This window comes from Oncorhynchus tshawytscha, linkage group LG16, assembly GCF_018296145.1.
Source record: "Oncorhynchus tshawytscha isolate Ot180627B linkage group LG16, Otsh_v2.0, whole genome shotgun sequence".
In the NCBI taxonomy this organism is placed as follows: Eukaryota; Metazoa; Chordata; class Actinopteri; order Salmoniformes; family Salmonidae; genus Oncorhynchus; species Oncorhynchus tshawytscha.
In genome coordinates, this window is record NC_056444.1 from 69,435,665 (window position 1) to 69,497,569 (window position 61,905).

A 61,905-nucleotide genomic window follows, 5' to 3' on the forward strand; every position below is an offset into this window, starting at 1 on the left:
AAGGTTCACCTTCCAACAGGACAACAACCCTAAGCACATAGCCAAGACAATGCAGGAGTGGCTTCGGGACATGTCTCTGAATGTCCTTGAGTGGCCCGGACTTAAATCTCTGGAGAGACCTGAAAATAGCTGTGCTCCCCATCCAACCTGACAGAGCTTGAGAGAAGAATGGGAGAAACTCCCCAAATACATGTGTGCCAATTTTGTAGCGTCATACCCAAGAAGACTCGACGCTGTAATCGCTGCCAAAAATGCTTCAACAAAGTACTGACTAAAGGGTCTGAATACTTAAATAAACGTAAAATCACATTTACCAATTTTTTTTGTTGCAAAAATGTCTAAACCTGTTTTTGCTTTGTCATTATGGGGTATTGTGTGTAGACTGATAAGGGAGAAAAAACTGATTTAATCAATTTTAGAACAGGGCTGTAACAAAATGTGGAAAAAGTCAAGGGGTCTGAATAGTTTCCAAATCCACTGTACATACAAATGGGACCTCCACATCCGGCTTATTCACCTGCTGGATTGTCCGAGACCAGCCTCCCGGACAGGTGATGAAACTGTGGTTCGTGCTCATTGTCCTCACCAGGGTCTTGACTTGACTGCAGTTCGGGATCATAACTGACTTCAGTGTGCAAATGCTCACCATCGATGGCCACTGGCACGTTGGAAAAGTGTGCTCTTCACTGATGAATCCCGGTTTCAACTGTACCGGGCAGATGGCAGACAGTCATGTGGGCGAGTGGTTTGCTAATGTCAACATTGTGAACAGAGTGCCCCATGATGGCGGTGGGGTTATGGTATGGGCAGACATAAGCTACAGACAATGAATACAATTTCATTTTATCGATGGCAATTTGAATGCACAAAGATACCATGACGAGATCCTGGAGGCCCATTGTCATGCCAGTTATCCGCCGCCATCACCTCATGTTTCATAATGATAATGCACAGCCCCATGTTGCAAGGATCTGTACAGAATTCCTGAAAACTGAAAATATCCCAGTTCTTCCATGGCCTGCATACTCACCAGACATGTCACACATTGAGCATGTTTGACATGTACTACCCGCCTGTTCCAGTTCCCCCCAATATTCAACAACTTCGCCATTGAAGAGGAGTGGGACAACGTTACACTGGCCACAATCAACACAGCCTGATCAACTATGGGAAGGAGATGTGTTTGCACTGCATGAAGCACATGGTGGTCACACCAAGTACTGACTGGTTCTCTGATCCACGTCCCTACCTTTCAAGAATTTGTTCTTAACTGACTTGCCTAGTTAAATAAAATATTTTGCATATCTGTATTCCCAATGAAATACATAGATGAAGTCAAATTAATTTATTTAATTTCCTTATATGAACTGTAACTAAGTAAAATCTTTTAAATTGTTGCGTTTATATTTTTGTTCAGTGTATATTCGCTGAGCGTCACATATGTTGTGGCAACGTGATTGACAGCCAATGACATGGCTGATTGACATTGTAGGACACACCCACTGGATCAAACCATGTTTTGCCGTATTTAAAAGTTGAAGTCAATTTCCACTACAGCTATCTACACGCGCTCTTCCAAGTTCAGTTTACTAAAAAGGTGAATATTTGCTAAATCTGGTTATTTTTAAAGACGTTGCTTGTTTTACTTTTAAAAAAATGGTTTATTGCCAAGAGAAAGGCAAAGTTTAAGAGCTATCATTATTTAAACGTTCCTAGCTAGTGAGCTGGCCATGCCACATGTTATTAGCTAGTATCAGGAAAATAAACGTACAAATTAGAAACGCAAACTGTAGGCAGCGGTTGAACGCATGATCATGGTGGTAACATTGTAAGCTACCTAACGTTACCTGAAAGATAATTTAAATCTTCACGTGCTACGAGCTTGTTGAGTAAATTAGCTCGGTAACCTGGCTTCAGCGACCACCAGGCCACACTTCGAGGAAAGATGTCTACCATCCGATTTGGATCAACTTGTAGTCCTTCGAAGACTACTCTAGCTGAGACATTGCCACGCTGGAACGATGAGGAAGGGGAGAAGGCTGGTAAGAGTCAAATATATTGCCTTTTGTATTTCAATCAATTACCATTTTTGATTGTTGGCTCCTAGGGACTTCTCATACTTTAATTAACTTTTCTCTGTCTGCAGTGACCTAATTGTCCTGCACGGATGTGATCAACTGACTGACAGAGGCTTGAATATGCACTAGCACCAAAGATTTTTATAACTAAACCAAGAGACCACAGGTTGTTGTTTCCAATGGGACAAATGAGTCATGGTGGGCAGAGCCAAGCACGCGCTAGCAATATCCCATTGGCGCGTTTTAGTATGCATATTTCTGTTAGGGAACGCCTACTATGAATAGCGCGTTTACATTAACTCAATTTGCGTCTGTGCTCCTAAACGGCTTGCTTTTAAAAAAAATTAAAACTTTTGCAAATGGTAATGTCTATAAAACTTAGTCCACTCTGTTTATAACAGATTATAGTTTTTTGGAACATAACTTTATTGAGATCAAATGTTTAATTGATGAGAATTTGCAGAATGTTGGCCAAAATCCACTGCCTGCCAGTGGGCTTCCTCTGGAAGTGAGTGGAACCACCAACTGGATGCTTCATGTTTATACATCCAGTGAAATATGTCTCATTGTACAATCCGCCAAGGTTAACTATCCCTTTTTGATTGGATCCATTTGGGCAGAGTGCGAATTACGCAATGACATCCGGGGGGTCTCTATTTATGAATTTAATAATAGACGTCATTTAAACAGAGAAAATATTACATTTTTAAAGTGGCATGAACACAGCCAGTCATGATATTTTCATTTGATTGTCAAATAAATCACTTCAAAAAGTAGGCTACCTGTGCATGTTCGTCCATTCCATCATCCAAACTGCTTGTATAGCCAGCCTACTCACGCCATTTGAAGAATGGAAATAGACATCTCTTACAAAACACCAAAAAGTGTGCCCAATGATATTCAGCCATTGCCTTTGATTAGGCCTACATTAATTAATGTCTTGCAGACAGTTGTAAAGGTCGTAGTTGTAAATGAGAACTTTTTCTCAACTGGCCTACCTGGTTAAATAAAGGTGAAATAAAAATTAAGTTGCATTTAGGGGAGCTAACATCTCATTCAAGGTGGCTGAGCCCTGGCTCCCCTGTAATTCGCACCCTGCATTTGGGTAAACCATAATTCTATCCTCCTGATTCCTGTTTACAAGCAAAAATTAAAGCAGGAAGCACAAGTGACTCGATCAATTACAGGACTGTTTTGCTAGCACTGACTGGAATATGTTCCAGGAATCCTCCGACGGCGTTGAGGAGTACACATCAGTCATCGGCTTCATCAATAAGTGCATCGGCGACGTCGTCCCCACAGTGACCGTACGTACACACCCCAACCAGAAGCCATGGATTACAGGCAACATCCGCACTGAGCTAAAGGCTACAGCTGCCGCTTTCAAGGAGCGGGACTCTAACCCGGAAGCTTATGAGAAATTCCGCTATGCCCTCCGACGAACCATCAAACAGGCAAAGCGTCAATACAGGACTAAGATCGAATTGTACTACACCGGCTCTGACGCTCGTTCAGATGTGGCAAGGCTTGCAAACCATTAGACTACAAAGAGAAGCACAGTCGAGAGCGCCCAGTGACACCAACTGGCAAGTGTCTTCACTGACATTTTCAACCTCTCCCTTTCCAAGTCTAATACCAACAAACAGACCACCATCGTCCCGGTGCCCAAGAACACCACTAAGGTAACCTGTCTAAATGACTACCGTCTGTAGCCATGAAGTGCTTTGAAAGGCTGGTCATGGCTCACATAATCAACATTATCCCAGAAACCCTAGACCCACTCCAATTTGCATACCGCTCCAACAGATTCACAGATGATGCAATTTCTATTGCACTCCACACTGCCCTTTCCCACCTGGACAAAAGGAACACCTATGTGAGAATGCTATTCATTGACTACAGCTCAGCATTCAACACCATAGTGCCCTCAAAGCTCATCAATAAGCTAAGGACCCTGGGACTGAACACCTCCCTCTGCAACTGGATCCTGGACTTCCTAATGGGCCGCCCCCAGGTGGTAAGGGTAGGTAACGACACATCCGCCACACTGATCCTCAACACAGGGGCCTCTCGGGTGCGTGCTCAGTTCCCCTCCTGTACTCCCTGTTCACTCGTGACTGCACGGCCAGGCATGATTCCAACACCGTCATTAAGTTGGCTGATGACACAACAGTGGTAGGTCTGATCACTGACAAGACAGCCTATATGGAGGTGGTCAGAGACCTGGCTGTGTGGTGCCAGGACAACAACCTCTCCATCAATTTGATCAAGACAAAGGAGATGATTGTGGACGACAGGAAATAGAGAACCGCGCACTCCCCCATTCTCATCGACAGGGCTGTAGTCGTGCAGGTTGAGTGTCCACTTGACCAACAAACTAACATAGTCCAAGACCGTTGTGAAGAGGGCACGACAAAACCTATTCCCCCTCAGGGGACTGAAAAGATTTGGCATGGGTCCTCGGATCCTCAAGATTTTACAGCTGCACCATCAAGAGCATCCTGAGTGGTTGCATCACTGCCTGGTATTGCAACTGCTCGGCCTCCGACCGTAAGGCACAACAGAGGGTATTGCAAACGGCCCAGTACAACACTGGGGCCAAGCTTCCTGCCATCCAGGACCTCTATACCAGGAGCTGTCAGAGGAAGGCCCTAAAAATTGCCTAAGACTCCAGCCACCCTAGTCGGACTGTTCTCTCTGCTACCGCACGCCAAGTCTTTGTCCAAGAGGCTTCTTAACAGCTTCTACCCCCCAAGCCATAAGACTCCTGAATATCTAATCAAATGGCTACTGAGACTATTTGCATTGCCCCCACCCCCTCTTACACCCCTATTACTCTCTGTTGTTATCATCTATGCATAGTCACTTTAACTCTACCTACATGTACATATTCCCTCAACTAACTGTAGCTCCTGCACATTGACTCTGTACCGGTACCCCCCTGTATATAGTCTCTCTATTGTTATTTCACTGCTGCTCTTTAATTACTTGTTGCTTTTATTTGTTTTTTTACCCATATTTTTTTCAACTGCATTGTTTAGGGGCTCGTAAGTAAGCATTTCACTGTAAGGTCTACACCTGTTGTATTCGGCGCATGTGACTAATAACGTTTGATTTTGATTTGACACCTTGCCTACATTAGTCTACTTTTAGCTCATTCTAACTGAATAATTTCCTTGGTGTTAACTTGGCTCCATGGCATTATTTTCTCTGTTGTCAATAGATCCAGAAGATGCCTGTGATCCAAATAAACTCCTTCAGTGTCCATACGACAAGAACCATCAGATCCGTGCCTGCCGCTTTCCATACCATCTGATCAAGTGCAGCAAAGTTAGTAGCTACAGAAAGGAATGTTGTTGAAGGCGCAATATGACGTTGTGCCATGTCATCTTAAATGTTGATAATATAGTCAGTTAGTACATGGGAAAACAAGTTATTCAGCTGTCCTCTTGTCCTTTGCTGTAGAACCACCCTAAACTGGCCAGTGAATTAAAAACGTGCCCTTTCAACGCCCGCCACCTGATGCCCAAGCATGAGCTTTCACACCACATTGCTAACTGTGTTGACAGAATATCTGTGAATGCTGAAGACTGTAAGCCTTTTTTGTTTTACCCTTTCTGTATTTGCATTATTCAATGATAAGCCTATTTGCACCCTTTAGTGAGTCTAACCAGGTTCTGTGATTTCCAGTGGGCAGCGCTGAGGTGCAGAGCAAATGGCAGGTACCTGTTAGCACCTGGACGAACACCAACTGTGATGAGGACTGGGATAAAGGTACTCTCTCACAAACTGCTGATTATGCATGTGTACTCAAAGCAAAGATGCCATGTATGCATTTATTTGTTTCACAACTTCTGCACACTCTGTGGACTGATGCAGTGAATGCAACTTTTCAGATTTTTATGCTGGAGATTTTCCATTGATTTCCATCGGCAGCATTTTATTTAAATGCAGCCTTTTCTTTTTGTAGAAGCTGATATTTCTTCGGTGCCTTTCGTGTGGGGAGTGTCCACAAACCTGATCAGTCGGAACAGGTCAGCTAACCACAAAGTTTGCAGTGGAGTTCATTGCTACTAGATATATTTGAAACAGAGCTGGTTAATATTTTCAAATTTAAAACATAGTTTTAAGTGTAGTCTTTTCTTCTTTTTTTAGGACTGAGCCATGCACTACAAATAATCTTACTCCTGGACTCCGAGCTCCAAGAACTCTGCCCTGGAAAATGTGTAAGTCATGTTTGATCTGTTTTATGTTACAGCATTCTGTATTTCTTATGGTTTGGAGCCATGCTGTCTTTTCTTGCTGTACTGTCTCACTTAAAAGCTTGTGGTCAGGTGTTCACTTGTCACTCTTAGGCTCATTGTATTTCTCATTATTTTTGTTCAGGACTGACAAAGGGCAGAATGAATGACAAAAGTTGGAAGTCAAGAGGCTATCTTGCAGTTAAGTTTTATATCATAGATGCATGTTTTATTATCTCACTTTGACTTGGACACATTTGAGAAATCCCATTGACTATTTTGATTGACTATAAATGCATGCTTTGTAACCTAACCTTAGACATGGTGATTGGGGTTTGTGTCCCCTTTTTTGTTATTAAAATACTTTTTTGCAGAAGTGTTTCCCTATACTAACTCTGCATGTAGGCTGTTAATGTACTGTATGTTCCTGATGCCCTACTGCAGATGAATATATTCTCACTGTATTGCACATATCAGATATCGTCAAGATGCTCATTATGCTGACTGTAAAGTTGATTTAGCCTCATAATGAATCTTGCTTTGATCTTTTGCCAGTGTGTTGTATATTATTGGGTTTTGGCCTGTAATTACACAAAAAAATTGAGGTAATGTTCTGTCCTCGTTAAGGTTTAAATGTCTACAATTTGCATGTTGGGCACAAGAGAACTGAAAGGTTGAAAATGGATTGGGCATTTAAGCAGATTGGACTAGAGTTGGACATTTAATACTATCCGATAGGCAAAATCCAGATAATTTTGGAAAAACTGGGCCCAATTTATCTCTTGTTAAACCGTAAATAGACAATAAATTAATCCACGCAGCTGTTCTTAATTGCAACGGTTAAGGCCATCTCCATAGATGGATTAGCTGACAATGTCACAAACTATGCACGTTAATCAACTGGGGCAGAAGTCTGTTTTGTGATTCTGGATGGAAACAATGACAAGAAGCTACCATTAGGGGAATCGTATTGTATGTGGTTCGTTTCCGCTTGTATCTTGTTACAATGTCTTGTTTTGATCGACGCCACCTATATGCTAATATGGCTGAAATTCGCTAGCTAACCGACAACTGTGACAATGTATTTGTGACAAGTGCTCATTGTGCAAAGTTTGTTTTCAATCAATATTAGAGACAAAATATAGTTTGTTAATAATTTAAGCCAACCCTGTCTGTTTTGCTCCATAGTTGCACATGTGTTGGTTTTGCTGCTAAACAACCAACCTGTCTATTTGGATTTAGTCAACGTTCTACTTCTGAGGTGGTAAACAAAGGGTGCGTACAGCCACCTGGAGTGTGTTGTTTGAACAAGTATAAAGCCAAGTTTGAGTTACCAAACTGCAGATAGTAGAGGTATAGGGACTAAATTTAAATTGACATAATTCACATTAGCAACGGGAATGTCACGAGCCGGAGAGGGTTTGGCTCAAATGTACCATACATGGTGTGTTCGTAAATTCACTGGAGTGCCAGAGTGCGCTCAAAGGCGTTTGTAAATTCAGAGTGTTCAGTTCACACTGGACGCTCTGGCCGAGGAGTAGGGTTGATCCGAGCATTCTGACATTACAGCCACAGTCGTTTACCAAGCTAACTGGCTAAATTTGGCTAGCTAATTTACTTCGAGACAAATGACAGAACCTCAATCTGACAATTTACTAACACAGCTGGTTATGCTCTTTTCATGTTATCTGGAGTGTTGGTAAATAAATATTTGCTGCTGGCAACACATTTAATTGTCACGGTCATAACAAATAACAGTAATACAGGTAACGAGTGGAGGACAGAGGAGCCTCTTAAAGAAGTTACAGGTCTGTGAGAGCCAGAAATCTTGCTTGTTTGTAGGTGACCAAATACTTATTTTCCACCATAATTTGCAAATAAATTCATTAAAAATCCTACAATGTGATTTTCTGGATTTTTTTTTCTCATTTTGTCTGTCATAGTTGAAGTGTACCTATGATGAAAATTACAGGCCTCTCATCTTTTTAAGTGGGAGAACTTGCACAATTGGTGGCTGACTAAATACTTTTTTGCCCCACTGTAAGTATTTTTAAAGGAGACGTGTGAGTGTTTGCCCTCTTCTCCCTTTCTTGGGCTGCCTTTGCATCTCTTCAAGGCCACCTGATGGCACTGTTAATCCATTTGTAGCTGGAAAGTCTACTTAGGTTTACACACAATTCACTGTAGAGACAGTTATTGAATCATACTTGACTATGTATGCCGCAAATACATTTCGCATTTTAAAGATGTAATCTTTCATACATGTGTTGCTATACATCAAGACCTACTATAGATTGGTTTTCCCCTTGCCATTAATTACTCATGGAATCAATTTCAGCAACTAGCCTAAAGAGATTATAGGGGGACTAGAATTTGGATAAACCTGTCCAGGCTGCTTCCATAAGGACTTTGGGGATACTATGATTTCTCCCATGGGCAATTTTTACTTCATATCTCAAATGTCCATGTTCCTCAAGCGTCCATGTGAGCAAGCATGAGTAGTATCGGTTACGGTTACAGAGCCCCAAGGCCACAAGTGGGGTGTTTAATCCTGGAAGGGACTTGCCCTGCCAACACACACTCAGTCGCTTCTAAGTGACATTATTGATTTCATATGATGACTGGCTATTTTTAAAGTGGAGGCTAATATTGGAGGTGTTCAGAGGACTGTCTGTCTCCTTCTGTATTGCCATCTGGGTTGAGAGAATATGAGTCCCCCTAGGAACATGGTGTACCCTTGGAGGAATCTAATCAAGTCATGACTTTCTACTCCCTTTTACAGTTGGATCCAATGCATTTGTGTGATTCTCGTAGTGAAATACCCATTTCGTTGCATTGTTTGAGCTGCTAAAATTATAGTTATGTTGGCCTATGTCCTACAATATGTGGACAAGAAACTGCAATAAACGTTCCTTATTGCCTGGAAACTACTTGATGGTCATTGGTTTAGACACATGGGTTAGGATTCCCTTGGCCTACACATACATTGCATTCAGAAAGTATTCAGACCCCCCTTTTTCCACATTTTGTTACGTTACAGCCTTATTCTAAAATGGATTAAATAAAAAATGTTCAGCAATCTACACACAATACCCCATAATGACAAAGTGAGAACACGTTTTTAGATATTTTTGCAAATGTATTAAAAATAAAAAAGGATACCTAAATTACGTAAGTATTCAGGCTGTATCACATCCAGCCATGATTGGGAGTCCCATAGGGTGGCGCACAATTGGCTCAGCGTCTTCCGGGGTAGGCCATCATTGTATATAAGAATTTGTTCTTCAATTATTTGCCTTGTTTAAATAAAAATATATATAAATTCAGACCCTTTACTATAAGACTTGAAATTGGGCTCAGGTGCATCCTGTTTCCATTGATCATCCTTGATGTTTCTACAACTTGATTGGAGTCCACCTGTGGTAAAATCAATTGATTGAACATGATTTGGAAAGGCACACACCTGTCTAATGTCCCACTGTTGACAGTGCATGCCAGAGCAAAAACCAAGCCATGAGGTTGAAGGAATTGTTCATAGAGCTCCGAGACAGGATTGTGTCGGCACATATCTGGGAGTGGCACCAAAAAAAATGTCTGCGGCATTGAAGGTCCTCAAGAACACAGTGACCTCCAGCATTCTGAAATGGAAGAAGTTTGGAGGCACCAAGACTCTTCCTAGAGCTGTCCGCCCAGCCAAACTGAGCAATTGGGGGAGAAGGCCTTGGTCAGGGAGGTGACCAAGAACCCGATGGTCACTCTGACAGAGCTCCAGAGTTCCTCTAGAAATGGGAGAAGGTTCCAGAAGGACAACAACCTCTGCAGCACTCCACCAATCAGGCCTTTATGGTAGAGTGGCCAGACAGAAGCCACTTCACTAAAAGGCACACGACAACCCGCCTGGTGGTGGCATCTTCATGCTGTGGCGATGTTTTTTCAACGGCAGGGACTGGGAGACTAGTCAGGATCGAGGAACTGAGCAAAGTACAGAGAGCTCCTTGATGAAAACCTGCTCCAGAGTGCTCATGACCTCCAACTGGGGCAAAGGTTCACCTTCCAACAGAACCATGACCCTAAGCACACAGCCAAGAAAACGCTGGAGTGGCTTCAGGACTTTGAGTGCCTAGCCAGAGCCCGGACTTGAAAATGATCTAACATCTCTGGAGACACCTGAAAATAGCTGTGAAGCGACGCTCCCCATCCAACCTGACAGAACTTGAGAGGACCTGCAGAGAAGATTGGGAGAAACTCCCCAAATACAGGTGTGCCAAGCTTATAGTGTCATACCCAAGAAGATTCACGTTTGTAATTTGCTGCCAAAGGTACTTCAACAAAGTACTTATGTAAATGTGATATTTCAGTTTTTGTGCAGTTTGTTTATGTCTAAGAGCTGATCTGTGATTCTCAACCAACCATTCTAGAACGGGGTGGCTAACCCTCCTTGGACCTGGGCCCAGATTCACAAATCCTTAATTTCTTATTTCTTAACTTCGCCCACTCAAGCAACAGCCAGGGGACCGGGCAATGCAAAACGTGCTCGCCCAAGTTCTCCAGGAGGACTGTTGGACTAACCCCTAGTCTAGAATTAGTGTTGATCAGGTGCTCTAACTCATCACCCACCAGTGGTCTGGATGGGGCATCCTCTGTCTGCCAGACCATATCTATCTATGCTGAATCTGAACATGCAGTGTCAGTTGGTAGGCCTACTCCTAGGATGAGGCTACAGCATTTTTGTACAAACTATGATGCCACCAGGGTATAAGAATGCAATGGGTGCATTTTATCAAATGCCAATGCCTCCCATCACATGACGTGTAGCTCACATTTAAATGCTGTTCTTTATGACTAAAGTTGGAATTCAATCATTGCAGATAGAATGGTTCTATGTTATAATTTACAGATGTAGCTAACATGAATCACTCTTGACTGTAGGTATTGTTAAATAGAGAAATACTATTGCAATAACGAATTAAGACAAAGCTCAGAAATGTAAAGTGTTTAATACCAAGGATACAGTCAGCTGAGTGCATGCATTTAGAAAGTTCACAACACATTTTATACTCTTCCCTTGTAGGCATCATCTCCCTAGCTATACATTTTATGACCCCAATGATTTTCCCTCTGGCTCCCCTGTGGAATGCCTATTGTCCTCTTTTTGTTTAGCCAGATGTCAGAATCCCACCTCGTCCATCTTCTGTTCTAGGCCTCACCCTGCTGTCTGATCCTAGGCGATTTCCTCTTCTCTAATTACTTCATGGTTTCTAAATTAGCATACACACAGTTTCATGGCCTAAACTCCATTAATACTCACAGTAATCATTCACTACACAGGATACAAACAAACTACAGTTTAACTTGAAACATTTACATTTTAATAGAATCCATCAGTATGCTTATTTCACAATGTGAGTCTCCCTTCAGACTCTTACATTATCCTCTGACTGCTCTGGGCCCTGGATTTATTTTATTTCACATGACTGCTTGTGTCCGGGATGTGATTTCTCCTGACCTCATGCCTGGGCTGGCTGGCTCTCTGGAGGATGTGCCTGACGCAAAAAAGTTTCAGGTGCGCGACCAAGAGTTATCGCCTGCAATTGGAACCCAAGTCTCCCTATCACTCTAGTTTTATAATCGTAACATTATCATCTTCTCACAGCTGCCCCATTTCCAAAACAGTGCATGGTTGGTAGACAGTCGGTGGCGCGGGGTCTGGTCTGTAGTGGCCTTGTAATTTTATCTTTCTGAAGACAATTGAAAAATCATGGATTTACAATTTTCTCCATGTGCTCCTTGGGATTTTTTTGATCACATGTTTTATCATTCACGTTTTTCAGGATTAGGAGTTTTTCAATATCAGACAATTGGAGACTAAAATACCTGAACATGTACAGTTTCACAACCATCTGTCTCTTAATTTAAGACCCATGTTAAGGAATAGAGATGGGACATATTCATGCAGTAGGAATAGCTAAATGGGACAAAGTGAAAGAACTTGACCCTTATATCTTTATAGTTTATTGAACTGAGCAGTAGTCATAGACAGACACTGTATACATTGTGTTGTACATGACTAGTGCAGCTTTAATCACATTTTGTTTGAATATAGCATACAGATTTGTAACAGCTCCCAGCTAATATGTAAACCATCACTTCATAATAATAAGAATAGCTATTGGATTGAAAGAAACTACCGACGTGACTGGCAGGTAACCAAGCCAATGGAGCATTGAGTAAGATCTGTATCAAACTTTTTAAAGGGATTTACTTTTTATCAACTCCCCTAGGATGCGTTAAGTGTGTGTTAAGTTTCCTCACAGATTGCATTTGCTACATGCTCTGAGTCTGACTGCAGCCCATGTCTCTCTTTGCACACACATTTCTGTGCACTATTGTTGACGCAGATCATGGTGACAAAATTAGGCAATGGCAGTTTGTGTTACCACAAGGCAATGTGAAACCCAAGTCCTTCCCCATGGAGTTGTCTGTCTTCAGTCTAGCATCACTGGGTTACCAACTTCTTCCATATTAGCAGTTGCACCCCGCACAATGCTTATTGCCTGATTTAGGGCAATTGATAACTTATCAATAATACCCAGCTGATTCTCAACATTACTGTTGACCTATGTAAGGAGCACCTGTACTTCATGAATGGTCTCTTCATAGGATTGCCTTTGTAGCAACCCGCCAGAAGTGGTAGTCTACACTCAGCAATTGAAGCATACTCTACACATTTTAAAGTGTGAGAATGTCTCACTATTTATTGTTGAAATAAGTCACTTGAGCGACTGGGGAAGGGAAGTAATTGTAATTTATGATTGGATCATAGTTTTATGTATGGCCAATCCCTTGTTAAATGAAAGGTATCCAATCACAAGTGAGAGAAACTAGAGCCCCACAGTGGTGTCATAATACCCATAAATCCTACTAATAGGGAAATGGTTCCAATTGTTTTTCCACCATTAATATTACCCAAAGGGGATTTTAGAAACATTTAAAGTAAGGGCTGTGATTCGTGTAGGCTTACCCTGGCGTGGCGTTTTGATAACCATGTAAATCATTCTCGGACCACCCCTCATCACTGTCAAGCGCTCCCTAAAACACTTCTGCGAGCAGGCCTTTCTAATTGACCTGGCCCAGGTATCCTGGAAGGATATTGACCTCAACCCGTCAGTAGAGGATGCCTGGTTGTTCTTTTAAAAGTGCTTTCCTCACCATCTTAAATAAGCATGCCCCTTTCAAAAAAAAACTAACTAAGAACAGATTTAGCCCTTGGTTCACTCCAGACTACTGCCCTTGACCAGCACAAAATCACCCTGTGGTGTACTGCACTAGCTTCGAACAGTCCCCGCGATATGCAACTTTTCAGGGAAGTCAGGAACCAATACACACAGTCAGTTAGGATACCAAAGGCTAGCTTTTTAAGCAGAAATGTGCATCCTTCAGCACTAATTCCAAAAAGGTTGAGACTGTAAAGTCCATGGAGAATAAGAGTACCTCCTCCCAGCTGCCCACTGCACTGAGACTAGGAAACACTGTCACCACTGATAAATCCATGATAATCGAGACTTTCAAAAAGCATTTCTCTACGGCTGGCCATTCTTTCCACCTGGCTACCCCAACCCCGGCCAACAGCTCTGCACTCCCCACAGCAACTGGCCCAAGCCCCCCTCCCTGCTTCTCCTTCACCCAAATCCAGACAGCTGATGTTCTGAAAGAGCTGCAGAATCTGGATCCCTACAAATCAGCTGGGCTAGACAATCTGGACCCTCTCTTCCTAAAATTATCCACCGCCATTGTTGCAACCCCTATTACTAGTCTGTTCAATCTCTCTTTCGTATCGTCTGAGATTCCTAAAGATTGGAAAGCGGCCTTGGTCATCCATCCAAACTGTTACAGACCTATATCCATCCTGCCCTTACTTTCTAAAGTCTTCGAAAGCCAAGTGAACAACCAGATCACTGACCAATTCGAATCCCACTGTACCTTCTCCGCTATGCAATCTGGTCCCAGCGGGTCACGGGTGCCCCTCAGCCACGCTCAAGGTCCTAAACGATATCATAACCGCCATCGATAAAAGACAGTACTGTGCAGCCACTGTGCAGCCGTCTTCATCGACCTGGCCCAGACTCAAGAGCCTTGGTTTCTCAAATGACTGCCTCACCTGGATCACCAACTACCTCTCAGAGTTCAGTGTGTCAAATCGGAGGGCCTGTTGTCTCTGGCAGTCTCTATGGGGGTGCCACAGGGTTGAATTCTCGGGCCGACTCTTTTCTATGTATATATCAATGATGTCGCTCTTGCTGCGGGTGATTCTTTGATCCACCTCTACTCAGACGATACCATTCTGTATACATCTGGCCCTTCTTTGGACACTGTGTTAACAAACCTCCAGATGAGCTTCAACGTCATACAACACTCCTTCCGTGGCCTCCAACTGCTCTAAAATGCAAGTAAAACTAAATGCATGCTCTTCAACAGATTGCTGCCTGCACCCTCCTGCCCGACTAGCGTCACTACTCTGACTTAGAATATGTGGACAACTACAAATACCTAGGTGTCTGGCTAGACTGTAAACTGTCCTTCCAGACTCACATTAAGCATCGCCAATCCAAAGTTAAATCTAGAGTTGGCTTCCTATTTCGCAACAAAGCCTCCTTCACTCATGCTGCCAAACATACCCAGGTAAAACTGACCATCCTACCGATCCTTGACTTCAACGATGTCATTTAGCCTCCAACACTCTACTCAGCAAACTGGATGCAATCTATGACAGTGCCATCCGTTTTGTCACCAAAGCCTCATATACTACCCACCACTGTGTCCTGTTGGCTGGTCCTCGCTACATATTCATCGCCAAACCCACTTGGCTCTAGGTCATCTATAAGTCTTTGCTAGGTAAAGCTCTGCCTTATCTCAGCTCACTGGTCACCATAGCAACACCCACCGGTAGCACGCGCTCCAGCAGGTATATTTCACTGGTCGTCCCCAAAGCCAGCACCTCCTTTGGCCGCCTTTCCTTCCAGTTGTCTGCTGCCAATGACTGGATCGAATTGCAAAAATCACTGAAGTTGGAGACTTATACAGTTGAAGTCGGAGGTTTACATACACTTAGGTTGGAGTCATTACAACTTGTTTTTCAACCTCTCCACAAATTTCTTGTTAACAAACTATAGTTTTGGCAAGTCGGTTAGGACATCTACTTTGTGCATGACACAAGTAATTTTTACAACAATTGTTTACAGACAGATTATTTCACTTATAATTAACTATCACAATTCCAGAGTGTCAGAAGTTTACATACACTAAATTGACTGGGCCTTTAAACAGCTTGGAAAATTCCAGAAAATTACGTCATGGCTTTAGATGCTTCTGATAGGCTAATTGACATATTTTGAGTCTATTGGAGGTGTACCTGTGGATGTATTTCAAGGCCTACCTTCAAACTCACTGCCTCTTTGCTTGACATCATGGGAAAATCAAAAGAAATCAGCCAAGACCTCAGAATTTCTTTTGTAGACCTCCACAAGTCTGGTTCATCCTTGGGAGCAATTTCCAAACACCTAAAGGTACCATGTTCATCTGTACAAACAATAGTATGCAAGTATAAACACCATGGGACCACGCAGTTGTCATACCGCTCTGGAAGGAGACGCGTTCTGAAGACCGAAGAACACTATCCCAAATGTGAATCACGGGGGTGGCAGCATCATGTTGTGGGGGCGCTTTGCTGCAGGAGGGACTAGTGCACTTCACAAAATAGATGGCATCATGAGGGAAGAAAATGATGTGTATATATTGAAGCAACATCTCAAGACATCAGTCAGGAAGTCAAAGTTTGGTCACAAATGGGTCTTCCAAATGGACAATGACTCCAAGCATGCTTCCGTTGTTGTGGCAAAATGGTTTAAGGACAACAAAGTCAATGTATTGGAGTGGCCATCAGAAAGCCCTGACCTCAATCCCATAAAAAATTGTGGGCAGAACTGAAAAAGCATGTGTGAGCAAGGAGGCCTACAAACCTGACTCAGTTACACCAGCTCTGTCAGGAGGAATGGGCCAAAATTCACACAACTTATTGTGGGAAGCTTGTGGAAGGCTTCCTGAAACGTTTGACCCAAGTTAAACAATTTAAAAAGACAGTGCTACCAAATACTAATTGAGTGTATGTAAACTTCTGACCCTCTGGGAATGTGATTATAGAAATAAAAGCTGAAATAAATAATTCTCTCTACTATTTTTCTGACATTTCACATTCTTAAAATGAAGTGGTGATCCTAACTGATCTATGACAAGGACTTTTTACTAGTATTAAATGTCAGGAATTGTGGCTGAACTGATGGCCCAACTGATGGCCCAACTGGTGGCTGAACTGATGGCCCATATACTGTATTTGCACATATGAACACTTTGTACAACCAGCTTGATTACACCAATAGTAAAGTAACTGCCAGCAGCCTCATCTGAATCTCTAGAAGTAAGAAGTAGGCCTAGGTCTAACAGCTAGAAAGCCTTTTAATTAGTTATTGGAATGGAGTGGATTAAAATAGGTCCTGGTACTCATTTCATCCTAAGTAAATTCACACTACTGGACTTTCAGGCTGTGAAAAATAGACTGAACAAAGATTCTATTAGGGAGAACAATTGTTAATTACTGTACAACAACTCTAGCTCTTAAATGTTTTCTTAAATCACATTAACATTTCAGTTTCTATCATGAAAAAAATGTATTGTACTGTTTTAAGTGTCTCGTATTCTATTTATGCCATGTAACTTAAAATGCAGAATTTTTTAATAAAAAAAAAAAGGTTTATATGTGAGAATCAATTGACTCATTACAGAACTCTTTATTCTATATGGAGCTGCAGTATTGAAGATGAAGAATTCTCTATATGTGTAAAAAAATATATTAAAAAATAAAATATGTAATGCAATGCCCGGAACTAAATTAGATTTGTCACATTACATAGAATGTTAAAGCCACAGACTATACGATTTCCAGCAATTCAACTAAGGAAAAAACGGTAATCCTTTTGATTTGGACAAATGACTTATCATATGACTCACTTTATCATAACTAAGGACCTATTACTCAATTTTGTAAAATAAAAAAATCCTTCAAAGGAAACTAAACAAATTATGTACAATAGCTTTAAATCATGTTTCTCATTCCTTGAGCAATATAATCATAGAATTCAAGTGCTATTTGCATCTGGAAATGTCATGGAATGCATTTTCTCAATGTTTTGTTGATGGGCCCATTCTTAGATGGTATGCCCATCTTGCAGATTGTGGCTTTAAGTATCCCATGCTAATTTAAACACATTCATAGTCATGTATTGCACAAAAATAGTCAGAATTTACACAATAAGCGATGTACACTGAGGAACACTCGCTCCATCAGACTGACCAGGGGAAAGCTATTATCAGGGGAAAGCTATGATCCCTTGTTGATGTCACCTGTTAAATCAAGAGTCAACAATCAGTGTAGATGAAGGGGAGGAGGTAGGTTAAAGAAGGATTTTTAAGCCTTGAGACATGGATTGTGTATGTGTGCTATTCAGATGGTGAATGGGCAAGACAAAAGATTGAAGTGCCTTTTTAAACTGGTATGGTAGTAGGTGCCAGGCCCACCGGTTTGAGTGCGTTAAGAACTGCAACTGAAATGGAGGGGTTGGGGCATGACCTGAACTGGGATACCATTTGGGGAAATGTATTTGTTACCTCTAAAAACCCAGCACACCAGCTTACACATTATTAGCTTATACGTACGTACAAGTTATGCAACCCCATTTAGACGTTTTAAGGTGAAGCTGATTCCTACTCCAATATGTGATAGATGCCATATGAATGCTGTTGGAACACTATTGCACATGATTTGGGAATGTCCTGTGGTGTCCCAGTTCTGGTCACATGATTTGGGAATGTTCTGTGGTGTCTCAGTTCAGGTCACGTTTCAGATTTCCTCACAAAAATTATGTGTTTCCTTGTGAACAAAGATGCACCTTTATTTTTGTTGAATGATGACTCTTCATTTGTACTGCAACTGGTTCAGAAAATAATCATTTATGGAGGGTTAACAGCAGCAAAAAAGGTTATCATTAGTGCTTGGATTACCCCTACAATCCTCTCACCTCAAACATGGTTAGCATATTTTCAAGATATTATTTGTCTAGAGCGATCAGTGGCCGTGATAAACAAAGCTCAGGCAAACTCAGTTGAGGCATGGGATGTATTATGTCAAACTCTTATCAGATATCAACAACTCTTGACCAAGCAGTGGACCTACATGGTAAGAAAGAGGGGGGGTGACAATCTTTTTTGAGAACATATTTTTTTTGTAAATTTCATTTTGTGTCTGCAAAATGTACTCTTGACCAGTATGTAAATAGTTTTGTATGTTTGTTAGTGTTGTCATGTCAGTTAATATTTGTAACGTGATCCTGCGCATTGTATAATGTGAAATAAAAATAAAATGATTCGAGAAAAAAAACTCAGCTGGGTTTCTCACACTCAGTTTCCCATGTGTATCAAGAATGGTCCACCACCCAAAGGACATTCATGCATCCCTCTGGATCACTTTCAACAAGTAGAGTCCATGCTCCGACGAGTTTAGGCTGTTCTTAGGGTTACTCAATATTAGGTAGGTGTTCCTAATGTTTTGTACACTCAGTGTGAAACATTCATAGATGCAAAAAACACAATTAAGTTGTAATATTTGTTCTGGCTGCTCAATCATAGCTGCCATATTTCAGTGATATTTACCCAACATCACTGAAAGCATAATCATCACTATCTGCAACTGGTAGTTCTCAACAAGATCAGGTACCCTTCTCAAATGTCCTTATTTTATTTATTTATTTATTTCACCTTTATTTAACCTTGTGATTGTAACATGTTTCAGTCACAATGCTGCAGTGGAGTCATTGTGGCTACGCTGTAACACCATGATAGTAGTAAAATCTTGAACCTGAATCTCAAAAACACCATCTAGCTAAGGCATAGTATACATACGAAGCAAGATGATGCAGTCCTTTGTATCAGTCATTACATTTCACAGGCCTATTTTTAAAGTTCACTAACGCATGTTCATCAAAATCTAACTTTGTTTACTTAACTTATGGCAGTCTGCTTTTGGTCCATGGCCTGTCTGTTTTTCACTCCAGTATAAGTAATTAGTGCACACTCAAAGCCATACATCTGAAATACTGCATTAAAACTATTACTGAAATTATAAAGAAGTTAATTATCCTTTTAGCACCATACTATGGCCATTGCTAATGTACAAGAGGTCCTGTTGTCCTCAAGTGTGATATAGCTTCAGAGCTTTTAAGATAGTATTATTCAGCACTTTTATGTCAGTCTTTAAGAGTTTCATTTGTTTGTCCCTAATCCAACAGGGAGATCACTTCATCATTTATCGTCTCTAGCACACTCTGTATAGTCTTTTCTCACTCTCAGAAAGGCAGAGTTTCCATGAAAATTTTGTCCACTATGGGGGGTGGTATGACCAAGTCCTCAAGCTTAAGATAGAAGATGCGCTGCAGGCCCTGGGTGCAGAGAGTCCGTAGCTCGGGCAGTTTTCCCAGGAGGCGGGACAGGTAGTTGGGCCGAGTGGAGTCCGAGGCGCAGCTCGAGACGTGATCTCTGAGACAGGTGATGAGCTGGTTCTGGAACTCCTCCACCCGCTTGGGCTCCTTCAGGCCGTGGCGGTCTGGAGAATCAGGAGACAGAAAAGGCTTCGCGTGTGACCAGAAAGTGTGGAGAGTATCATTTTTAAATAGGACATTTATCATTATTCTGTAACACAATAACATTATGTAAGCCTGTGAATCAAGATGTATGTAGATCCAGCTTGTTCAGGCAACTCAGGTCAGGGTGAACATAAAGATTGACATTGCAACATGGCGCCTGCAGTCATACTGTACTATATTATGGTGTGATGTCTCTGTTAACAGAGCCTGACAGGCTGGCGCGTATGCGTAGGTGGGTTGAGCTCTCACCAGTGATTATGACCAGGGTTGTGAGGCAGGAGAAGGACGACATGTCCAGGTTCATGCGGTGGAGGCTCTGGGAGAAGTCCATGATGGAGTCTATCCAGTCACCGAAGCCCCGTACACACTGCATCCGGTGAAGCACCACTCCATTGCAGAATATCAGCTTGTGTGTCTCAGGGTTGATCCTTGGAAAGAGAATATAAATAGGATGGATTAACAATGTCTTTGATACCCATGATTGTTGCTTCTAAAATATCTGCACAATGTGAGTTGTGGGTGCAATCAATCCTGTCATTCATATTTTATGTACTTTATATTCCTAGCAATACAGTGACCAATGTCAATACAACACAGTTATAGCTCTGTATATGCAAGGTGGTCTTCTGGACCATTTAATTTTTTTTTTTACAATGACATAATTTGGTTCTTCTTACCTGTATGCTAGTCGCAAGATGAACAGTTCCATGAAGGCTGACTCCAGTAGCAGCTCCTGGTCCTCAGAGCAGAAGGCAGTGAACCCAGGGATGCTCCTAGCCCACTTGCTAATCACGTCCATGGATGCCGTGAGGAGGTTGTAGAACTGTTTGACGTCACCAACGTCCACTTTCTCTGACAGACTGGCCACAGTCTCCTGGTACTGAATTAGAAAGGAGGGAGAAGGGTTAGTTCCATTAGGGGAATTCCCTGCATTCTTTTGGTTCAATTTATGCTCCATCCTTAGAGTACCAACAGCGACCTTAAACGCCAAAAAACAATAAGTCATAATAGACAGACCACAATGGAGAATTTGCAGTAGTCCTTACCTTAGAGTAGTCCAGTTTCCCAACACTAGGGTTTGAGTCAATGTGTGCCCTCACAAGAGAGGCAATGATATTAACTGGAGACTCAGCAGAAGATAGGTCCTGGGCTGCTTTTGGCTTGGAGGGCAGACGACCTCTTCGACCTTTTAAGCTATCTGTTCTCACAACTTGGAGAGAGCGAGAGAGATACAAGGTCAATAATGTCTTAGCAACTAAGAGAGAAACAGTAGTTATTGTGAAAGATGTGCTAGTAAAATGCATTTGAAGTGCTGGGCTCACCTTCTTTCATCATACCTTCTGCCAGGCACTTCTGAAAACGACAGAATTGACAGCGATTCCGTCGCCGCTTGTCCACCGGACAGTCCTTGTTGGCAAGACACACGTATTTGGCTTTTTTCTGTACAGTACGCTGCAAAGAACACAGGAAAAAAAAACTTCGCTATTAAGTTCAGGCTAGCAATGGAGATGCATTTTTTTTTTTTTACCAGGTAAATTGACTGAGAACACATTCTCATTTGCAGCAACAACCTGGGGAATAGTTATAGGGGAGAGGAGGGGGATGAATGAGCCAATTGTAAACTAGGGATTATTAGGTGACTGTGCTGGTTTGAGGGCCAGATTGGGAATTTAGCCAGGACACTGGGGTTAACACCCCTACTCTTACAATAAGTGCCATGGGATCTTTAATGACCTCAGAGAGTCAGGACACCTGTTTAATGTCCCATCCAAAAGACAGCACCCTACACAGGGTAGTGTCCCCAATCACTGCCCTAGGGCATTGGGATATTTATTTTTTTAGACCAGAGAAAAGAGTGCCTCCTACTGGCCTTCCAACACCACTTCCAGCAGCATCTGGTCTCCCATCCAGGAACTGACCAGGACCAACCCTGCTTAGCTTCAGAAGCAAGCCAGCAGTGGTATGCAGGGTGGTATGCTGCTGGCAAATATATGAATTGTGTTTGCATTGCATGAAAAATGCATTATACACCAATTTATGAAATAAATTGACAGAGAGGAAAAAGCTGCTCACCTTGAAAAAACCTTTGCAGCCCTCACAGGTACGAACCCCATAGTGCTGACAGGAGGCGTTGTCCCCACAGACAGCACAGCGACCCTCATTTCCAGTAGGGCTGTTCGGTTTCAGCGACATGCTACCTTCCATGAAGCCAGAGTCATCTAGGGTGCCTGGCTCCAGGGTTAGAGGGGAGAAAGAAAGCAGGGTGGGGTGCTGCTCCTGACTCAGAGAGAAGTGGCCTTGATCAGTCAGCTGGGGCTGGAGCTGGTCCAGAGGAGACAGATCCTCTACTGAGCCGGGTCCATAGGTGAAGAAAGAGGATGTCTGTAACAATGCAGTCTTATCAGCCACCCAGCAGTCCAGGCTGGGAGAGTAGGGGCTGGAGGCCGAGGCCCAAGCCGATGCAGGCTGGGGCTGGAAGCCTGGGGTAGAGGGAGACTGGGCTGACGCCGGGCTGCCGAAACATTCAGAGCCACCAGAAGACAGGGCTTCGTCAAAGTAGCTCAGGGCAAAGCTGCCAGGGTAGCAGCCGTAAATCTGGAAGTCATCCTTCTTGAAGGGCGATTCATGGACAGAGTCTGTGCTAGAGGTTGTAGGAGCTGTGGCGATCTGACAGGAGGAAGCATCAAACTCGCCAGTGTAGGTGCCCACCAGGGAGTTGATGCTAGATAGGGAGGCGGCAGAGAGCTGGTCCATCTGGCTACTCACGTCCATGGCTAACCTGCAAGTAAGGTCCAGGCTCAGAGACGCTGAGTTGTAGAGGCTGTTATCATAAGGCTGAAGTCCATGCGGGGGGTGAATGCAGGCCATTTCTGTTGAGTAAAGGTGCAGACAAAACGTGAGAGCATTTACAAAGGCAATTTTACGGAGGGCCTTTGTGAGCTGACTGTAAGAGGTACTAGAATCTTCTAGAATCTACAGTCATGAATTTGTAGTTGACATCCTGTACCTCTGGGTTGCCAATCCCTGCATGGGTTATGGAGGACTGTCAAATCTGTCTCATCTAAAGGCATGAAATGAATTTACTTCAGGTGCCAGATTCCCCCTCCCCTGCAGGACAAGCCACACAACTTTCATAACTGTGCCCTTCCTCCCAACGTGTAGTAGGTAATGCTAACCCTTCTGACCCCGCCAGTAGATTGAGAAAACGGTCTCTCTTGTAGAGGTTTCAGTTAAGTGTTTTCCCAAACTACATCCCCATTACCATGGGTGTACTCTTTAACCATCATTAACGTTCCATTTTGCAACTAAAACAAGTTTCTATTGGACAAATACAGGTAGGTCCCGCCCTATTTCGTTCCATTTGCAGAAACGTTTTGCAACAGAATCAGCATAATGAACATGACCCTGGAAATCTTTGAAGTTTAAAAACACACCGAACTACATGTCTGAGGGGGTTGGCTTTCAGAGTATGGACTCAGGCCATGAAGGAAGAGGAGTGTAGATCCCCCACTGAAGGTAAAAGACTGATTTGAATGTCTGTCAGCACAACTAAAGTTAGTGCATCTTTGAGAGTCTCCCTATCCAGAAATAATTTCGTCATTTCCTGGTTGCTAAAATTCTAATAGTTTGCTTAATTTTTGTTTGTGACAAAACAAGCAAGTATAGTGTAGATAATCATTGTACCATCTAAACCGCTGTCAAATAGCTTTTCCATAACCAAAAATATTGTATTTTCATCTGTTTGAAGCTGGTGTACAAAACCAAAAGACACAAAAACAAATCTTAATGGGAAGCATAGAAATAACACACATAGAACATATACACCGCTTCTTAGACTTGTTTTCAATGAAGTGTGACAGATCTATAACACACATTTTATGTGAAATTAGTCAGGTCCACAAAAAGTTACATATTGCAGCTTTCAGTCTTTCTCCATGTAGCCACATTAGTATTTTTCTGTCTGACTAGTACATTGCTTTAAAAATAGTGTAGTTGGCAGTGCATTCGATTGTGATGCACTAGATGCACATCAGAGGAACTAAGTGGAAGCACATGTAGTACCTCCTACCTGTATCAACAGGTAAACCACTGCATGCTGACAGTTGCATGTAGCATGCGTATAACTAAATAACTATACACATACAGTATGATGATCTCATGCAGCAATTCACTGTCAAGTATACACTATTTAAATATACAGTAACTTGTAATTGTCCTCCCAATCACCTACAGATGGCGTGTCTCTCCAGTTCTAAGGTATTTTGCATGTATGACTTTTAGATTTATGCATTTTAGGATAACATGGTTCTAATTAATTACATTAATTTACAGAATGCACCATAATACGGGGTGGCAGGTAGCCTAGTGGTTAAGAGCATTGGGTCAGTAAATGAAAGGGCACTGGTTCGAATCCCCAAACTGACTAGGTCAAACTTCTGTCCATGTGCCCTTGAGCTAGGCACTCAAACCTAATTGCTCTTGTAAATCCCTCGGGATTAGACCTCTGGTAAATGTAATATGATACTGACAGTGAAAACTGAGCGCTTCCTTACCTGTTATAACCCACTAGTATTTTAAGCAATGTCCGTATTCCAAGCGGTAGGTCGTCATCTCCAGTAGTTATTTTTGCTCTGCAGTCCAAATGTTGTTGAGGGGAACACATTTTTATACGCTCAATTGTATCGTACCACCACGTCAGAGGGACGCCCCGTTCCATTTCCCGCACAAGGCAAAGCCGAGGCGGGTATCTTTCCAGGTTGAAGCCAATCAGCTCGTGTCAGTCAGAGTTCCTTGCAAGTGACGCACTCGCGGGATTCCATTGAAGCATGAGTCCACAAATCAACAGAAGTAGCTTACTACAAACACATCGAGAGACAGAAGTTTGTTAAATATATAAAAAACATAACTTAACACAGAGCAAAACAGGCTACTTTAGATGACACAAAACAACTTTCAGTCGCTCATTGGCCAAATATCACATGCATAATAAATTGACACGCTCTCTCCATTTAAAACGCTCACTGAATAAACTTTTTCCCAATTTAAATTAAGTTGAACTTTTTACCAAGTGGTGGTTTTTTTGTAATCAAATATGCTAGATATGACAAATAGCTTTCATCACACCTGCTTACCTGTGTTTTTATTATTGGCCTATATGTTTTTGTCATGTCAGTATTTCCTTTCCCTTGACACTTTTTGCTTCTATAGTGACTATATTTTTGGACATAGCATGCTGATAAAGGTCAATTATGTTGTACTAAATGGACAAAAGGTTGTTTTATAAATATTTTTTATATCTCCAATATGTGTTTTTTTAAAAGACCCCCAAACGTGAGAGATATTGTGGTTAAATCTGATTACCCACCAGAGAAAAGGGAAACGTTTTTGGACAAGGTTCTGGAGGGTAATTACAAATGTGGCCAACGTGCTCAATGCATCTTTATGTACAAATGCAACTCATTTACCCTCCCCCACACAGGACAAAGATTTAACATCAAGGGCCTGATTACCTGCATGTCCACCAATGTTATTTACATGTTGAAATGTCCTTGTGGTCTGTCTTACATAGGGAAAACCCATAGAAGCCTTAAGACACAGATCAGGTGATACAAAAAAATCCAGTTGCTGCTCATGTTGTACAAGCTGGACGTCCTAATAGTTCTCTGAGATACATTGTAATATAAATGGTCAAGATGTCACGCATGGGTGGGGACATTGAGAGGAAGCTTCTTCAAAAGGAAATCTTTCTGGAATCACACTCTCAACACACTCCTCTTGGCCTTAAGGAGTTTGACTTGAAACTGTTTTAAAGTTTCAATATGTCTAAATTGTGTTTTTAAAAAAAAATCCTAATTGAATATTGTATGTATATTACTGTAAATATTGATCACAATCCCTGTGTATGATCATATATTTTAATACATTGAATGTTAATATTGTGAAACTATGTTATACACTTTTTTACCTCCTGTTTCAGGAAGTGATGTCACTGAGTACTGCCCGTATATATAGGACCTTCCACCCCCACCTGGGACATGGATGCCTGATGAAGACCTAAGGGTCGAAATGTTGTTGTAAATAAATATCACCTGGGAGCATGAGCAGCAGTGTGCAGCGTTTTCCTTTCTGTTTTCCATGATTTCACCTACAACTCCAGCACCTGCACAAAGTACCTGGTGGTGCATATGTTCTTCAGCTTTTGTACATGTACCAAAGTAGCCTACATGTGCAGGAGATACAGTTGAAGAGGATTAGCTAAAACTTGTATTAGTGAAGCTCCTCAAAGCTTCATGTTGAACGTCCATTACACAGCAGCGCTGTGTACCCCCATGCAGCAGATGTTCTGGACAGTATCAGTCAGGGGCCTAGCCTCAGACATACTGTAGTCTCAGTGACTGTCTCAAATCACACAAGCCAGACAGGATGTTACTATCTCCTTTCCACACCTGTAGTTTGTACAGGATAGCTGCTTGCCTGCAGCCTGCACATGTTGTGTTTGTTGCCTGTGAATAGCTTCCTTAACTCTATGACCCCACTGGAGTACTCAAAACTATTCATCAGTAAATGAGCTGAGTGAAATGAAGGAAGTGGGACACACACACACACAGGTCTACGAGTTGCTTACTCCAATTGGCATTAAGCCAGCAAATCGGCACACATTTAGCCTGACGAGCTGAATTGTGTAACTCCGTTGCAAAACACAATTTTGCATAATAGGCCAATTTACTTACCATGGTGCAATCTGTTTGTATGTGTGTGTTAGTGGTTCCTAGTGTAAACATTTAGTGTTTACTCTAGGAACTAAATAGAAGCAAACAGAATGAAACGGGGAGGGACCTACCTGAATTTGTCCAATAGAAAAACATTTTCCATTTGGAGTAAACAGTTTCCGTTGTTGTGTGTGTTAGTGACAATGTATTTTCACTGTAACAGCCTATGGAATTACTGTGTAAACATGTAGATTTAGCGAAGCTTAACTTTTCAAATTATATAAACACACAAGCTTGTTGCACACGCACACACATCATGCAAACACACACACACACACACACACACACACACACACACACACACACACACACACACACACACACATCACATGGGGCAGAAGCTCCACCAGACCATCACCTGTTACTCTGTGAGGGATTTATTAGTGCTGAGCAGCTGTTTGTCTCTGCAGAGTTAGCTGTTTTGTCAGCACATCAGTAACTTTTAATACATCCACATGTGGTTTATAATCATCATTTAAATGATTCCGCATGATTTACGTTATTATGGGGGTATAGATTTCTGAGTGGGTTTGAGTTGTTTATTGTCATTGTCGTGTGTGTGTGTGTGTGTGTGTGTGTGTGTGTGTGTGTGTGTGTGTGTGTGTGTGTGTGTGTGTGTGTGTGTGTGTGTGTGTGTGTGTGTGTGTGTGTGTGTGTGTGTGTGTGCGCCACCGTGCGTGTCTGTGCGCGCGCGCATGTGTTTGGCTCAGTGTCAGAGCCACCATGGAAAGTACAGCAGTCATCATCATCATCATCCATTTGAGTACATCCCTCTTATGGATGTAACTAATTAATCTTGGGAGGAGACAGAAGCATATCAATGCTGTGCTGGATAAAAGCCCTCTGGCCCAATTTGTGGTATTTGACCATAAGTACTGTATGTCACCTCACCGTCAAAAGTGCTGACTGATAGAATGAAATGGGATCTTGCTTTTTTAATGTAGACCTATGTATAACCTTGCTCATTTCAATGGTCTTATGGCATCAGTTAAATTAATATGAACACAGCAAAGATCACATTCAGGAACAGGTACAGAAATACTTACTTAAAGTTGTCATTCACATGACATGAATAAATCTGACCACTTTTCATATTGGGACACATGAGCTGTTAAGAGTGCTTTCTAGAGCTCCTGCAGTCCTCCAGCAGGCTTAAGTCACCACTGTCCTTATCAGATTCTACTTTCAAATGAAAAAACTTATCTGAACAAACACTGAACAAAAATATAAATGCAACATGCAAAGTGTTGGTCCTATGTTTCATGAGCTGAAAGAAAATATCCCAGAAATGTTCCATATGCACAAAAAGCTTAATTTTCTCAAATGTGCACAAATTTGTTTACATCCCTGTCAGTGAGCATTTCTCCTTTGCCAAGATAATACATCCACCTGACAGGTGTGGCATATCAAGAAGCTGATTAAACAGCATGATCATTACACAGGTGCACCTTGTGCTGGGGAAAATAAAAGGCCACTCTAAAATGTGACGTTTTGTCACACAACACAATGCCACAGATGTATCAAGTTTTGAGGGAGCGTGCAATTGGTATGCTGACTGCAGGAATGTCCACCAGAGCCGTTGACAGGGAATTGAATGTTAATTTCTCTACCGTAAGTTGCCTCCAATGTTGTTTGAGAGAATTTAGCAATACGTGCAACCGGACTCACAACCGCAGACCACGTGTAACCACGCCAGCCCAGGACCTCCACATCAGGCTTCTTCACCCCCAGGATCATCTGGGACCATCCACACGGACAGTTGATGAAACTGTGGGTTTGCACAAACGAAGAATTTCTGCACAAACTGTCAGAAACCATCTCGGGGAAGCTCATCTGCATGCTCATTGTCCTCACCAGGGTCATGACCTGACTGCAGTTTGGCGTCGTAACCGACATCATTTGGCAAATGCTGACCTTTGATGGCCACTGGCACGCTGGAGAAGTGTCTTCTTCACGGATGAATCTCGGTTTCAACTGTACCAGACAGATGGCAGACAGCATGTATGGCATTGTGTGGGCGAGAGGTTTACTGATGTCAACATTGTGAACAGAGTGCCCCATGGTGGGTTTATGGTATGGGCAGGCATAAGCTATGGACAACGAGCAAAATTGCATTTTATTGATGGCAATTTGAATGCACAGAGATTCAGTGACGAGATCCTGAGGCCCATTTTCGTACCATTCATCCGCCGCCATCCCCTCATGTTTCAGCATGATAATTCACGACCCCATGTTGCAAGGATCTGTACACAATTCCTGGAAGCTGAAAATGTCCCAGTTCTTCCATGGCCTGCAACAATTAACAGCCTGATCAACTATATGCGAAGTAGATGTGTCACGCTGCATGAGGCAAATGGTGGTCACACTAGATACTGACTGGTTTTCTGATCCTCGCTCGTACCTTTTTTTTTAGGTACCTGTGACCATCAGATGCATATCTGTATTCCCAGTCATGTGAAAACCAATAGATTAGGGCCTAATGCATTTATCTCATGTAGAATCTTTGAAATTGTAGCCTGTTGTGTTAATATTTTTGTTCAGTGTAAATATGAGGTGTTTTACATTTAGACAGAAGATTATTTTAAGACCCATGATCCTTGCAGTCCACCAGTCCCCCAGCATGAACCCATAACCCCCGGTGTCCACTTGAGAGAAACCTGGACATTCACCAAGATTTCATCACTGGTCCGCCCCTAAGTCTAGGGCAATAGCATTGTACACCAGGAGGAGACTTGCCACAGCAGTAGGCCTAGACATTGAGCCGAGCGGTTAAGAGCATTGGGCCAGTAACCGAAAAGTCAATGGTTTAAGTCACCAAGCCAACTAGTTGAAAAATCTATCAATGTGCCCTTGAGCAAGGCTTTTAACCCTAATTGCTCCTGTAAATTGCTCTGGATAAGAGTGTCTGCTAAATGACTCAAATGTAAATGCACCCAACAAACCCTTTGAGTAAAGTCAATGCCACCCAATATAATAATAGTTTCAATCACTTCAATGGGTCCACTGAATAACATATCTATCATGATAACCACACACACACTATAGCCTTCTGCCTCTAGCTGTGGATAATCCTTAGATTATCTTTATCTACAGATCAATCAATCATCAATGACACAAAAGTCTCTTTTAATAATGATTTTGGGTAGTGCTTATATTTGTCCTGTTACACACAGTATCCCAACTCCCCCTGAGACACCTGCAGGGAGTGGGGTCAAGGCCAGGGTCACCATTGTCCAGTGCCCCTGGATATATTGGGGTTAAGTGCCTTGCTCAAAGGCACAGCAACAGATTTTTTTCACCTTGTCAGCTACGGGATTCAAAACAGCAACCTTTCAGTTCATTTCTGGCCCAGCGCTCTAACCTCAAGGCTAATGCATTTGATTCGACGTGACCTTATGACCTTAACAATCTAATTTAGCTAGCTAGGCTACTTGGAAATGGTCTGTTGAAATGATTAAATGAAAAGTACAATAACATATAAGCCTTGTTCCATCTTCATCTGTAGCCTATCACGTAGTGATATCTATATTCAGCCAGGCATGCCAATTAACCATGTTCTTTAGAGCTTAGCGCCATTAGAAACAAATGGGCTGTTGAAGTCATCTGCCCCTCCAGTTCAGTGGAGATCAGTGTTATTACTTCAAGGTCCTTATGCTGAGGATAGCGCCACAGCAGTACTGGAACATACTATACGTGCTCCATCAGGTGGTGCAATGTGGGACTGACGTTGATATGGGAGAGGATCATATAATCATAACAGGACTGACATGTAATATATGACCATATCTACTGAACAAAAATAGTAACACAACATGGAACAGTTTCAGACATTTTACTGAGTTACAGTTCATAGAAGGAAATCAGTCAATTGAAATAAATTAATTAGGCCAAAATCTATGGGTTTCACATGAGTGGGATGGAGCATAGCCGTGGATAGGCCTGGGAGGGCATAGCCCAGCCAATTAGAATTCATTTTTCCCCACAAAAGAGCTTTATTACAGATATAAAAACTCCCAAATGCTCACTAACAGGGATATGAACAAATTTGTGCACAACATTTGAGAGAAATAAGCTTTTAGTGCAAGTGAAAAATGACATGGATTTTTTTTTTCAGCGCATGAAACATCGGACCAACACTTTACATGTTTCGTTTATATTTTTGTTCAGTGTACTATACGCAGATATAGTCAGCCCTACAGTCAGAGATAGAGTTCTCAATTGCCTATCTAGAAGTAAAGAGATATTATTGTAGGCCTACAATACATGTTTTTTTAATCAGATATCATGCAGATGCTGTTTTTATAATACTGATGTATATGCCAAGGTAGATTATTTGATGTACCCTTCATAGTTCAGTTTCTCAAATGTGTCATCTGTTTACAAAAGCAACAGACAGAGTTGAGTTTGATGTTTTTGGGGTGGGTTATATCAAGCAGCCATTATGAACCATGTAGCTCGAGTTGCACTGCAAAGTGGCTGCATGCTGCTAATAGTTGACACTGACAGTATCTTTCACAGTTTCCCCTTGTGTTGCCGTGAGAATATCCCATAAACACCAGAGCACCTAATGTGTTACATTTTAGACTGAGAGGGTTGACATCCAACACAGCGAATTGTGCGAATCTGTCAAATCTGATCACTCCAATGAGTACCATGACTCATGTTACCCAATCATAGGCGCTAATGCTGGCCAGCCAATCTCCTCTGACATTTCACAGGTTTAATCTCATTCAAGATGCAACAAAAACCTCTTGATGTACTTCAATTATAGAGGGATCAAATGACAAATGACTGATGCAATAGTGATATCAAATGCCACAAAGGGCGAACGGTTTGCTGATGTCAACGTTGTGAACAGAGTGCCCCATGGTGGCAGTGGGGTTATGTTATGGACAGGCTTAAGCTACGGAAAATGAACACAATTGCATTTTATTGATGGCCATTTGAATGCACAGAGACGAGATCCTCAGGCCCATTGTCGTGCCATCACATCATTCAGCATGATAATGCACAGCCCCATGTCGCAAGGATCTGGACACAATTCCTGGAAGCTGAAAATGTCCCAGTTCTTCCATTGCCTGTATACTCACCAGACATGTCATCCATTGGAGCATGTTTGGGATGCTCTGGATCGACGTGTACGACAGCGTGTTCCAGTTCTCGCTAATATCCAGCAACTTCACATACAGCCATTGAAGAGGAGTGGGACAACATTCCACAGGACACAATCAACAGCCTGATCAACTCTATGTGAAGGAGATGTGTCGTGCTGCATGAGGCATATGGTGGTCACATCAGATACTGACCGGTTTTCTGGTCCACGCCCCTACCTTTTTTATAGGGTATCTGCATTCCCAGTCATGTGAAATCCATAGGTTAGGGCCTAATTTAATTTATTTCAATTGACTGAATTCATTATTTGAACTGTAACACAGTAAAATCTTTGAAATTGTTGCATGTTGCATTTATATTTTTGTTCAGTGTATATAACCACATTAAACACCTAAAATGATCCACCTCTTACCAGACCTGTGTTCAAATACATATGTATTTGAGTATCTGGTATTTATGTATGTATTTTTCTGTGTATTTTCAAATACCCAGCCCAAAACAAGTACTTTTATTTGAGTATTTTGATGGTATTTGTATTTTAAAAAACAAATATTATACCAAATTGGTATTTAAAATACTTATTTGAAGTACTATTTTCAAATACCTAAGTTAAATGCATGTAACCAATGATATATGAAAACGTACTTGATAGGTAAATGTCCTCATTATGGTTTTACAGTCTTGTTTGATACGTTTTATGTACACACTTTATTAGAATACCTGTGAAATGCACATTGTTATATTTGGTAACACTTGTTTATTTTCCCTCGACTCCAACCCCATTCTATGCATTGAACGGATGTGGGTGGAGCAGTGTCTACATAGGGGTGCAGGTTGCGAACACTCACAAAAGCTCTGACAAAAGCCTTGAGGCAAAGAGCAGTGATACTAGCAAGGGCAGTGTGCGGGTTTCTTATTTTTTCTCATCTTATTCAGCTGTTACTATGCACCTGCAAAAAAGATAGCTCAGATGTGCGAGTGCCTTTTGAATTTAGTATCTGGTATTTAAAAAAATATTTTTTTATGTGTATTTGAGTATTTTCAAGCACACAGCCCAAAACAAGTACTTTTATTTGAATGGTTATTTGTAAAAAAAATATTTAAAAAAATACACACATACTTATTTAAAATACTATTTAGTTAAATGCATGGGAATGTATTTGATTCAGTGTTTTTGAGTATTTTCAAATACTTTCTAATTGTATTTCGAAATACATGTACATTAAAATATTAAACGACTTTTAAAATCATATATATATGAATACTTATTTTGGAAATTAATGTGAAAGTAATTTAGATTTTTTTTAATAGTATTTGAACCGAGGTCTGCCTATTGCAATTGGAAGCACCGCACTGCCCCCACATGGCTGCCTGGTTCCCTGCATAACAGCCGTTGCGTTGCATTGTGAGCAGATTATCCAATGGGGGGCACTGTGAGCTCACGACTGGGGATGATCCACAATTATGGGACACATTTTAAGGTTGACTGTTCAGAACCATAAATCTATGTTCAGAACAGAATTTCAAGAACTCATCTGAGCCCATCATTCATGCAAGGCAAATTGGTCAGACTTTGCATTTTATCTGTTAGAACATAGTTGGGTAACAAATCAATAGGTTTGTTGGAATACACAACAGCAGTCTACATGAGTTTATCATGATTTAGGCTAAGAGTGTAGTTTATACAGGCTCAGCTCTGTTGTTTGGAAAACAACACTGGAAAATTGATACAATTCTTTACTAACAATATCTTGATTATGATAATGCAAATGTAGTGATTACTGTGGATGCATTCATCATAGACATGTTTCTAGATAGAATATAGTGCCCCATAATGTGCTCCCTCTTCTAGTTTGGCTTTTACTGCACTTGGGTACAAAACATATTTTCTGTCATTGTGTAGTGGGTTGTGAGAATGCCTCTATTGTGATCTCCCTCCCACTCTGGAAATTCTTCCCCATCCACTACCCACATGCCCACCCTGGGTCACACAACTTGGCTTATGGAGACATGTGAGACTCGTTGACTGTTCCAATAGTGGTTTCACTCTGAGGTCCAGAATCTACTTGACATCATTATTTTGATTGTTGGTTATTGGACAAAATACGAAATTCAACAATTCAGCTAAATAAGGACAAATCCATTTAGGATTGGCCTGAATTGTTAAAAACCAAGAGCCATGAAGGAATATGTACAGTTTCATGTTTTCCAATGAGGCCTCAATAACTTATTCAACTCATCAATGGTAATGGTAAAAGACAACCAAAGCCCTATCCATGGATTCAACATATTTCCCCCTTTCAGAAATATTGATCTCTGAGCTCAGCCTTCTGCATAGGTAGGATTGACTCATCACAAAGTCCATCCTGAGCGGGCAATGAGCACAGGTAGCACAACCTATAAAAGGCTTCCATGTTGAATACACTGTCATATATCTCCAGGCACTGGCTGCATGGTTGTCACCTATAGCTGATGAGGCCACCGTGGCTGCCTGCTGCTGCCTGCCGTGTCTCAGTAGAGGTGTGGGCCTAGGGTGGGGAGTGTACACTGTCTTTCTTCCCATGGACCCACAGGAAAAGAGAACAGGAAGTGTGACGAGAGACCCAAACACGCGGCAGGCCGAGCCAGGAAAGGAAATGGGAGGCAATGGAACACCTCCAGCACCCCTTCAACTCTCTGTCAGGCCCTAGCTGCAGTGTGGTGTGGAGCGGTGGGCCAGTGGCATGCTTTTGTTTTGATTTCTCGCCAATGCTGGGGCTTGGACAAAAGCCATCACTCTGACTCACACATGTTGGATTTTGACTATCTTTCTTTTGCTAGCTCCTTTTCTTTTCTTTTTTTTTTAGATTAAATTCCTCTAGTAGCTGTTCCAGATACAGCTCATAGATGAAATAGCACTGTTATTGTCTCAAAGTTTCCTGGACCTGCTCAAGGTCATCATCCCATGAATGTTTAAAAAAAATAGGGACTTTACAGTCAGTATTCCTTTTAGTTTAATCTCTTCTCTTAAACCATTATGGATTTGAGCAACAGTGATGCAGGTAAAATCCCCATAATAACACAAAGCTGCACTTGTTCTTATTTTTTCATCAAATGTTTTAAAAAGAGGAATTGAAGAGATCTAGGCCTGTGCCGTCCCTACCCAGCTATGCAGGTTATAACATTGCATGCGGGCATGTTTGCACAACCCTGTTGTGTATGTTTTGTCTTTGTTCAAAACAAATATATTGCATTTCAACTCACATCATGTGAGTACAGTGCTGTTACCATCAGTTTTGGTGTTATGTTAGTCTGTCCTGAAAACTGTTGCTTCATACTCTGTAGAGGGAAAGATATGGAGGCCAGATGAAGGAAAAACACTGCCTATGCTATTGCCTATATACAAGGCTTTGTAGAAATATGACCCAAATACAATTGATTACAATACCACTGCTTCAGCGAGAGTGATGTGTGATTTACTACATCAGTGGCATGAACATAGAGATTCAATATAATAGTGTTGTATTTACTTCTGTGGGCATGAATATATCACCACAAATTATCATGCGATCTGAAACTCAAACGGGAAAAACTGACAGCGTGCAGAAACGACACACCAGCCACCCAACTTCCCCTATTTCCCTTTTCAAACAATGCTAAAATGATGTCACTAATTTCTTCAGTTTGCTTTGTTGGGAGTCTTCCACTTTCACTGTCGTCATCTCCCCTCTTGGGATCATTGATTCTCCTCTTGAAATATCACATCACAGATGACTCAGTGATCTCCTCTGTCTGGCATTATGTTATGGCCTCTCTCTTTCTCTGGTGGAGGGTGAGTGGGACTGCTTAGGCCAATTAATCAGTTTAATCAACCATAATCTATCTACGGATTAGATTTTTGAATATGTATCGTCACTCGTCATTACAATTCTGTTGTACAAGTTGAACTTTTCTAATTGGTTTACTTTAAAGTGTCAAACTTAGACAAAGATTGACATCATTACTGGGAAGTAATGGAAAAATGTGAGACAGTTAGCTATCTGTTTCAAATTCAAACCATGTACACACACAGTGGACAAAGACCTGCGCATCGTACTAGGGACCCTGTATGTATAATTATTGGGAATTCCAAACACAATAACCCAGGGGTACGCGCAATGCCGTCAGAGGTACGCCAAATAAAAATGTGATTCACATAAAAAAATATGTTTTTTAAACATTTGTTTAATAAAAAATAAAATCACATTTTCAAAGGGTCCATTTATGTTTTCCAACACGGCTATACATTTGGGTGAGTTTTTTTCTTGCCTGAGTAGCCTCGTTTCACTGACAAAAATCAAATGAAACCATCTAGTTACCTCTTACTTCATTTGCGCACACTGTATACACATTTTCTATTGTGTTATTGACTGTATGTTTGTTTATCCCATGTGTAACTCTGTGTTGTTGTTTTTGTTGCACTGCTTTGCTTTGCTTTATCTTGGCCAAGTCGCAGTTGTACATGAGAACTTGTTCTCAACTGGCCTACCTGGTTAAATAAAGGTGAAAAAATAATAATAAAAAAATAATAATAATAAAATAGTGTTCAGTGAAATAACAACACAATGTCAAATACAGGTAGCCTAGTCAAATAATTAACATCCAATCACAATAACGGTTACTCTCTCGCGGGAATTCCACTAATGGTCCGTATGTAGCCAAACGTAGCTGCTGCTCATTCCGTTTGCTTGAAAATTGATAAATGGTTAAAAAAAAGTGAGACCCGCATCCATAGAGACACATAGCAGCTCTACTGGTAATACTGCTACTATCAGCAGTACTACACCTGCACCTATCGATGACACAAGTTGTTCTACTTCCACAAGCACATCCAATGTTAGCATCAGTAATTCTACATTTGTTGTTAGCCCAGCTAGCATGGACACTGACAGTGAATCTGATGCAGCCAAAGAGCTACTGTCCCCTTACTGGGAAAAGCACCAAGCTACTGCCCCTGAACTCTATTTTCTGCACTATGCAATGATATGGGCAGTGACCATGTAACGCTTTTACAACATACAGAAGTGCACTAGTTATCAAGGGGCAAAGTATTGACACGTTTTTTAAAATTGAGAGACGAGCTTAAAGTTTTCTTGACTGTCCTTAATTTTCACTTGTCTGACTGCTTGCATGATGATGAGTTTTTCACACGGCTGGCCTATCTGGGTGATGTTTTTTCTCACCTGAACGATCTGAATCTAGGATTACAGGGACTCTCCGCAACTATATTCAATGGGACAAAACTATATTCAATGGGACAAAATTGAGGCTATGATTAAGAAGTTGGATCTCTTCTCTGTCTGCATTAACAAGGACAACACACAGGTCTTTCCATCACTGATTTTTTTGTGTGCAAATGAACTGAAGCTTACGGACAATGTCAAATATAATGTAGCGAAGCACCTGAGTGAGTTGGGTGCGCAATTACGCAGGTACTTTCCCAAAACTGACGACACAAACAACTGGATTCGTTATTCATGCCCTGCCTCCAGTCCACTTACCGATATCGGAACAGGAGAGCCTCATCGAAATTGCAATAAGCGGTTCTGTGAAAATGTAATTTAATCAGAAGCCACTTCCAGATTTCTGGATTGGGCTGCACTCAGAGTATCCTGATTTGGCAAATCGCGCTATTAAGACACTGATGTCCTTTGCAACCACATACCTTTGTGAGAGTGGATTCTCGGCCCTCACTAGCATGAAAACTAAATACAGACACAGACTGTGTGTGGAAAATGATTTAAGACTGAGACTCTCTCCAATACAACCCAACATTGCAGAGTTATGTGCATCCTTACAAGCATACACTTCTCATTAACCTGTGGTGAGATGCACAATTTTCAATGAACAAATAAGGTTTTATATGTAAAATGGTTAAATAAGGAGCAAAAATATTGATTATTATTATATTATTATTTGTGCCCTGGTCCTAGTAGAGCTCTTTTTCACTTCCCATGAGCCGGGTTGTGACAAAAACTCATTCTTATGTTTAATAAATGTATCGTATAGTGTGTGTGGCAGGCTTACAAACATTGGCAAAAAACAACATTTGAGAGTGCGCTGACCCTGGTGCTCTAGAAGGGTACGCAGCTGGAGGTTGAATGTTTGAAGAGGTACAGGACCATAAAAAGTTTGGGAACCACTGCAGTACAGTATCTTTTAGTTCCACCCTCTCCCTGCTGGCTCTTGAAAAACCCTGGTGAGTCAACATCCTCTCTCCTCATGGACATACACTGGATGAAGCTGCTGGAACACACAACACAGGGCTACTGATGCACAGTGAGGCCGCGGCTGTTTCCACAGTCAGTACATCCATGTCTGAGCCTCTGCTTGTTGGGTTGATTTACACATGCCTGAAATGGTAGAAGATTATTGGCACCCTTGATAAAGATTAGCAAAAAAGACTGTATGAAAAAAATAATACATATAGTGAGCTATGTTGTATGCAAAACAAAACATCTGAGAATTATATTATTTTTACTAATACAATTGCTCAGAGAAAGAGTTTTTTTTTAAACAAGTAATATATATATATATATTTCTCTCAAAAAGATGAAAGGGTGAAAATTATTGGCACCCTTGTTTTCAATACCTTTCAATACCTTACCTTGTGAGGAGAACGGCACTGAGCCTTTTTCTAAAATGTTTTATGAGATTGGAGAACACATTGCGAGGGATCTTAGACCATTCCTCCATACAGAATCTTTCCAGATCCTTGATATCCTTTGTCTGCGCTTATAGTCTGCCCTCTTCAATTCAAACCACAGGTTTTCAATGGGGTTAAAGTTCGGAGACTGAGATGGCCATTGCACAATGTTGATTTTGTGATGTGTGCTTGGGGTTATTGTCTTGCTGGAAGATCCACTTGCGGCTAAGTTTCAGCCTCCTGGCAGAGGCAGATTTTTGGCTAAAATGTCTTGGTACTGGGTAAAGTTCATGATGCCGTTGACCTTACGAAGGGCCCCAGGACCAGTAGAAGTAGAATAGCTCCATAATATTGTCACGACTCCTATTGAAGGTGGCTTCTCTTCCTGTTCGGGCGGCGCTCGGCGGTCGTTGTCACCGGCCTACTAGCTGCCGCTGATCCCTTTTCCCTTTTCTGTTGGTTTTGTCTTATTGGTTTCACCTGTTTCTTGTTTAGGTTTTTAGTTGGGCTATTTAAGCCGGTAAGGCCCGCCTCCTCTTTGTGTGGGCTTATTTCTCCCACTGTGTTTATGTGTGGTAGAGTGTCTCGTTTTGAGTTTTTCTCCGGGCTAGTTAGGTCCTGTGTTTGGGCTATCGTGTATGTACGCCCGGTATTTGGCGTGCACTGTGTGCCGTGTGTGCCGTGTGTGCTGTGTGCCAAAATAAAAGCACTATTCTGTACCTTCTGCCTCCTGCGCCTGACTCCGCATCCACTACGCCTGAGTGCGTTACAAATATCAACGATCCACCACCATATTTTACAGTAGTTATGGGGTTACTCTTTCTTTATGCATCCTTATTTTGATGCCAAACCCACCACTGGTGTGCCGTGGCCCAAGGCTTCTATACTGAACAAAAATATAAACACAACATGCAACAATTTCAAAGATTTTACTGAATTACAGTTCATAGAAGGAAAGCAGTCAAACGAAATAAATATATTAGGCCCTAATCTATGAGTTTCATATGACTGGGCAGGATCACAGCCATGAATGGGCCTGGGAGGTCATAGGCCCACCCACTGGGAGCCAGGCCAAGCTAATCAGAATGGGTTTTTCAGACAGAAATACTCCTAAGCACCCCCCTCTGCCTCCTCAGATGATCCCGCAGGTGAAGAAGCCGGATGTGTTGGTCCTGGGCTGGCGTGGTTACACGTGGTCTGCGGTTGTGAGGCCGGTTGGATGTACTGCCAACTTTTCTTAAACAACGTTGGAGGCTGCTTATGGTAGATAAATTAACATTCAACTCTCTGGCAACAGCTCTGGTGGACATTCCTGCAGTCAGCATGCCATTTGCACGCTCCCTGAAAAAACATCTGTGGCATTGTGTTGTGTGACAAAACACATTTTAGAGTTGGCTTTTATTGTCCCCAGCACAAGGTGCACATGTGTAATGATCATGCTGTTTAATCAGCTTCTTGATATGCCACACCTGTCAGGTGGATGGATTATCTTGGCAAATGAGAAATGCTCACTGACAGGGATGCAAACAAATTTGTGCACAAAATATGAGAGAAATAAGCTTTTGGTGTGTATGGACATTTCTGGGATCTTTTATTTCAGCTCATGAAACACTTTACATGTTGTGTTTTATATTTTTGTTCAGTATATTTTCATGTCATCCAACAAATGCTAAACTGCATGACACAAAAATATATCTGTTTTATGCTCATCTTTATCAAGGGTGACAAAAATGTTGGACCTGACTCTATGTATGTGCTGTACTATACAGTAAGACTGTGTTTTCCCTTCCACTTTTTTATGTCTTCAACATCCCAGAAACACTTTGAATTCCAGAACGGTCTGAACCCAACCATTTCCCTTCTCTCTGGAGACAGGAAACGGTTACTGTTACCACTTCCCTACTTCTGCTTCTAACCCAGCAGAGACGTCCTCTTTGAGAAGGGCTTAAGTACAGCCAGGCAGCTGTCCCCCAGATCTCAATAGGGGTCGGGGCCCCCGCTTTGTCGCTGGGTTGAGACAAGCTAGGACAAAGCATAGTTAAACTCTTAGTAACAATGCCACAATAACTGCAATAACAATGTGTCCTTATATTGTTGAATCGTATTGTCTTTGGATTTCTATATTGGACTAATATCCAGTAATAATTATTGGCTATCTTGGATTTTAACATAATCCCCTCTGTACGTTTAGGAATTTCCCAAACTTGCAGAATGAATCCAGCTCTGGCGAAGATCCTTGAGTAATTTCCTGCTATTGTGTGTGAGGAGAACATTCTTGCAGTGGGAGAGAGGGAAAGTTGTTTGAAATGTGTCCTTTTTACATCACAGCACACTGTCCTCACAACTGTTGGAAAAGCATTATGTAATACATCTCCCTGGTTACTTATGGCCATAGAGAGCAACAGTAATGGTGTTTTTTTGGGAGACATTACTGCCGCCATGACTCGTTGGTCAAAGCCTATGGTGAAATTAATTGGTTTTTGGAGGGTTTTGGAATGCAAGCCATACATAATGTCTGCGGTAAACACAGGCTTAGGAGATCTTATATGTTTTATTCTATGAGATAATATTCATCAGCTATTATGAGTGAATTGTTAAGCATTTACATAATCAAAACAAGCACATAAAGCACATAAAGGCTTTATAATTCATTAAGGTCAGGTAAAAAAAAATATATATATATATATATATATATATATTTCCCCATTAATTTCCCTCATAGGAGTGACTGAAGAAACCAGAGGTTTTTGTTTTTTAGGACTACAAGCTGGCGAGCTCTATTGGCCACACCAGTTTAAAATCTAGACTTTGACCTGACAGCTAAATATTTTCCTGAAACATTTCACCAGGTGCAAACTCAGTGGAGTACATATTAAAACAAATAAGGGTGTCAGTTCACACAAGATTAGATTAAACATTGACTTCTTCAATTGAGTTGTTGGAAGCCGTTATTGCAACAACATTTTCCTTCTATACTGAATTATATTTTTTCACTGTTTCACACCCCTTTAATGAATGAGAGAGAGGAGAAAAAGAGAGCGAGAGAGATTAGAGAGATGACGAGGGAGAACATTGGCAGCTGGGCTCCACAGAATCCATAACGGTTTCTGGGAGCAAACATTGTAAAACCATTTAAAAAAGAGGAACCCCCATTCATAAACAGAAAACTAGATCTGAAACCCATCGCTCACCAGCTGTACCTCTGTAAATCTAAAATGAATTACACTTCCTGTCGGAGGGAATCTTAGACATAGAAATACAATTCTAGTGCTGAGCAATTAGTGCTTTTTGAGGTCAGTTCTGTTTCGGTTCGATTATTAAAAAATAATCACTTTTTTTATTGCAGTTTTGATTATTTTTGTAAACATTAAACGCACTATGCCTTATGTGGGTTGAATTCTGAAACAACACAGAATAAAACAATTAATAAAAGTCCCATGGTGGTAGTGACTGCCCATTACTGCTTATCATTTATAAAATGTATTCACATTACTTAACTTTAATAACATATTTAAGTTGTTTATATTAGACTGCATTTGTTTATTTTATCACTTCGTTATTTAATTCAAGTCATCATCTCATCTCTATAGAGCTGCTGCCTAAGATGTCAATATTTTGTAGTTCTTCAAAGTAAATAAGGCTTAACTTTATGACTGCTAAATACCAACTATCAATCACTTAGATCATGTATTTTCAGGTAGAGATACTTCGCGAAGCAACAGCTGTTCTCTATATCACCTCACGATTGCACATTCTTCTGTCTCTTCCATAGCTCTTCCATTATGGTCATTGTGGTTAATTAATTTAACGTTTCATGAGCTAAACTATGTCAAATATTGGCCTGTTGGAAAGTACAACTCCTTACTACATCACATAGTTAAGGATGGATCTGATTTATCTCTAGAGAAACTGTGCAATGTGTGCATTGAGCTCACAGAAAAAATGAAAATAAAAATACCTGTGGATGTATTTCAAGGCCTACCTTCAAACTCAGTGCCTCTTTGCTTGAAATCATGGGGAAATCCAAAGAAATCAGCCAAGACCTCAGAAAAAAATTGTAGACCTCCACAAGTCTGGTTCATCCTTGGGAGCAATTTCGAAACACCTGAAGGTACCACGTTCATCTGTACAAACAATAGTACGCAAGTTTAAACACCATGGGACCACCCGTTCTGTCTCCTAGAGATGAATGTACTTTGGTGTGAAAAGTGCAAATCACTCCCAGAACAACAGCAAGGTCCTCTATCGACATAACCTGAAAGGCCGCTCAGCAAGGAAGAAGCTAATGCACCAAAACCTTCATAAAAAAGTCAGACTATGGTTTGCAACTGCACATGGAGACAAAGATCGTACTTTTTGGAGAAATGTCCTCTGGTCTGATGAATAGAAAATAGAACTGTTTGGCTATAATGACAACCATTATGTTTGGAGGAATAGGGGAAGCTGAAGAACACCATCCCAACCGTGAATCACGGGGATGGCAGCATCATGTTGTGGGGGTGCTTTGCTGCAGGAGGGACTGGTGCACTTCTCAAAATAGATGGAATCATGAGGGAAGAAAATGATGTGGATATATTGAAGCAACATCTTAAGAGATGCAAATGGGTCTTCCAAATAGACATTGAACCCCAAGCATGCTTCCAATGTTGTGGCAAAATGGCTTAAGGACAACAAAGTCAAGGTATTCGAGTGGCCGTCACAAAGCCCTGACCTCAATCCTATCGAAAATCTGTGGGCAGAACTGAAAAAGCGTGTGCGAATAAGGAGGCCTACAAACCTGACTCAGTTACACCAGCTCTGTCAGGAGGAATGGGCCAAAATTCACTCAATTTATTGTGGGAAGCTTGTGGAAGGCTAACCGAAACATTTGACCCGAATTAAACAATTTAAAGGCAACACCACCCTGCATACCACTGCTGACTTGCTTCAGTCCCTGAATGGGATGTTAAAATGGGTGTCCTGACTCTCTGAGGTCATTAAAGATCCCATGGCACTTATCGTAAGAGTAGGGTGTTAACCCCGGTGTCCTGGCTAAATTCCCAAGCTGGCCCTCAAACCATCATAGTCACCTAATAATCCCCAGTTTACAATTGGCTCATTCATCCCCCTCCTCTCCCCTGTAACTATTCCCCAGGTCATTGCTGTAAATGAGAACGTGTTCTCAGTCAATTTACCTGGTAAAATAACGGGGGGAAAAATGCTACCAAATACTAATTGAGTGTATGTAAACTTCTGTCCCACTGGGAATGTGATGAAAGAAATAAAAGCTGAAATAAATCATTCTCTCTACTATTATTCTGACATTTAACGTTCTTAAAATAATAATGGTGGAATTTTTACTTGGATTAAATGTCAGGAATTGTGAAAAACTGAGTTAAAATGTTTTTGGCTAAGGTGTATGTAAACTTCTGACTTCAACTGTATTTTTTGAAATGTCAGTTGAGTTGATTCAACAATTCACAGCACAGATTGAAGGGTGCACTTCCTGCTTTTACTCTAGGGCAGAAATATACAGGTTAGGAAAACACAAAAATTCCATGCGGCAGTATTCGAAAAAAATAAACAAATTCATTGGACCACCGGCGTTGCTGTTTCTACAGGATTAAAGTAAAATGCATTAATTCATTAATTATTTGTCACATGCGCTGAAAACAACAGGTGTCCTGTAGACCTTACAGTGAAATGCTTACTTACAAGCCCTTAACCAACAATGCGGTTTTAAGAAAAATAAGTGTTAAGAAAGTATTTACTAAATAAACTGAAGTAAACAATAAATAAAACCTGAAAATAGAAAAATAAAGTACAGTACCGTTTGCCGTGCGGTAGCAGAAAGAACAGTCTATGACTAGGGTGGCTGGAGTCTTTGACAATTTTTTAGGGCCTTCCTCTCAAACTGCCTGGTATAGAGGTCCTGGATGGCAGGAAGCTTGGCACCAGTGATGTACTAGGCCATACGCACTACCCTCTGTTGTGCCTTGCGGTCGGAGGCTGAGCAGTTGCCATACCAGGCGGTGATGCAACCCGTCAGGATTAGCATTGAAAACGTGACCAGCAGTCAGGAAATAATATAAAGTAATAAATATAAAGTAATAAAGTGGCTGTAGATCATTTGAAAAACGTTTAAAGTAATAGAATGACAGTAACAGTTATGCTATGTGTTTGCTAAATAGTTATCTGAAATTCACCATGATTGTGTTTATTTCCAAGTTTGATGGAACATTTTACTGCTAACATTCACTTCCAGTCATTTTCGCTCGCATTGCTAGTCCCATTGTTTAGAATTGTTCCGCATTCATGAAAAGACATATTAGAATCCTCTTGTCCTAACCTGTATATTTTCAACTTAGCTTTTACTTCCTGCTTATACTTCCTGCTCTGCTCCTATGGGTATGGCTGCCAGACCACCCATTATGCCATAATTTTTTTAATTTTTAATTTCACCTTTATTTCACCTTCATTGACTTGAATGGGGAGGCCCATTTTATGGATAATATTTCTATGATCTTAGATGTACTGATAAATCAAAGTAAAACATTTACTCTGACCCCATCATACAGTATGGTGTTAAAACGTGTCACATAGAACAGATTAATTCACCACTAGCAGCTACCAGACACGGTTTAGTTGGTGGTTGTTATTTAAAGTCCCCAGGGCCGTTATAGAGTTAGGCAAGACTGCCTTTTCCCATTGTACACTAGAGGCATGTAATAGTCTGCCAAGTGTGCTTCAACTAGTGCCCATTAGTGAGTTTAAAACTGCCCCAAAACTCTGTTCAGGAGGAGTGTAAATGCTTCCTGTTTAAAGTGTTGTATTGACTGCTGCTGCTTTTTAGGCCAGGTCGAACTTGCAAAAGAAACCCCGTGTCTCAATGTTTTTTTCCCCCTGGTTGAATAAAGGTAAAAAAAAAAAGATCTCCCTCAAATCAAATGTTATTGGTTGAATACACATATTTAGCAGATGTTATTGGGGGTGTAGCGAAATGCTTGCAAAATCCCTCTATAAAGAGTGGATTCAGAGAGTTCTGCTTGCAGCTGTTGTAGTTTTTCTATATAGTAATCTCAAAGATCAGCAGAACGCTACAGCCTGGTGAACCGTTCAGCAGTAGTATAGGGAAATAGAGGCATATTCAAATAGAGACACATTCACACCTGTCACTCACTTGGGTGGGGAAATTATGTGTGCGCATCTGTATGTGTGTGCATCTGTATGTGTGTGTATGAACTCTGTGAACTTGCATCATGTTTGAGCTTACCAATTGAGTAACAGCTACCAACCAGTTATTTACATACACATCTTTCTGTGGGATTTGCTGAGAATTTCAGGCTTCCCTGCATGTTGTAACAACTCTAAATCCTGATATAGATGATCCACTCTTTATCACTGCACTCAAAAAGTGTTAATATCCACCATTGGTGTTATCTTTCCATTGAATATGAAAAAAAATATTTAGCCATTTACTTAGTACAATGAATACCATCTCTCCGCACTTTGTTTCAGGGAGCAGTCTCAAAAACTGTGAACACCAATGCCAGCCTGTGAGTGTGGAAACTATGACCAGTGGAGTAAGGATCGGGTCTGTAGCAATAGCCACAGTGAGCCTCTGTAGGGTGACAATAGAATAGGCTCTTGAGTATCAGTACCTCTGGAAAACAAGAAAACACGCTGTCAAAACATCCTTTTCTACATTAGACCTCAGCATGACATGACACTACATCAGATCTTAAAGATTGACTGAGAAGATATTCATAATGGTGGAGAAGAATACACCTCAACATTGCTACACAAGACAAGAATACGGGGTGGGTCTACTCTATAGTCACTGGGCCTATTTGGATGTTGTGTGGCTTGTCCCAAACATTCACAGTACAAACTATAGTGGCATTATAGACAATGGACTACGTACAGGTAATTACTGTAATATGACAACTGAACAACTGGTCTTTTGAGTAAACTAGGGTAGTTCTTTTACACAAGAGAAGTATACTGGGTGGGTCTAGGAAGAAGCACAAGTGTCCCATCTAGCCATGCACTTGTCCTGTTGCATCTGTTTTGCATTCCTGTCCTACCCCCCCATTCCAGTCATCCCTGACACACACACACACACACCAACCAAAACAACCATTAAATCCAGTCAAGTGTTAGACAAAAATAGTGTTTATACACTATAGATCAATTTTCGCTATTGTATCACACAGTGATAATCTACAGTACTTGCATTTCCCTCAATTATCTCAGATTATTTGTTTAAAAAAGACACCAGTAGTACAGAGGAATAGTGAGCGAAACACTTTATTTTATTTTTCACAATCGTCACGACATCCTGTCTGCATAGACAGCCTGCACAACAGATCTCTTATTTCTTTTATCCAGAGACAACCAAAACCATAGAGCTCCAACATGCCAGATACACCTACACTTTACCCTCTGAAACTTTTACGGTCCATGTATCAAATTTTGCTTTGAAAGTTCCAGGGACTTTTTGGGACAAACGGTCTTGTTGGCTAAATGCTGTTTTTTTGGCTCGTGTCAGTGTATTTTTGTCATTCCTCAAGCCATGACATCACAATAGTAAAGTAGACCATCCTGGGCTTTTCCTCATAGTAAACTAGCCAATGCGAAGCATCTGTCCATTTGAATGGGTGCCAATGGGTGGCAGGTAGCCTAGTGGTTAGAGCGTTGTACTAGTAACCGAAAGGTTGCAAGATTGAATCCCCGAGCTGATAAGGTACAGTGCCTTGCGAAAGTATTCGGCCCCCTTGAACTTTGCGACCTTTTGCCACATTTCAGGCTTCAAACATAAAGATATAAAACTGTATTTTTTTGTGAAGAATCAACAACAAGTGGGACACAATCATGAAGTGGAACGACATTTATTGGATATTTCAAACTTTTTTAACAAATCAAAAACTGAAAAATTGGGCGTGCAAAATTATTCAGCCCCCTTAAGTTAATACTTTGTAGCGCCACCTTTTGCTGCGATTACAGCTGTAAGTCGCTTGGGGTATGTCTCTATCAGTTTTGCACATCGAGAGACTGAAATTTTTCCCATTCCTCCTTGCAAAACAGCTCGAGCTCAGTGAGGTTGGATGGAGAGCATTTGTGAACAGCAGTTTTCAGTTCTTTCCACAGATTCTCGATTGGATTCAGGTCTGGACTTTGACTTGGCCATTCATACACCTGGATATGTTTATTTTTGAACCATTCCATTGTAGATTTTGCTTTATGTTTTGGATCATTGTCTTGTTGGAAGACAAATCTCCGTCCCAGTCTCAGGTCTTTTGCAGACTCCATCAGGTTTTCTTCCAGAATGGTCCTGTATTTGGCTCCATCTATTTCCCATCAATTTTAACCATCTTCCCTGTCCCTGCTGAAGAAAAGCAGGCCCAAACCATGATGCTGCCACCACCATGTTTGACAGTGGGGATGGTGTGTTCAGGGTGATGAGCTGTGTTGCTTTTACGCCAAACATAACGTTTTGCATTGTTGCCAAAAAGTTCAATTTTGGTTTCATCTGACCAGAGCACCTTCTTCCACATGTTTGGTGTGTCTCCCAGGTGGCTTGTGGCAAACTTTAAACAACACTTTTTATGGATATCTTTAAGAAATGGCTTTCTTCTTGCCACTCTTCCATAAATGCCAGATTTGTGCAATATACGACTGATTGTTGTCCTATGGACAGAGTCTCCCACCTCAGCTGTAGATCTCTGCAGTTCATCCAGAGTGATCATGGGCCTCTTGGCTGCATCTCTGATCAGTCTTCTCCTTGTATGAGCTGAAAGTTTAGAGGGACGGCCAGGTCTTGGTAGATTTGCAGTGGTCTGATACTCCTTCCATTTCAATATTATCGCTTGCACAGTGCTCCTTGGGATATTTAAAGCTTGGGAAATCTTTTTGTATCCAAATCCGGCTTTAAACTTCTTCACAATAGTATCTCGGACCTGCCTGGTGTGTTCCTTGTTCTTCATGATGCTCTCTGCGCTTTTAACGGACCTCTGAGACTATCACAGTGCAGGTGCATTTATTCGGAAACTTGATTACACACAGGTGGATTGTATTTATCATCATTAGTCATTTAGGTCAACATTGGATCATTCAGAGATCCTCACTGAACTTCTGGAGAGAGTTTGCTGCACTGAAAGTAAAGGGGCTGAATAATTTTGCACGCCCAATTTTTCAGTTTTTGATTTGTTAAAAAAGTTTGAAATATCCAATAAATGTCGTTCCACTTCATGATTGTGTCCCACTTGTTGTTGATTCTTCACAAAAAAAATACAGTTTTATCTCTTTATGTTTGAAGCCTGAAATGTGGCAAAAGGTCGCAAAGTTCAAAGGGGCCGAATACTTTCGCAAGGCACTGTAAAGATCTGTTGTTCTGCCCCCGAACAAGACAGTTAACCCACTGTTCCTAGGCTGTCATTGAAAATAAGAATTTTTCTTAACTGACTTGCCAAGTTAAATAAATTAATTGCAGCCAACTCATTGCTCCATTTGGCTGGTTAACTGTTAACAGCTCATCTCAGGATGTAATATTCTGTCACACCACACACAGGAAGGGCCTGAGAAAGAACACATTGGTCTAAAAGTAGCACCACAACCACCACGTTGTCGTTACTGTGTCACAGACTAGCTCTTACTTCCTCTTCTGAGCATTACATTTTTATCATGTAAAGGGCATGACGGAATCAAGTAACCACCACAACCCCTCCTCAGTCTGCCCTGATGGTTCCCCAAAGCAAAAATATTCAGACATGTTTAAACAGTAACAGTTGGCACAGCACAACATGTGGGGTTTTCTGCTCATAACCTTTGCTCTCTCTATTCAAAGCTTGGTCCGTGGATCCAGTACAGACACTACAGACACTAAACAACTTTACAATAATCATCCAAATTGGACTAGATAAGAACTCATGCACCAGTTGACAAAATGGCCACTGTTATTCAACTGAAACTTGAGGCGCCAGGACAACAGAACAACAGTGAGTCAGGTAGATATGGGTAATAAGAGATCTCTGCTGCTGGTAAACAGGTTTAAATTATTATTGTGATATAGGGACAATGGTATTGTCACTGCTCATGGTTCATGTCCTGATAGTACACCATGGACAACCATCCATCCATTCCCCTTAGTACACACAACTACAGCATTCTGGCTTTAAATAAGCAGCGGGTTAATAGTGGGGCGATGTGCAAACATTAACAGGTCGTCTTCCCAGCAGCCCCCCATTCGAACCTCCCACTGTGTTAATTGCCCAGCGCCAACTGCATGCTCTTTGTTTTGGCTGCTTTTGCTTAAATGCCCTATTCATACATTAATTCTGTTTGGGTCGTCACCATCCGGTTTAATTCCCTGCTCGTTATGCATTGACTGTAGTGAAAGAAAGGGACATTCGCTCTCTAACCTGTTTAGGGCCACAAACTTGCATAATAATCCCTCACATCAGCTTTCCATTCATTCCCCCTTCCTTCGCTTCCAACAACATAGGGCAGGGGCTGAAGTGGTCCTGGCTCTGAATGTCTGAAATGTGTTTAAATGCCATCATTGCTCATCATCCAGAGCCACTCTTGACGCAATTGTACATGGCTGAGCAGTGGACAAAGGGATCAGGGTGCAAAAGGAGAGAGGACAGAAGAACCACTATGACCTCATGGGTCAGCTGTGACACTGGGATGAAAGACCCTCACCCACCCTCGGCCTGGCCATCTGAGCACTCAGCACACCATGGGAATGTAGTGAGCGTGGAACCAAGAGCGCTCAGCATTTGCCTGCAAGAATTGAAAAGGAGGGCGGCCGGGTTTTGGAATGTCGGGTCATTCTTTTCTCCGCACATTCCGATGCGTTCTCCCGACAACTAACTGTCAGACCAAATACAACTGCCTCCTTTCTGGATTCTGCCTCTCTGACAATCACAACTTTAGAATTGGTGGAATGTGCAACCACCACAACCCCCACCTCCATCTATCCCTCATCCCCATCCTTGAGGACATAACTCTTTGGTCTTTCAAAAAATGTTATGAAAGCACATGAAGGGGATAGATATTACAAGTATCACAGAATAGAAATACTATTAGTGCTTGACTGTGATTCATACTCTGGTGTATATATATATATATATATATATATATACACTACCGTTGAAAAGTTTGGGGTCACTTAGAAATGTCCTTGTTTCCCATGAAAACATACATGAAATGAGTTGCAAAATGAATAGGAAATATAGTCAAGACGTTGACAAGGTTATAAATAATGATTTTTAATTGAAATAATAATTGTGTTCTTCAACTTTGCTTTCATCAAAGAACCCTCAATTTGCAGCAATCACAGCCTTGCAGACCTTTGGCATTCTTTGGCATTTGTTGAGGTAATCTGAAGAGATTTCACCCCATGCTTCCTGAAGCACCTCCCATAAATTGGATTGGCTTGATGGGCACTTCTTACGTACCATATGGGCTAGCTGCTCCCAAAACAGCTCAATAGGGTTGAGATCCGGTGACTGTGCTGGTCACTCCATTATAGATATAACACAAGCTGACTGCTTCTTCCCTAAATAGTTCTTGCATTGTTTGTAGCTGTGCTTTGGGTCAATGTCCTGAGGTCGGAAATTGACTCCAATTAAGCGCTGTCCACAGAGTATGGCATGGCGTTGCAAAATGGAGTGATAGCCTTCCTTCAAGATCCGTTATACCCTGTACCACCCCCAGACAATCACATTGTCTCCACCATGCTTGACAGATTGCGTCAAGCACTCCTCCAGCATCTTTTATTTTTTTCTGCGTCTCACAAATGTCCTTTGTGATCCGAACACCTCAAACTTAGATTCGTCTGTCCATAACACTTTTTTCCAATCTTCCTCTGTTCAGTGTCTGTGTTCTTTTGCCCATCTTAATTTTTTATTTTTATTGTCCAGTCTGAGATATGGCTTTTTCTTTGCAACTCTGCGGTCTGCTGTGAAGGGAGTACACAGCGCTGTACGAGATCTTCAGGGGAAGAGCCTTCATTTCTCAGAACAAGAATAGACTGATGCATTTCAGAAGAAATTTTGAGCCTGTAATCGAACCCACAAATGCTGATGCTCCAGATACTCAACTAGTCTAAAGGCCAGTTTAATTGCTTCTTTAATTAGAACAACATTTTTCAGCTGTGCTAACATAATTGCAAAATAGTTTTATAATGATCAATTAGCCTTTTACAATTATAAACTTGGATAAGCTAACACATCGTGACATTGGAACACAGGAGTGATGGTTGCTGATAATGGGCCTCTGTACACCTTTGTAGCTATTCCATTAAAAATCAGCCCTTTCCAGCTACAATAGTCAGTTACAACATTAAGAATGTCTACACTGTATTTCTGATCAATTTGATGTTATTTTAATGGACCAAAAAAATTGGGTTCTTTCAAAAACAAGGACTTTTCTAAGTGACCCCAAACTTTTGAACGGTAGTGTGTGTGTGATATCTGTAAAAATAATGCCTTCACGGTTGAGAGTGAAAGATCAACTGCAACTTCTTAGAACAGCTGTGGAGAAGACAGTCACAATGTACTCCAAGGAACAAAGTATTCATTATAAATCAAGCAAGGCAAATCAAAATGCCACACATTTATTTGCAGATATTTTTGGCAAGAAAACACCAGATCAAACTGGTACAAAAACAGTAACAAATGTCTCTCACAAAACAATAATATGTGAAGATACGGGGCATTTATTTTCAACTGTCATGATGACAAAACTAAATTAAAACACAAAACGAAATCCTTCATTCTGTACATAGGTCAAACTAATCAAAAATAAATAAATAACTTATGAACTATGGAAACAGTAACCAAGGTACAGTATGTACAGGTGTCTCCTCAAATTGGAGTGTGCTTCAGAACTCAAAGGACGATTGGTTCCGCTGGGTCAAATGTGTAGTCATCTGAACAAGTACAAAGGTATTTCTGGACAGATAGATACATTTGGTCTCTGTGGCACTAGTTGAAATCTTTGGATGTTAAGGTTGAGTCAGAGGCAATATTAAGTCTTTGGGTCGAAAAGAGTCTAGTTCTTCGGGTGTTTAGTCCATTTAGTTCTCAGAGCTTGCTCTCCTCCTCCATGCCTCTGTTCAGTCCAGGGATGAACTTGAGGAGGTGTCGGCGGAAGCTCTTCTGTTTGGGTTTCCTCTGTAGCGAGCTGAACCCTCCCGTTTGTGCTTTCTCCCCTGGTGTTGATGAAGAGTTATTGTTGGAAGCCCTCAGGTAGCTGCGTGTGCTGGAGCTGCGGGTCAGGTGGGTCTTGGCTGAGGTGAAGAGCTCACTGGCGGGGCGGATCAGTCTCTGCTTACCCTGTGGAGGCTTCTCCTGTTCTGGTTTCTGTTTGTCTTTCTCTGTGCTGCTGGTGAGGTCACCATTGGCATCGTTGAAGTGGTCGCCCTGCCTCTGGTACAGACAGGTCTGGTAGAGTGGGTCCTCCTCCATGGTGGCACTCAGGTGGCTGGCACTGCTGCTGGTGCTGCCGGTGCAGCGGAGGGCACGCAGGGCGGCCGGGCTCGGGGTACCCAGACTACCGTACACCCCTGCAGACTCCAGGGACTCATAGATAGCAGCATCACTCATCACTAAGCCTAGAGGACACAGGGAAAGAGTGTTACAATGGACATCACTGGTTTAGCATACATCTTAAATTGACTTTAAATTAATTTACCTGAGATCATATTATCTCGACTAACCGGTGCTCCCGCACATTGACTCTGTAATTGTACCCCCTGTATAAAGTCTCGCTATTGTTATTTTACTGCTGCTCTTTAATTACTTGTTCCTTTTATTTCTTATTCATATTTTTTTTAACTGCATTATTGGTTAGGGGCTTGTAAGTAAGCATTTCACTGTAAAGTCTACACCCGTTGTATTCGGCGCATGTGACTAATAAAATGTGATTTGATTTGATATACATCAACATAAATGAATGACTTACCATGAACCAGCCTCTGCTCTTGCGTCATCAAAGATCTGTATTCATCCCATTTCTCATGTAGGGTTTGCTGATGAAAGAAAATGCATAAAAATGAGAAAAGGTGTGATTTCAATTTGTAGCCCTGATGGAGGCGCTTGGGGACAGCAGCCGTCATCTTGAGGAAAGTCACTTATCTTCACACATTAAAAGTGTCCTTTTTACCAGCCAAGTGTAAAGTAAGAATATAACTATGTGTCTACTCTCATTCACGGTGTTCACACAGCATTATGTAAGCGCATTGCAGCTGCTAGTCCTGAAACAGGTGGGAGAAGAGGGAAAAACAGGTGGTAAAGGGATTAGTCTGGTGAGAGTACTGTACTTTCTGTCTGCTATAGGCTTTTCACTACACTGTCAGTCTGATCCCAGTGACACACTTGCCTGGTCCCAGATCTGTTTGTGCTGTATACTCAACTCCTATGGTTGTTGTCACACCCCACAGGATAACCATTTGTGTTGAAGCAAGCAACACCACAGGTTTGCTACAGAGGGGAATAGGAAGAGAAGTTCACCTTTAGATACTGAAGCCTGGCCTCCAGTTCTGCTTTTCGAATGGAGTCGCTGTACACTGTTTCCAGCCTAAGGAAAGACACAGCAATGTTGTTCATTCAGACACAGGAAGGCCAGAGAGCCACAAAACAAGGAGACTAAGGATTCACAGCATACTCTGGACCCAACTAAGAACAGAGAGGAACTTCAGAAGTAGCTGTGAAAAAAGCTCTTATATAGGAGACCCTAACATGCTAGTCTAGGCTCAACAGTTTGCAAGTAGGGGAGAAAGCTTCAGAAGGTATCACGTTTCAAGACACCCACTCGACTTTGGCAACTGGTGCACCTCTAGGGGGTTTCTTGTTTTTACTGGGCTGAAACAAGCTCTCTCTTAATAGTTCAGTAGGCCTATATGTTTACTAGAGGCAAGAATAATTAGATGAAGTCTATAATAAGACAAGAGGCATGCACTGGGCCTTTTGTTTGGTTAATTTCACTCTTATAGAGTTGACTTCTAAGTTTATAAATGGGGCCAGATTCTAATAGGACTTTCATCGTTTACAAGCAGACAAAGAGAACAAGAGTATGGTTCCAATTAAACACTGAGAAAGTTAATTCTGCATATTAAAAAAGGGAAATGACTTGCCTCTAGGCAACTTTGGTGTGCAAACAAATTGTTTAGAGTACATCCATGGTACATTGATTGTATGGTAGCTATTTAAAGGAGTTCAGAGGTGTTGTGTTAAATGCGGAAGACACATTTCAGTTGAATGCATTCAGTTGTACAACTGACTAGGTATCCACCTTTCCCTTTAGATTGGCCAGCTGCAAAGTCAAAATTGGCTATATTATAAAAATGAATGGTCTTGATTTAGGGTTAGGCATTAAGGTTAGCAGTGTGGTTAAGCTTAGGTTTAAAAAGCAGATCTTATGACTGTGGCTATTCCAGCTAGTAACCACTGCAGAGCAGGCTCCAGAACAAGATTCATGACGAAAAGCACAAACCTGCTTCTCAGTCGATAGATAATGACTCCATTATCAATTCTGTGTGATTTTGTACTTTGGACCGCAACATTGTCCAACCAAGAAGATCAAAGATGTATCAGTATCAAAACGACACTAAAAAGTATTGAAAAATGGTCATAGAACACAAGGAACTCTTTATAGACCGATCTGAATAAGGTCAATACAAAAAGTGGAGCAATTAAGTTGTTACCGTCGACAACCAGTCCAGTTCTCTTTCCCATTGAACTCTGCTTACCTAATGGAGTTCCCAGAGGCCCTGATTTGCTGAACAATCTCCTTGTGTAGATATCCATTCACGCTGGTCTCGTTCACACTAGCGATGGTGTCCCCTGTGCAAACAAACAACATGCATGTTAACAAAAACAGACCCAGTTAATTCCAGTGTGGTTTTATCCTAGCTGTGGTCTACTGAGACTGGTTTGATCCCGCTAGTGTCAGTGGTTTATGGAACAGCTCATGTGTGATACAGACACTGTTTCTAGCCTAAACCATGGCTGTGTGGTCACGGCAGGCCACTGCTGCTGTTAACCACTTTTCCTAATTTCAAGACGGCCTGAAAAATATTATTCAAGCATGTGTGTGTTACTCTATCTGTTATTGTTAAAGTATTGCAAGTTTATTAGATTCTTTGTTATTAGTTTCAGATGGGTAGAGAAGTCTGTCTAGGTCTGGTTTAATTTGGCCCTGCCTCTAGTGCTCCTTCTCTCTCCGAGATGAATAATACTCTAGTATCAGATTTAGTGAAATTAAAATGTGAGAATATACAATTTCTTCTTTCACTATTGTTTCTGATAAAATGTATTGCCCATTCTATAAATGTTTTAAAAGATTGGCAAAGGCTTCTGTCTGAGGTATTTTTGAGAAATAATGTTTCAGACTAAAGAGGAAATTGAGAAATTGATTAAATAAAAAAAGAGATAAAAATAGACATGGCCAAATCATTGTATGCATTTGAGTTATTGTATCCGGCAAGGCGGCAACGGAGACAAGGGAGTTGACCTGCATGATGTTTGCTGAAATAATCTCTCCCTATAGTGCTTGACTGGAAAATGAGTAGGCACATTTTTTGTTTGTATTTGAACATCCCTAAACAGCCGACTGAAACTCATTTGTTCACGTGTTTACTTAGGGACGACTACCATCCTGGCTGGCAAACAAGAAAGGGACAGGACTTTATCAAAACCACCTGTCCTTTATTCTTCCCGTGAGGTCCATTTTCAGTAAAGGCAGGTCATGCATGTGTCAAATGCACTTCAAAGCTGTTCAAAAGACCCTAATGAACCGGGGTTTTCAATTCCACTTACCGACTTTGAGTCCGGCTTGTTGGGCGGGGCTGTCGTCGTGAACCTTGCACACAAATGTGCACATCTCCACAGAGTTCTGGTCCTGGTGGTGCAGCCCATATGTCTGGTAAAAGGAAATGAGGAGAATGAGTTACAATTATTATTACACCTCCCACGTCAAATAAATATATTCTTAGGAACAATTGGGTGCAAGACATGGGAGAAATTATGTTAACAATTATCAGAAACATTGCATCGTGTTCAAAATCATTGGTAATTTCCCATCACAAACGCTTAGTAATTCTCTTTACAGACAGTATGCCTGAGGTTGATACCTAAAGCGCTATGCCTTGCTACTTAACAGACAAAGGCATTTGAAACTTTGAAGACAGTTCATGGTACAGGGAAGCCTAGGGCACCTCTTCCAAATTCTTTTGGAATATTTGTAGTCCACATTTGAAGGCCTGACTGGTGAGGACTGTCAGACAAACCCAGTTCTATACAACAGATTAGATAACATTGGCTGACAACGAAGCAGCAAGACAGACAACCTTGAACAGAGACTCAAACAGAAGAGAGATAACATCAGTTTATATGCAAAAAAAGAATCCCCATTTGCGTGGTTAATCAAAAACGAATACAGCCCTCTATCATAGTCCATCAGAAAAAGGATGTTAAAAGCAGTCTCTTCATGAGCAAGGACCTTTATCAACAAATTTGGTTAGAACAAATCAGACAAATTCTATTATGGTTTACGTGACATTAAAAATCATTCCCTGTCCTCATACTGCAGAGAGATAAAAAGGTAAACCAGCACTATTGGGACCAAAACTGACAAGCAAACATTTTCCACACTATCACCATTTTGTTGACAATCTTTCTTAGATTGATTCACATGACAGTTTCTGTGTTGGAGGCAAATATGACAAACAACCACAGCCAGACTTCCCCTTAAGTTTTCCTGTCAAGTGAATCAAATTCCACTGCTGTCTGACGGAGTGTTATCCCGAGGTGAGCTTTTACGGACTTGCTTGTCAGTTGAGACATTAGCTGACAGTGACAAAATTGTGACAATTCCACATCCAGTAAATAATGTCAAATGCCATCTACTGGGGTGTACAACCACCCATCTAGAAACATATGTGAAATAATGTGAGTATTCTCCCTACCTTCCCAGTCCCAGGGGCCTTCCACAGAAACCAAACATGCAAATGACCCTAGAGATGCAAATCCAACTCTACATTTACATAGTTGATACTGACATTATCCCCACAGCACTCAAAGCTAAAGGAATGGGAGAACTGGTGACTGCCTGGTGAAGTCCAGCGACATGATGGAAAAAGCACAGGATCCTAAAGCCATCCAGCTCTCCTGTCTCTGACCACACTTCCTAAAGAACAGGGCCAAGCAGGAAAAGAGGGACCTCCATCCCAACACTAAATATAAGCAGTACTATGGAAATGATCATTTCATGGCCATTACATTGGCCGGCATCCTCTCTTTAGAGATAAGGCTGTCTGACAACAAGTGGTGCACTGTGAAGAAGCGCTGCGGGGACAGAGAGGAGGGAGCTCGGACAAATAAAGAAGGCAGAAATCTGACTGTTTACAGTGTCCTCAGGGGATCGGAATATAGTAGACTGTCTGACACGACACGCAGCAGTGAGAAGATTTGACAAAACCATACCGATTAAAAAAAGGTCCCAAAAGAAAAAAAGCGAGAGAAAAAAAACGCCCTCTCTCATATCAAGTCCCGAGTGGTGCAGTGGTCTAAGGCACTGCATCTCAGTGGTAGACGTATCCCTACAGACACACTGGTTGGAATCCAGGCTGTATCACAACCAGACGTGATTGGGAGTCTCATAGGGCGGTGCACAATTGGCCCAGCGTCGTCCGGGTTTGGCTGGTGTAGGCCGTCATTGTAAATAATAATTTGTTCTCAACTGACTTGCCTAGTTAAATAAAGGTTAAATAAAAAGTTATGGGATACATCAGAGCCTTATACTGTGAGTATGAGGCTCACGGATACATTTCTCCCTGTATTTGACAGATATGATGGCGACCTTTGATGCTTTCAACACATGCACACACCCCACTAAATCTTATTTGATTTATGGGGTGAAATCATCCACATGGTTGGAGAGAACAAATCTCATCAGCGTTAATGTGAACATGAGAGAGAAGGAAAATCCTGTTAAATGACCCTTAGAAATCCAGAAATCCCCCGTACCATACCACCTCCCACGTCTATTATCCTCTTACCTGAATCTCAAAGCCAAACGTCTCCTCATCCTTCTTCTCCAGGATAATTTCTCTAAAATACAAAAAAAAATGTGGCCATGATAAAATGAGTTTGAAATTAGTTTTCATTTACTTACAGTATTGAGCCACGAGTCAATTGTGACTGGCGACATCACCATCTGGTGCACATCAGTGCCTTCAGAAAGTATTCATACCCTTTGACTTATTCCACATTTTGTGATACAACCTGAATTCAAAATGGATTACATATTTTTATTTTATCACCCATCTACACACAATGATATAGTTAAAACATTTTTGTATACATTTTTGATAATTTATTGAAAATGTAATACAGAAATACCTCATTTACATAAGCATTCACACATCTGAGTGAATACTTTGTATAAGCACCTTTTGCAGCAATTACAGCTGAGTCTTTCTGGGTAAGTCTTTAAGAGCTTTCCACACCTGGAATGTGCAACATTTACACATTATTCTTTCCAAAATTCATCAAACTCCAAATTAGTTGTTGATCATTACCAGACTACTATTTTCAGGTCTTGCCAGAGATTTAAGTCAAAACTAACTTGGCCACTCAAGAAACTTTACTGTCTTCTTGGTCCGCAACTCCAGCGTATATTTTGCCCTGTGTTTTAGGTTATTGTCCTGCTGAAAGGTGAATTCATCTCCCAGTGTTAGAAAGCAGGCTGAACCAGGTTTTCCTCTAGGATTTTGCCTTTCCTTAGCTCCATACCGTTTATTTTTTATCCTGAAAAACTTCCCAGTCCTTATCGACTACAAGCATATCCATAACATGATGCAGCTACCACTAGGCTTGAACATATGGAGAGTTACTCAGTAATGTGTTATGTTTGGAGCAAATCCAATACAACACTTTGTATTAATTGTAGTATTACTTTAGTGCTGTGTTGCAAACAGGATGCACGTTTTGGAATATTTTTATTCTCTAAAAGCTTTTTCTTTCTTTGCATATACATATTTGTAATAATATTTAACCTTAAAATAATAAATAAATAAAATCTATTTAGTCTCAAATAAATAATGAAACATGTTCAATTTGGTTTAAATAATGCAAAAACAGTGTTGGAGAAGAAAGTAAACGTGCAATATGTGCCATGTAAAAATGCTAACATTTAAGTTCCTTGCTCAGAACATATGAAAGCTGGTGGTTCCTTTTAACATGAGTCTTCAATATTCCCAGTTAAGAAGTTACAATTTGTAGTTATTATAGGAATTATAGGACTATTTCTCTCTATACCATTTGTATTTCATTTACCTTTGACTATTGGATGTTCTTATAGGCACTATAGTGTTACCAGCTTAATCTCGGGAGTTGATAGGCTTGAAGTCATAAACAGCGCTGTTCTTCAAGCATTGCGAAGAGCTGCTGGCAAACGCAGGAAAGTGCTGTTTGAATGAACGCTTATGGGCCTGCTGCTGCCTACCACCGCTCAGTCAGACTGCTCTATCAAATCATAGACTTAATTATAATATAATAAACACACAGAAATACGAGCCTTAGTAATGACCTATGGTCAAATCCGGAAACTATCATTTCGAAAACAAAGCGTTTATTCTTTCAGTGAAATACAGAACCGTTACGTATTTGATCTAATGGGTGGCATCCTTAAGTCTAAATATTGCTGTTACATTGCACAACCTTCAATGTTATGTAATTATAATTATGTACAATTCTGGTCTTTGTTAGGAAGAAATGGTCTTCACACAGTTCGCACCGAGCCAGGCGGCCCAAACTGCTGCATATACTCGGACTCTGCTTGCACAGAACGCAAGAGAAGTGACACAATTTCCCTAGTTAATATTGCCTACTAACATGATTTAAAAAAATATATATTTAAAATTTCAGCACTTTTTCTTCCCAATTTCGTGCTATCCAATTGCTTAGTAGCTACTATCTTGTCTCATCGCTACAACTCCCGTACGGGCTCGGGAGAGACGAAGGTTGAAAGTCATGCGTCTTCCGATACACAACCCAACCAAGCCACACTGCTTCTTAACACAGCGCGCATCCAACCCGGAAGCCAGCCGCACCAATGTGTCGGAGGAAACACTGTGCACCTGGCAACCTTGGTTAGAGCACACTGCACCCGGCCCACCACAGGAGTCACTGGTGCGCGATGAGACAAGGATATCCCTACCGGCCAAACCCTCCCTAACCCGGACGACGCTAGGACAATTTTGCGTCGCCCCACGGACCTCCCGGTCGCGGCCGGTTATGACAGAGCCTGGGCGCGAACCCAGAGTCTCTGGTGGCACAGCTGGCGCTGCAGTACAGCGCCCTTAACCACTGCGCCACCCGGGAGGCCAACATTAATTTATTTGAACTAAATATGCAGGTTTAAAAATATATACTTGTGCATTGATTTTAAGAAAGGCATTGATGTTTATGGTTAGGTACATTGGTGCAACGACAGTACTTTTTTCGAGAATGCGCTTGTCAAATCATCACACGTTTGGCGAAGTAGGCTGTGATTCGATGATAAATTAACAGGCACCGCATTGATGATATGCAACGCAGGAAAGGCTAGTTAACTAAATCAAATCAAATCAAATTTTATTTGTCACATACACATGGTTAGCAGATGTTAATGCGAGTGTAGCGAAATGCTTGTGCTTCTAGTTCCGACAATGCAGTAATAACGAACAAGTAATCTAACTAACAATTCCAAAAAAACTACTGTCTTATACACAGTGTAAGGGGATAAAGAATATGTACATAAGGATATATGAATGAGTGATGGTACAGAGCAGCATAGGCAAGATACAGTAGATGATATCGAGTACAGTATATACATATGAGATAAGTATGTAAACCAAGTGGCATAGTTAAAGTGGCTAGTGATACATGTATTACATAAGGATGCAGTCGATGATATAGAGTACAGTATCAACGTATGCATATGAGATGAATAATGTAGGGTAAGTAACATTATATAAGGTAGCATTGTTTAAAGTGGCTAGTGATATATTTACATCATTTCCCATGATTAAAGTGGCTGGAGTAGAGTCAGTGTCATTGACAGTGTGTTGGCAGTAGCCACTCAATGTTAGTGGTGGCTGTTTAACAGTCTGATGGCCTTGAGATAGAAGCTGTTTTTCAGTCTCTCGGTCCCAGCTTTGATGCACCTGTACTGACCTCGCCTTCTGGATGACAGCGGGGTGAACAGGCAGTGGCTCGGATGGTTGATGTCCTTGATGATCTTTATGGCCTTCCTGTAGCATCG

The 61,905-nt window shown here is 41.3% G+C and overlaps 3 protein-coding genes across 4 annotated transcripts in view; 1 reads left to right on the forward strand and 2 right to left on the reverse strand.

The window, feature by feature from the left end:
- Positions 1–1,493: 1,493 nt before the first annotated feature.
- On the forward strand, positions 1,494–6,868 carry zgc:56699 (uncharacterized protein LOC405758 homolog). Of its 2 annotated transcripts, XM_024376083.2 has the most exons (8): positions 1,494–1,597; positions 1,882–2,042; positions 5,302–5,408; positions 5,544–5,670; positions 5,769–5,852; positions 6,049–6,112; positions 6,234–6,304; positions 6,465–6,868. In XM_024376083.2, coding segments are annotated over exons 2-8 (552 nt in total). In that variant the 5' UTR covers positions 1,494–1,597; positions 1,882–1,945; the 3' UTR covers positions 6,467–6,868. The 2 variants fall into 2 exon arrangements, with proteins under 2 accessions (XP_024231851.1, XP_042155486.1); XM_042299552.1 differs by having other exon boundaries at positions 1,506–2,042.
- Positions 6,869–18,527: 11,659 nt separating this feature from the next.
- LOC112216241 (probable nuclear hormone receptor HR38) lies at positions 18,528–24,831 on the reverse strand. Its single transcript, XM_024376084.2, has 7 exons — positions 24,621–24,831; positions 22,141–22,937; positions 21,390–21,519; positions 21,114–21,277; positions 20,745–20,947; positions 20,317–20,495; positions 18,528–20,027 (listed from the first exon to the last, which is right to left on the reverse strand). Exons 2-7 carry the CDS (start codon positions 22,933–22,935, stop codon positions 19,771–19,773), a joined length of 1,728 nt encoding a protein of 575 aa, XP_024231852.1. The 5' UTR covers positions 22,936–22,937; positions 24,621–24,831; the 3' UTR covers positions 18,528–19,770.
- A 27,366-nt stretch (positions 24,832–52,197) lies between these two features.
- LOC112216242 (general receptor for phosphoinositides 1-associated scaffold protein) overlaps positions 52,198–61,905 on the reverse strand; it is a 14,685-nt gene continuing 4,977 nt past the window's right edge. The window contains exons 3-8 of the mRNA XM_024376085.2: positions 58,658–58,709; positions 56,418–56,520; positions 55,349–55,442; positions 54,111–54,177; positions 53,563–53,629; positions 52,198–53,212 (exon numbers count right to left, since the gene is read on the reverse strand). Coding sequence (XP_024231853.1) covers positions 52,683–53,212; positions 53,563–53,629; positions 54,111–54,177; positions 55,349–55,442; positions 56,418–56,520; positions 58,658–58,709 — 913 coding nt within the window. The 3' untranslated portion in view covers positions 52,198–52,682. The remainder of the gene's footprint in view (positions 53,213–53,562; positions 53,630–54,110; positions 54,178–55,348; positions 55,443–56,417; positions 56,521–58,657; positions 58,710–61,905) is intronic.

Coding starts and splice junctions, on each gene's coding strand:
- zgc:56699 (XM_024376083.2), top strand. CDS start 1,946: ATGTCTACCATCCGATTTGGATCAACTTGTAGTCCTTCGAAGACTACT. Junction 5,409..5,543: donor ATCTGATCAAGTGCAGCAAA/GTTAGTAGCTAC, acceptor CCTTTGCTGTAG/AACCACCCTAAACTGGCCAG. Junction 5,853..6,048: donor TGATGAGGACTGGGATAAAG/GTACTCTCTCAC, acceptor TTCTTTTTGTAG/AAGCTGATATTTCTTCGGTG.
- LOC112216241 (XM_024376084.2), bottom strand. CDS start 22,935: ATGGCCTGCATTCACCCCCCGCATGGACTTCAGCCTTATGATAACAGC. Junction 21,520..22,140: donor GCTGCAAAGGTTTTTTCAAG/GTGAGCAGCTTT, acceptor TGTTCTTTGCAG/CGTACTGTACAGAAAAAAGC. Junction 20,948..21,113: donor GGAAACTGGACTACTCTAAG/GTAAGGACTACT, acceptor TTTCTAATTCAG/TACCAGGAGACTGTGGCCAG.